General features: G+C 39.0%; 3 protein-coding genes and 1 pseudogene across 10 annotated transcripts in view; 1 reads left to right on the plus strand and 3 right to left on the minus strand.

Annotated features, from left to right (window-relative positions):
• The window catches only part of CNNM2 (cyclin and CBS domain divalent metal cation transport mediator 2), a 128,276-nt gene extending 106,287 nt beyond the window's left edge, over positions 1-21,989 (minus strand). The window contains exons 1-2 of one of the 7 annotated variants that reach the window (XM_039871322.1): positions 20,055-21,989; positions 528-2,137 (exon numbers count right to left, since the gene is read on the minus strand). In XM_039871322.1, coding sequence (XP_039727256.1) covers positions 2,115-2,137; positions 20,055-21,675 — 1,644 coding nt within the window. In that variant the 5' untranslated portion in view covers positions 21,676-21,989 and the 3' untranslated portion in view covers positions 528-2,114. Of the gene's footprint in view, positions 1-527; positions 2,138-20,054 lie in introns of those variants that run through there. The other 6 variants (XM_039871320.1, XM_039871323.1, XM_039871319.1 and 3 more) reach the window with 6 other exon arrangements.
• Positions 21,990-32,609: 10,620 nt separating this feature from the next.
• AS3MT (arsenite methyltransferase) lies at positions 32,610-44,496 on the minus strand. Its single transcript, XM_039870903.1, is given in 15 exon segments — positions 32,610-34,259; positions 35,044-35,135; positions 36,087-36,228; positions 36,231-36,267; positions 37,700-37,737; positions 37,740-37,854; positions 38,070-38,077; positions 38,166-38,297; positions 39,707-39,824; positions 41,483-41,576; positions 41,578-41,597; positions 42,092-42,174; positions 42,177-42,241; positions 43,206-43,249; positions 43,251-44,496. Coding segments are annotated over 13 exon segments (969 nt in total). The 5' UTR covers positions 43,401-44,496; the 3' UTR covers positions 32,610-34,259; positions 35,044-35,135; positions 36,087-36,163.
• Positions 39,070-39,188, plus strand: LOC120610008 (uncharacterized; annotated as a pseudogene).
• Positions 44,497-48,758: 4,262 nt separating the features above from the next.
• BORCS7 (BLOC-1 related complex subunit 7) lies at positions 48,759-57,199 on the minus strand. Of its 2 annotated transcripts, none has more exons than XM_039871329.1 (5): positions 56,983-57,199; positions 51,298-51,360; positions 51,150-51,193; positions 50,176-50,212; positions 48,759-49,670 (listed from the first exon to the last, which is right to left on the minus strand). In XM_039871329.1, exons 1-4 carry the CDS (start codon positions 57,118-57,120, stop codon positions 50,188-50,190), a joined length of 270 nt encoding a protein of 89 aa, XP_039727263.1. In that variant the 5' UTR covers positions 57,121-57,199; the 3' UTR covers positions 48,759-49,670; positions 50,176-50,187. The 2 variants fall into 2 exon arrangements, with proteins under 2 accessions (XP_039727263.1, XP_039727262.1); XM_039871328.1 differs by having other exon boundaries at positions 50,192-50,212; positions 56,983-57,197.
• Between the last annotated feature and the right edge of the window lie 14,890 nt (positions 57,200-72,089).

Raw genomic sequence — 72,089 nt, forward strand, 5'->3', positions numbered from 1 at the left:
CCACCTCCCCTGGCCAACATGTAGGGTTTACACAGCCTGGCCAGGTTCCCAAGGTCACAGCTACGTTAATATCCAAAGATCAGACTACGGGTGTCATACTCACAGAAGGAGAAGACCTCCCAATTCAAGTCTCCACTAAATATTTTATTTCTGACCTTAGACTTCTGCTGATACCGTGGTATCCAGTTACAGGGAGCGGGTGGCAGGTATCTGCGCCATCATCCAAACTGAGTGTTGTGGTTTTTTTTTTTTTGAATGCCAGGTGAATCTGCTAGTAGTTTCTCTTTGTTAGCACATATGAAAGCACAAGTAAACACCCTAAGTGATCCGACCCCAAGTCTAGACAACCTCTTAGCACACTGGTTAAGGTGTACGTTGGGGAAAAAATTGTTACTAATACTTGGATTGCTGCTTTTGTCGTCTTCTTCTTCTTCTTTTCTTTTTTTTTTGTCTTTTTTTTCTTACATGTGTCTATACTGTTGCCGTTGGACTGTTGCCTCCTATACTGTAGTGCAATGAGTCTGGCTACCAAACAAGCTACCTCCCTGCCAATGAAGCCCCTTGCTGACCACTCAAGGCACCTTGCGGAAGAGGTGGGGGAGGAGAGGCATGAGAAGATTCTAAGAGACAGTCATGAGGGACAGAGTGTGGAGGAAAGACTATTCCAAGACGTGTCCACTGCCTGACCACTGCCGGACCTGCCAGCTAGAACCTGGCCAGAACAGAGATTGCTTCCTGAAAATCTTCTCAGACTGTCTGATCAACCCCTCCACTATGCGCCTCATGCTGGCTTGTGCTGGTTCCTGGAAGAGGCAGTTGCCCCACCCTGAGCAAGCAGGTAAGGCATTTTCCCCTTATCTGGGATGGTTCACGCCCCATTACTCCTATCCATTCTGCCCTGTCCTATACAACCCCTTGACACCTGTCACATGGCACAGAGGATATCCATGGTGTCTCACTGCCACCCAAGATGAGCTTGTATGTAAGTTCCCTTAATAAACTTTTGATATAATGATGGAGTGGTTAGCCTCTTCCTACGGTCTCTCAGACCTGGGAAATTTTACACAATAGGCCTATTTTCAACCAAATAGTTAGGATGGAGTGTGTTCCCTCATTAGAAGGTACTAGTGATTGAAATGACATCTAGTGAGCCTGACAAATCAATGGTCATTGTCAGGTATGAGTTTGTTGCCTAAATTTAGATTCAATCAATGCACATGGGCTGAACATTTTAGCTGGGTGTGGTATCAGTCAGAGGACAACTACGTTCTACAAACTGAAGGTTCCGCTCCTAGAAAGATGAAGTACCATAAAAGACAGAACATCAGGTTTGAGGTCAAATACCTACCCTCAAAGTCCCAGGCCTACTTCCGCTTACTCATCACATGATCTTTCACTCTTTGGGCCTCAATTTCAGTTCTAACACCCATATTCTGCCTCTCTCGGAGTAGCAATAAAAAGAAGTTTAACGTCCTCTTTTCAGCACCTTCAGAATCAGTCCACCTCTCTCCACCCCAACCACCACCTCTTTAAGCCCAGCAGCCATCCTCTTACCAGACTTCTGCAACAGCCCCCAAATGCCAGCCTCTCCACATCCTTTCTCACCCCTCTCCAAGAGATTTTCCACACAGAAGATATAATTTTTTTCAAAATGTAACTCTAATCGTGTCTGACTCATATAATCCCAATACTTCAAAGGTACATTACTGCCCTTAAAGAAATGGTAAAATCCTTAGTACGGCCTGCAGTGGGTTCACTGGTATAGTCCCTGCTTACTTCTCTGGTAGCATTTCGTGCCATGCCCTACCTGCCAACACACACAAATTCTCTATGTTCCAGCCACACTCATCTTCTTTCAGTTCCTTAAGTATACGATGTTACCTCCCACCTTATCATATCTCCCTGTAATTTTCTCTTTTCCACACCCAAATTTCCCCTCGTTGACACCTACGTGTCTGTCAGATCTCAAGTAACTCAAAAGTCACTTCCTTCCCTCACCTCCCACCTGCCAATATTCTCTCATAACACCAAGAACATTTCCTCCGGAGCACATCCACGACGGCGAGATTATTTGCGCGACTACCTGATTCATGTCTATGTCTCCCGCCAAACTGTCAGCTCCAAGAGGGCAGCGAGTCTAAAAGAAATACAGTATATGTTTATATGTTTTGAAAAAGAAATAATCTTTTGAAACTTGGTAATAGGAAATTATAAGAGACCAGAATTTTTACCTGTGTTTTTCCAGTGTTCATCTACATTTCTTCTTTATAAGTATTTCCAAATAGTTTTTAAACCCTAGCAAGTATCTAAAATCATCATGATGTGAAACACTGGAAGACTAATACATTTTTCTAAAACACAGAAACAAAGACATTCCACATCAAAGCTTTTGCCTGTCTGAACTTATTCAGTTTTAGAACACTGAAGCACGGCTATTAAGTCTAAAATTGTACTTTTATAGGTTTATTTTAAAACCCCAGAAACTGTAAAAGGATTATAGCACCTATGAAGAAGAAAACAATTAAAGTGTATATCAGAGAAGGGATTATTAAACATATGACTGAAGAATTTATGGCAATAAGGTTAGTAACTATAAACCTGTTCAGAGCAAGCCAGTATTTATAATTTAAAAAAAAAAAATCTGTTCTTTAATGGTTCACACTTCCTATCTTACCAACATTTACTGTGAGCAAAAAGTTCTTGCATTTGGTGAAGAGTTATTCAAAATATAAGCAGAAGCATATTTTAAAGAAAAAAATAGATACTAATTTATTAAAAATGCAAGTGTTTAGTTCTTTCTCAGAACACAATATTGTTTTCTCTAAGTTGGTACATTATGTTACCGTGTTAGAGGATTTTCTCCTTATTTGTAAAGTAAATAGCTGAAAAATAAGTACCACGTTGAAGTCCCCAGCCATTTCTTGGTGGCACTTAAAGTCCTATCCCAGATGTACATCAAAGCAGTTAAGTAATTCTTTCAGGCTACAGAAAACACTAAAATCTCAGAATTGAAGCAATAATACGTCATAGGTTTTCAATTATTAATGTACTTTCCCTGAGGCTTAACGTATCTAAACTAGGAATGAAGAATTTGGGCTCAGAGGACTTGCACAAGCAATGGAGAACAGACCATTAAAAAAAAAAAAATTGTTGGAACAACAGCTATCACAGGTGCCTTAAAAAGTCTTCCGCAACAGGAACTGCCCCAACAAGAGACTTTCTGACAGTACAGATGTTCAATTAGTATCAATAAAAGTACCCTAAGTATTCCTAAAGGCAAAACGGAAAACAGGACAGCAATCGATATGTACAAAGAATAAACTATGTGTACACTATAAATAGGGCAAAGAATCCTAAAAGCCAGTCAAGTGCTCAAGTTCCCCCCAAACACGACTCTTCTGATTCTATGCCTTTCTCAAAACTGTTCTCTCCAACTGAAATGCTCTGACCCTTCTCTCAGCCTTTGGCCTCCTTTAAGACTGCCCTAAAAACAAATCCATTCTCTCATTGCTAAAGCACTTCATAATATTCCCTATAGCACCAATTAACCCCTTTTTTTATAACTACAATCAGGACTTTTCACCTATGTTGCTTGCAGACCTGCATAACTATAAAATAGCTTTCCATTTTCTATACTGCCTTATACATTATACATTAAATATTTATGGAAACTGTCAGAATTAGAGGGACTTGGAGATCTGGTCTTAACCATGTCTTTATGGTAAAGTAATCAATGACCACAGAGGTGAAATGGCTCCACTAACAGAGCAAACATTGATTGAGCACTCTAAGTGACAAGCCCAGAGATGAACTAAACAAAATTCCTGACCTCAATGAGCTCACAGTCCAATAGAGGAGAATATAATTGTAAACAACAATTATCAAAAGTAAAAAAGATCTCCATGGTGATATATAAGGTATGAACAGGGCACTATAATAAAAAAAGAGGGCACCTTATTCAGCCTGAAGATAGGTAGTTAACGGCCTCCTCTGCAGAATGCAACTCATAATAGTCAAAAAGAGAAGGGAAGTAAGGAAAAGGCTCTGCAACATTGGTCTTAGAAATGATTTTTTTGGAATTGAACTAAAAGCACAGGCAACAAAAGCAAAAATAAGTAAGTAGAACTACATTAAAGTAAAAAGTTTCTGCACAGCAAATAATACAATGAAAAGGCAACCTACGGAATGGGAAAAAAATATTTGCAAACCATGTATTTGATAAGAGATTAATATCTAAAATATATAAAGAATTCATACAAGCCAATAGCAAAAAAATGGATAACTTGATTTTAAAAATGGGCAAAGGACCTGAATAGACATTTTTCCAAAGACATACAAATGGCCAACAGGTATATGAAAAGGCACTCAATATCATTAATCATCAGAGAAATGCAAATCATAACCACAATAGGCTATCGCTTCACACCTGTTAGGATGGCTATTATCAAAAAGTCAAAAGATAAGAAAGAAGTATTGGTGAGGATGTGGAGAAAAGAGAACCCTTGCATGCACTTAGTAGGAATGTAAACTGGTATGGCTATTATGGAAAACAGTATGGAGGTTCCTCAAAAATTAAAACTAGAACTACCATATGATCCAGCCATCTCACTTCTGGATATATATCCAAAGGAAATGAAATCACTGTCTGCAATGATATCTGCACTCCCACGTTCATGGCAGCATTTTTCACAGTAGCCAAAATATGGAAACAATCTAAGTGTACATCGACAGATGAATAAAGAAACTGTTACACACACACACACACACACACACACACACACACACACACACACTTCAATATTATTCAGCCTTAAAAAAGGAAATTCTGCCATTTGCAACAACATGGATGAACCCAGAGGACATTATGTAAGTGAAATAAGCCAGACACAGAAAGACAAAGACTGCATGATCCCACTCATTTGTGGAATCTAAAATAAAAAATGTGGAACTCATAGCAACCAAAAGTAAAATGGTAGATACCAGAGGCTGAGGGCTGAGGGGTGGGAGAAAAGGGAAGATGTTGATCAAAGGATGCAAACTTTCAGTTATAAGATAAGTAAGTTCTGGAGCTCTAATGTACAGCACAGTAACTATAGTTTAGTTAATAATAATGTATCATATATTGAAATTTGCTGAGAGCAAATCTCAACCGTTTTTATCACACACATATACAAAAAAGGTAACTATGGAAGGTGATGGATATGTTAATTAATCTGATTGTGGTAATCATTTCACAATGTATACATATATCAAAACATCACATTGTACACCTTAAATATATACAATTTTTATTTATCAAAAATAATAAATTAAAATTAATTTTAATAGAATAAAAATAAATTAAAAAGAAAAAGAAAGAAATACTGTGATAAGCCAAAGCACACAGGAAAACAGAGAGGTCAGGGAGCGCAGAACTCTAGTATGGCTGGAGCTTGAAGGCTATGGGAGGGGCAGGCCGATTTGCCTTTTTTGAATAAATCAATAAAGGCATGTATTCAAAAGAAAAATATATACTTCCTTTCTACTGACAAAAAATTTATACTCTATTTGAGGTAATACATATTTGTTTAAGGTTTTGTATTATTGGTTAAGAGTTAATAAGAGGCAGCTGGAAACAGCACTGGATTCAGAACAAGGAAACTGAACTCGGTTCTAGTTGTCCTGTGTCACTACACAATTTCGCTTGGGAAAACCACTTAACGCTCATCTACAAAGTAAGATGTTTGAATTAGATTCATTACTGTCTCTTCCTATCTCAAACATTTATTTTCAAGCTAGCATGGAAGAAAGAATGGATTACTATAGACAAAGATGGACAAAGGAGACTGCAGAATGATACTTTTTGAAAGGAGATGTCAAAATCAACGGATGAGTTTGTTGGGGTCCAGAATATATATACAATCTTGAAATATTATTCCACAGATTGAGTACTCCTTAATTATTAAGGGAGGAAGGCACTTTACAGTGTAGTAGTCTTGATTAAAAAATAATAATAATAACCTTGACTAAATTAAGTAATGCCTGTTTAATTTAGGAAACACAGGAAAGTATAAAATAAATGTAAACGTCATTCCATTTTTATTATTAACATTTTGATGTTCTTCCTACCAGTTTTTACATAGTTTTAAAAATGTAGTTGAGGCCATGTTGCTCTTTTCACCTAAAATGATCATTTCCCCATGCTATTAAAAACTTCATAAATGTTCTTTAAATGTTTGTATCATATGTACCTGCCCAGATTTACTTAACCATTCCTCCATACTGGATTTTTAGATTGTTTATAATTATTTGCTATTTTTAATAATATTTAGTTCCTCAAAAAATTAAAAATAGAATTACCATATGATACAGCAATTCAACTTCTGTGTATATACCCAAAAGGACTGAAAGCGGGAACTTGAACAGATATTTGTACACCCATGTTCATAGCTGTATTATTCATAACAGTCAAAAGGTAGAAGCAACCCATCAATGGAAGAATAGATTTAAAAAAGATGCTATAGCCATACAATGGAATATTATTTGGCCTTAAAAAGGAAGAAAATTCTAACACATGCTACAACGTGGATGAACCTTGAGGATATTACATTAAGTGAAATAAGCCAGTCACAAAAGGCAAATACTGTATGATTCCACTCATTTGAGGTACCTAGTGTAGTCAGATTTAGAGACAAAGTAGAATGGTGGTTGCCAGGGCCTGGGGGGTTGGGGAGGGAATGGAAGTTGTTGTTTAAATGGATACAGAGCTTCAGTTTTGCAAGATGAAAAAGAGTTCTGAAGATTGGTGCGTATAACAATGTGAATGTACTTAACGCTACTGAACTGCACAATTAAACATGGTTAAGATAAGTTTTGTTATGTGTATTTACCACAATTTTTAAAAATTAATAAAAGTTTTAAAAATTTTTATATCTATTTATATGAGCATCTCTGTGTTTTAAGTTTTACATGCATTTCTGATTGGTTCCTGATATCAGATTTATGAAAGTGGAGCTACTAGGTGAAAGGATATGCAAAATGCATTGTGCTCCTTAAGTACTGCCAAAGTACTTTCAAGGAAGATTTACCAATTAACACAATCATCAGTACTGTAAAAGAGTATTTGTATCACACCACACTTTCAATCATTCAACAATATTTACTGAGTACCTACAGCGACAGGCCCTGCGGCGGCCCTGGGAATAAAGCCAGGAACAAGACAGACAAAATCCCCTGCCCTCATGGAGCATATGTTCTGGTGAGTGAGGCAAGCCAAAAATTTAAAAAAAGAAAAAAAAAAGTGAGCAAAAGATATAGTATAGAGCAAAGGAAGAAAAAAAAAAGGAAGGGAAAGCAGAGAAGTGCTGTATGGGAGGGGCTGAAATTTTAGACAGGAAGGCCACAGACAGCCTCACTGACCCGGTGAAATCTGAGTAAAGATCTGAAGGAAGGGAAAGAGTCATAAAGCTATCTGGGCAAAGAACATTCCAAGGAGAGGGAACAGCAACTACAAAGGCTCTAAAGCAGGAATATGCCTAGAGTGCCTGCAGTGTTCCAAGAAACAGGCAGAAGGCCAGGGAGGCCGAAGCAAAGAGTCAGAGGAAAAGTAGTCAGAGAGACGATCTGAGAAGGAATCCACATCTCATGGGCCCTTGATAATTGGACAGTATCATCTCTTCTTTTCTTTTTAATTTTATTATGGTAAGAATAACATGAAATCTATCCTCATAAATTTTTAAGTGTACAATGTTAACTACCGGTACAATGTTGTACGGCAGACATCTAGAACTCACTCAGCTTGCTTTTATCATTTTTTCTATCCTGGCTATTTTAATAGGTTAAAAAGACAATGTATTGGTTGGCCTGGGCTGCTATAACAAAATATCGTAGTTGGATGGTATAACTGTAAACAACATACATTTTTTCTCACAGTTCTGGAGACTGGGAAGTCTAAGATCAAGGTGCTTGCTGATTCAGCTCCTGGTGAAAGCTCTGTTAATGGCTTGAAGATGGCTGCTTTCTCACTGCGTTGTCACATAGTAGACAGAGGATGGTCTCTCTCTCTTCTTCTGATAAAGCCACTAACCCCATCGTGAGGGCTCCACCCTCATGGCTTCATCTGACACTAATTACCTCCCAAAAGCCCCCATCTCCAAATACTATCACATTGGGGATTATGGTTCAATGTATGAATTTGGTGGGGATACAGTTCAATCCATAGCAGATAATATCTTATTATTTTAAAATTATAGGAGGTTTTCGATAAACTGGTAAGATTAAAGTTACTTTTAAGAAAAATCAACTTTCCAGTCATATACTTGGTGAAACAGACAAAATAAAGGAAGCCATCTTGGAAGTTTTATAATAATCAAGATAGACAAATTGATTCATTTATTCAAAATACATTCAAGGAGCACCTAAAACATAGTAGGCACTGAACAAGGCATGAATAAAAGGTACTAAGGGCTGGAGTAGTAGCTGTGGTAATGAAGAGAAAACAAAAAAGAATAAGTGGCATTTTCAAAATATGTCAATTAAATTTGGTAATAAAATACAGGATAAAAAAGAATATAAATTCACATGTGTTGCAAGTTACTTGAGAGCAGAAAATATATCTAATTCATCTTTGCATCCCACACAGATCATTATGATATGTAATAAATGCTTATGGATTAAAGATGAATCAAAGAAAGTTTTCTAAAGATGGAAAAATACCATGGAAGAAAGAGATAAGGATAAAATCTTGGGGAATGCTCAATTATAAATGGAAGAAAGAAATCAGGAATCTAAAATTGAAAAGGAAGGAGTCAGAGAAACAAGGAGAGAATCAAGACTGTGCTGTACCAAGAGGCAAGAGTCAACTAGAAAGAAGAGGGGTTTTTGCCTTAGTGAAGAGTCAAATAAGCTAGGAAGGATGACAACCCAGATGTGGATTTAGCAATAATGGAAGTCATTAGTTGTGACAGTTTGAAGCCAGATTGCAGAGGATTATAGATGAAGCCAGGAGCAAGGAAAAGAAAGCATGTAACCACCCATTCTTTAAGAAATCTTGCAGTAAAAGGAGAAAGGAAAAACAGGTTATGATTCCCTAAGACAGAACTCTTCCAGAAATGTCTACATTAGCCTTTGACCATGCAGTGGGGCTAAGCACGTCTTAAGGAGGTATTTGCAACCTTCAACCTAGTTGAAAGCCTCAAACCACAATGTGGGTTGAATGAATACAAAATAGATTCTATCTACACCATGTATAAAGAGGCAGAGAATCTTCACATTTGCTACTAATAGCTGGTTTGATAAATGGAGTTAAGAGGTCACAGAGAAAGTAATATCTGTAGTAATAACTGCTGATTTGTTGGATTTTAGTTAATGTGAGCTAAAACCAGCTTAAGTCAATTATGGTTCTTTTTTGTTTGTTTTACTCTATGAGACTATCGGAGGCTCTCCTCAAACATCCAGAGATGTTTGGCTGTCCATTCATATTTAAGAGGCTTATGTTTAATACTGGCTGGAAGTTCTATGTCAACTGATGAGCTTTCACTGTAGAGTAACTATACCAAAACTTTAAATAATAAGGAACTGAGTAAATAATAAATTTATTTATTTATTTATTTATTCTACTTAAGAGCAATACAGTTTGTAATTAAAGCAAAAATCAATTTCTCTTCCTAAAATGCTTAGTTTTCTTGGGAAGTTAGATAAAAGGATTAGAGGTAAAATCCATTGTCATTATTTTATATCATTTACAAAGTTTAGGAAAGATGCCTAAATGAAAGCTAACTTATCCTATAAAGAAATACAAGGTTTCTGTATACATTCAGGAAAAAAAAAATCACATCTTTTTATCTGAGATAAATGATGTGTAACAGATGTATAATTTTATATAATCAAACTAAAAAAATATCTGATCCTCATCAAAGTTAAAATGTTTTTTTCATTTTAGCAAAATGTATAAGATATTCAGGAAACTACTGAGCTTCAAGCACGGCAGGTTCTAAGCTGAATCAGCACATTGTTTTTATGATTACAGATGGGTAAATGGAAAAACTGAGGCTTTGCATAATCCCATAAAGATCAGATGATGCCCTCAGTCTGTCTTTGCTAGCATGAGAAAACATTCTCCCTCTTAGATTACCAGTCCCTGCACGTATGTGCGTAGCACACGCACAGACACACGAACACACACACACACGAGTTTCATTTTGCCTCTTCTGGTTACCTGGTACCCAAAAACCTCAAGGACTGTACTGATGAAATGAACAGTGACTAAAAGTCACTTTTTTTTTCTTAATCTCTGTAAAAATGACTGAAATAAAACCCTTGATAAAACTACAAAACCATTTAGATATTAGGCACAGTCTTTTCTGTTCTCATCTCCTTGCCCAAATCCCAAATCTGATACAAAGTTACTCGAAATATTAGATAGAAACAGATTAAATTTTAAACTCCAAAGTTCCAATCAACCATATTTTTGGTCTCTGACCAACACATTTCATACAGCTTATTTCCTTTTTTCCTATATCTAATCTGAGATAGAATATACTCTTTCCTATCAAATTTCCCCAAAAATGACACTGTCAATAACCAATAGTGGGTGCTTCACTCCATATGAAAGTGGTAAGTAAAAATGCCTAAATTTTTTTAAAGTAAAATAAAAGCCACTACAATCAAATGAAACAAACATAAAATAATCCTCCTCCTCTCAAAACTCACATTTTTAGAAAGTATTTTTCTATTTTAAGAATCATTTATTACCAAATAAATGAGTTCAACGAAGTTGCAGGATATAAGATCAATATACAAAAATCAATTCTATTTCTGTATATTAGCAATAAGCAATCTGAAAATGAAATTAACAATTCTATTTACGATAGCATAAAAAATAAATTTATTTCTAAGTATTTTACTTAACAAAAAGATTGCAGGGAGCACGTGAGATCTTGCTCAGATTTGGGCTCAAATAAACTCTTATTAAAAATTTTTAAAAGATTGCAAATACATTGAAAACTACAAAATACTGTTGAAGAAAGTTAAAGACCTAGATAAATAGAAAGACGTCCCATATTCATGGATGAAAGATTTTCTATTATTAACATTGCAATAGTCCTCAAATTGATCTACAGATTCACTGCAATCGAACTCTATCAAAATTCCAAGTGCTTTTTTTGCAGAAATAGACAAGAAGATCCATGAAAAATTCATACAGAAATGCAAGAAATCCTGACAACCAAAACTATCATGAAAAAGAACAAAGTAGGAGAATTCATACTTCCCAATTCAAAACTTACTACAAAACTACAAGAACCAAAACAGTGTGGTACTGGCATAAGGAAGACATACAGATCATTGGAACAGATTTAGAATCCAGAAATAAACCTTCACATTTATGGCCAACTGACTTGTGACTAGGATGCTAAGACAATTCAATGGGGAAAGAATAGTCTTTTCAACAAATGATGCTAGAACAACTTGATATCACATGCGAAATATGAAATTGGACTCCTGCCACATACCATATAAAAAAATTAACTCAAAATGCATTAAAGGTTTTGATGTAAGAGCTAAAGCTATGAAAATCTTAGATGAAAACTTAGGCATAAATCTTTGTAACCTTGGATTAGGCAATGGTTTCTTAGATATGACAATAAAAACAAAACCACAAAAGAAAAAAAAAGATAAATTGGACTTCATCAAAATTAACAACTTTTCTGCTTCAAAGGTTACTACCAAGAAAGCAAAAAGACAACTCACAGAATAAGAAAATATTTGCATATTATGTACCTTATAAGTGACTAGTATTCAGAATATATAAAGAACTCTTACAATTCAATAATAAAAAGACGAATAACCCAATTGAAAAACAGGCAAAGGATCTGAATAGACTTTTCTCCGAAGAAGATACACAAATAGCCAAAACGCACATGAAGAGAAACTCAACGTCATTTGTCATTAAGGAAATGCAAATCAAACAACAACGAGATACCACTTCACACTTACTAGGGTAGCTGTAATTTTTTAAAAAATAATAAAAATAACGAGAGTTGGCAAGAATATGGAGAAATTGGAACCCTCATACTTTGTTGGTGAGAATGTAAAAATAGTACAGCCACTTTGGAAAACAGTTTGGCAGTTTCTCAAAGACTTAATAATAGAGTTACCATATGATCCAGCAATCCTACTTGTAGGTATACACTCAAAAGAACTGAAAATATGTCCACAAAAACATGTACACCAATAATCATAGCAGCATTATTTGTAATGGCCAAAAAGTAGAAACAGCCTAAATGTCCATCAGCTGATGAATGGATAAACAAAATGTGGTATATCCATAAAATGGAATATTATTTGCCCATAAGAAGGAATGAAATACTGACACGTGCTATAACATGGATGAACCTAGAAAATATTATATTAAGTTAAAGAAGCCAGACACAAAATGTCACATTGCATATAATTTCATATATATGAAGTGTCCAGAACAGGACTGTGGGGAGTGGAGAATGAAGAGTGACTGCTAATGGATACAGCATTTTTTTTTTTGGAGTTATGAAAATGTTTTGGAAGTAGACAGTCACGGTTGCACAACCTTGTAAATACACTAAAAAACCACCAAGCTGTACACTTTAAAAGGGTGAATTTTATGATATGTGAATTATATCTCAATTCTTAAACATTTAAAAAGAACCATTCATTTCAACAATAAAATATTCCTAAGAAGAAATGGAATAACATGGGTTCCCTAAATATGAGCAAAGGTTGTCCTGAGATCCAGACTCATAATGTTCTCAGCAGATCTGCATTTTTTCCAGGTATGTTACTGTACAAAGTTAAAAAAGTGATTTTTGCAGACTGGCTATGATCACCCTATCCTAACACATCAACTATTTTCACTTTTTCCAAGTTCCCTTTCCGTCTATACACATGTATATTTATACATATCTGTAATCCATGCAAAATAATCTGTATAAATTTTCCACACATTGCTATATGGCCTTCAAAATTATGATTAAATGGTTGTAATTAGTTGACATAATTTCCTTAACTCCTTCCCCTTTATACCCTGCCTTGAAGTGTTAGATATTTCTTTCCAATTTTTCAGCACTTATAGATAATGTTGCAATATACATGCAACATGAAAAGCCAACACAGTTCTTTTCTTCCCTTGAATTCTATCACTGAATTAAGATTTCCAGGTGGAAAAATTACTAAACCAAAGAGTAGGACATTTTTATGACTCCTGGTTGCCTTCCAAAAGTATTACAAATTTACATTGCTATAAGCAACAAAACCTTGATATATTAGACATTTCCATTTTTTAAGCATTTGATGTAATTAGTGTTAAAAGATTTTATCAGAGTAGTCTTCGAACTTTGGTTATTCAAGGGCATGAACTTGCTCTATTTCTTTTAAACTTTATTGTCCTTTCCAGTCATTTATAGTTGAGGAATGAAGAATTTTTTAATTCAGAATTCTTACTCTAAGGAAGGTAGAACATATAACTGATTGTTTTTCTTAAAAATATGAATGCTTGTGGCCATCTTGTCAAGTAACAGAACCTAGAATTCAATCACAATAAAAGAAAAAAAAAACTACAATAATTAGCCACTTTCAAGATTTCAACATCCATAACAACTATAAGCACCCATGGCCCAAGGTATCTGACTAACAATCTCTAGAGAAAGACCAAGAACAATGAAGAGCTTACAGAATCACCATGATAAAAATAATGGTTAACTGAGCACTACTGCCAGGTACCATTAGGAGCATTTTTGCATTAACTATCACATTAATTTGAAGTAAGTACCCTATAAATTAGAAGCTATCCCATCTTACTCTGAGAAAAACTGAGGCTTAAAGAAAACTGAGGCTTACTTGTCTAAAATAGATCAAGGAAGGGCACATTTGTCTCAATCTTTGCATTAGCAGGTGATATCCTCCCCATAGGACACGAATTCAAAAACAGAAACATTCCCACCTAGATCTGAAAGCAAGGGGAATGTTAAGTATGAAGAAATGAGGATCTCACCATCATTACAGCAGTATTTATGGAGCCCTAATGTAAAACAGGGGAAGGATTAGCACCCCCATCATCTCCATTAACTCCTAAGCCAGCCTAATAAACATATCATCTACAGAGGGTTATTAGTCCCTTAGCTCTGCCTTCCAAAGCCTGCCACCCCTATAATCCCTCTAAATAGACATTCTGGAGTTGCCAGTGTGTGTGATGTTGTAAGAATGCTTCTTATTGTCTCTCCTTTTCAGTGTTGCTAAGATTTAGGGTTTCTCGTTTGCATATTCTGAGAATAAGAAAATGAAAAGACGATATTAAAATAAATTATATTCAATCTTAGTCATCCACTTCCAAGTATTTAGTTTAATAAATGTTCTTTTTATGCCAAGCAAATCTTGCAAGAATTGAAGTTTACTACCAATGAAATATATGCATTTAGAAAGATACTTCTGTATCCATAACTGAAACATGTAATTAGAGTTCCAGAGGTTTGTTCTTGAAAGTTTAAGTAGTGCAAGAGCAAATAAAACCATATAATAGTATGGAGGCTCAGTCTATTTTGTGGGTTTTCCTGGTTAATATTTTAAATTGTGTTTAGATTTGCTAATACTAATTTAAATTAGCCAGTCCATTATAGCAGTTTGGAATGTTTTAGAATTTAAATAACTCTAAAGCCCTTTGTGAGAAGGGGCAGGTGGTGTGTAATCCCCAAAAGAACCAAGAGAAAAAGCAGAACAAGGTTCTTTCCTGTTTCATCTGGATCACACTGAGTCAGAGCTGGTATTCAATTATGGTTTCCAGACCTAAAAGGCCACACTCAAGCTTCTGGGATCCTACTATCACAAATAACCTCCAAAAATCAGACATGATCCTCTGTAACAATTTAGCTTACATTATATTTTTTTTAAAAAAAAAAGAAGAAAACTGAAAAAAAGGGAACATAAATGGATGAATGGGACACATGCTTCAAATGCTTTGATAAATATTTCAATGGAAATTTTACAAATCTGTATGTGAACAAAAATTAAAAGAGCCAAGAAGCTGCACCCAATGGTCCCAAATCTGACCTTCATTAATCTCACAGAAGAAACAACCAAAAATAAAACATGATTCAGGGATATCTGATACAAGTTAACTCAAAAGAAACATGACATTTAACTACCTGAGGTGAGGCTTCAAGAAATCTAGATATTTCCAAAATACCCTCCTAGTCTGATCTTAGCAATGTAAAAACTCAAAGTAGGCTAAAATAAAACGAGTTCACACATCCAGACTTATTTCCCATACAACGAAATGCCTGTCAAAGAAGGCATGACTCCAGGATATCAAAAATACTGACATCCAAATCACAAGACAAATAAAAATCAATGGTAAACTTGAAAATTTGCTTTTTCAATGATGCAGATCATTTCAATGACACAGGTACCTTCTACTTGGGACCAGAAGGCCTGCTTGTTGGAGTGAAAAGAACTCCAGTCCTAGAGTGGGGAGACATGGGTTCCAGTCCTGTTGATGCTACTAGCTAGGCAGGTAGCCCTAAAGCAAGTCACTTAATGTTCTCTCTCAGGCTTTACTTTCCTTATTTAAGAGGCTGACTAGGCCAATGTTTCATAAACTCACCTAATCATAAGACTTACTTCAGAGTAACTACTAACAATATGGATTCCAAGCCTCCTTCTCTAGAGATTCTGGAATGTTCAGGAGTTTTCTGAGTGAAACCTGGGACCTTATTCTTAGTAAGTGATCCAAGTAATTCTTATTACCTGGTAAGTTTTGCAAACACTGGATGAGGTGATCCCTGAGCTGCCGCCTTCCAGCTCTGATTCTATACTATCTGGATATTTCATAAGGACATTTTAAAAACGTGCACAATTATAACAGTTTAACATGAATTACTGTATAAAATTAATAAACATACAAGATCATAGAAACAACTATGCCCAATCTCCAACACCACTTATACCTTTAAACACCAATAAAAACATCCTCTTCGATTCTGGGCGAGTGGAACACTTTATTTCGGGAAGAAAAAAGTTTTTAATATTAAACTTGCAGCACATTAACATGGAAAGGCTTCTGTTCTAGGAAGAGAGAACTGTACTCCTAAAGTTTTAAGTGAAAACTATACATTGCATTCTTCTCTTGAAGAACAACATTATCTGGTGATCCTATCTGTTCCTAGCTAAGAAAAAGCTAGAAAACAGCCTGGCTAAGTCCCTAGCAGCTATAAAACAGCATGCTTTACAATAGAGGAATGCAACTGTTACAAAGCTAAAAGTAAACAACACAAAACAGAAGAACAATAACTGGTTACTGATTCTTCAAATTCATCCCTAGTGTAGACAAATAGGTGGCTAAGAGTCCCCAGTCTTTTGTTAGGAAGCTTTTATCAGGTCAATGGAAGCCTCTAGAATGCTTTCTGCACACAAAAGTAGCAACCTTTAATTCAGCTTTTTCTTCCTCTACACTATTTTGCTATAGATGGTTTTTCTAAAATTCTCCTAATCTTCTAGTGGGATTTGCTTTTATTCTCTTATTTAGATTTATAAGGAACTACAAAACTAATGAAAAAGAGAAAGCCTGACTACATGGAGCACAGAGGGACAGAGCTGCCAACGATGCTCATTAGCAACAAATTATCATATAGGTGGCTACAAAAAATGTAAATAAAATCAAGATTTAAACACAAAACTCTGAATCACCCTTGCAACACAGATAAGAAACGAAGAGTAAAACATTACTACGCACTTCAGCTATTAGGAAAACAGTGTAGAGTAGTTCACCAAAAAAGCACATATTAGTGTACTATAATGTTAGTATAAAACATTTTCAAAATGAATATTTATGTTTGACGTGGAAATACTGGAAATAGAATTCTTTAGATTTAGGATCACATAGGCCAAAAAGTGATTTGTTTTAATGGCAAAAGTGGAGACCCCAACTATTCTGCAGAATATCACAGAAGCACTAGGTTTAAAGGTAGATATATGTTTAAATACATTTCTATGTCTGTTGCCCAACAAGCTCTGAGGCTATGTTTTGACCAAACCTCATAGTCAATTAAAACAGAAATGTAAAATCAGGATCCAGGGGCCACCATAATAGAATGGTTAAGAGCGCATGGTTGGCTGGCACACAGACCTGAGTTAAAAACCCTGTATCAACAAATTATTGTGTAACCTAGAACAAATCATTTAACCTAAGCCTCAATTTCCTCATTTGTAAAATGGAGATAATGCTTTACTCCGCTATTATGAAATTTAAACAAGGTGATTTGTGTTTTCAGCCCTGTACCTGGAACAAAGTAAATAAGTAAACAATAATAATAATAACAAGCTAACTGAAAAATTAGCATGATTACTGTCTTCCAACCTCAAGGAAAGCTAAGTTTCTTGGTAGCCAGACAAAAGTTCTGATCATTAGAAAGAAGACATTCATATATACTTAATGTAAAGGTAGACTTTCATTTCTTCCCACATTACAGAAACTTTCCCATCCTTAGTAAAGAATAACTCAGATCAATGATGTACAATTATATACAGGAAAAGCTTCAATGCAGACATTCTTAATTAGGAAGGGTAATTTCCAATGAGATCTGGATTAATGATCTAACCAGTTTGGGGGAGCTGGTATTGTTAGGTGAAAGAGTAAGAAAAAGCCTTCAAACCAACTCACACGCCATTATTCAATAGAGAAAAACAATAAGAAGTTGACTGTTCATATTATTTCATAATTGAATTAGAAAATGAAAAAAAAGTCAGGTGAAATATTTAACTCATACAGAAGAACTAACAAAGTCGTTAGTAAGGTTAAAGTGACCAAACTCATCAAAAAAAGATCAAGAAAAGGAAGGTGAAAAATCAATTATTCCCATAGTTTAAGTAACATCCATTCACTCTATCCTTTTAAGATCATGGCTTAAATTTCCCATTTGCAACTGTCTTTGCCTGCTCTTCCAAATATTCCAGTAGCTTGAATATACCCTGAATATACCAAATACATCATTCTGGTGAAGGACAGAATAAAATGTTGTGCATTACTATTTTTCTAAAATTCATGGGAAAATATTCATAGTTCAATTATTTAAGGGGATACATTTCAAAAATAGTGAGAGGTAATTAATTTTGCGGGAAAAAAGTTCCTCATGAAAATAAATCAGTCATAGGAAAACCGTTCAAGGACAACCAAAAACAAATTTCAAAATAATGCAAATTTTGAGTTAGAAGCAGGATTAATGAGTTGTGAGGTATACAGACTTAAATTCTCAAAGGAAAAAGGTACATAAGTGAATTGAATCTTTCAGCAAGGAGCACACACTAGTGCTATCAATCCACCAGTAGATGAGCAAATATTCTGAATAATTAAAAAAAAAAAAAGGAGAGAATAAATCATCTGTATCAATACTGGGAAATTCAGCAACAGAAAGAAAAAAGTATTTCAGAGGTATTTTCAAGCATTTCAAGACATCCTTCTATACTACAGATATTACTGCAAAATCAAAGAGACTGGTTAGATGCTCTAATTAACAGCTTAAGCAGTGAAAGAACAATAACACTGCCAAAAGAAGCTCTGTCACCTAGAGATAATGGTCATTTTCTTTTTACTGTTTAAGAACCCAGAAGAATCTCCTTCTGCTTTTAAATGCAAATTACCAATCTCAGAAGCACATTCTGCTCTATTCCTTTATCTGAAAATTACTGCAATGTGATCCTGTTCCAGAGAGGATCCTATTCAAACAGGAAAATGAAATTAGGACAACCACACAACTCTATGAGTATGTTCAGATCATCACATCCAGCGAGCTGTGTCACCCCTTACACATGGTCTTTTTCAGTGGAAAGACCACTGTCAGTGATCAAAATTCTCTTTGAAGAAGGAAAACTTAGTTTTAAGGACTATCAGGTCATTAAAGGTTACATAGACATTTTAATACATGCACATGCCTGAGCATCATCCCTCGGTTTTCAAATAACACTAGCTATTTATTGGAAACTTTTTAAAAGCAGAATTTCAGTAATAATAGTATGAGTCGCTATTTATCTGTACATTACATGGTAAAACAAACCAAACAAACCACCATGCAAGAAAGGTGAGCGCCTCAGACTCTGCACTTCTCTTCCTTATTAAAACTCCCTGGAACAATGAGCGCTGACTTGGAGTCTTACTGCAATTTAATACACCAGGTGATCAAGGTTAAAAAGAACACTTTTACACCAGAAAGACTCAAGAAATAAATAAACCATAATAGAGGGATTCATCTCATTGTTAAAAGTTGAAGCTTTCTACCAAAACTGCACTTAGTTTGGGAAATTTTTGTCAGGTAAATATAAACAAATAGCTAAGAAAGCTAGACAAAATATAGCCTAGTAAAAGGTTAACTTACCTCTAGTCTTTCCGAGTTACATATTAATAAAAAACTTAAGTGTTTAAAAAACCCTCTTTTCTAACTAAGGCAAATCGCATCCAAATAAGTGATTTTTTTTTTTGGCGATATTTGGCTTATCTCATCCCTTACCATCAAAGGCAGATCTCGATTTCCCCCACAGGTCACCAGACAACCAGGCACAGAAGCTATTGAAACTGCACTTCCCATCTCTGAAACTTCAGTGAATGTTTAAGGAGGAGGAAAAGGATTGTGTTGGGTTTAGAAAAGCTATTAAATGTTTTCCAAATGCCTGCGATTAGTACATGTCAACTAAATGGCATACCATGGCATCAGCCGCCTCTCCTTTCATCTATCCTCTCAGAGCCCGGCAATGAATGCAGTAGACCCCCCCAAGACCAGAGAGCCGGAAAGAGTATCGTGCACAGAAAATAGGAAGCCTACTTTTATGATAAGGGAAAAAGCAAGTGATGGCAGTCTTGTGCTTTTAAAGAATCTAGAAGCGCTTACTAGTTCAACCCATCCCCAAATCCGCGACGCCTTTCAACTTTGCAATTAAAAAAGAGGAGAAATTCCGGTCAACTCGGCTTGGGGGGGAGGGGCTGGTCTGAGGGTCGAGGGCTCAAGCAGGGAGAAGGATGTAGAGAGAGAAAGAGCAAGCCAATGAAAGACCAAATTTCCCACCTTTCTTAAATTCTTCCAGCATAGCGTCCAACTTGGTGTCATTGAAAACAAAGTGCAAGGGGTGGTTATAAAATTTAGTGATGGTTTTCAAGGGAGTACAGTCATCTGGATCCACGAAGGCCAAGTCTTTCACAAAAAGGAGGTCCACGATGTTGGAGCGCTCCCCCTCGAATACCGGAATGCGAGTGTAGCCGCTCTCCATGATCTCCGACATGGTGTTGAAGTCCAGAATGGCTTCCCCAGTGATCATGAAGCAGTCCCGGAGCGGGGTCATCACGTCCTCCACAGTCTTAGTACGGAGCTCCAGCGCCCCTTGGATGATGTTCAGCTCCTCCTTAACGAGGTCGTTGTAGGGATCTGTGACCCGGAGCATCTCCAGCAGTTTCTCCCGGTTATAGACTGTGCCTATCTCCTGGCCCAGGACGCAATCCAGCAGCTTGCTGACTGGGTAAGAAGCGGGGAAGGTCATCATCATGAAAAACTTGGTGAGGAAGATGGTGTTGGCCCCTACAGCCAGGCCGTGCCGGGAGCAGATGGCCTGTGGCACGATCTCCCCAAAGATGACGATGCCGATGGTAGAGACCACCACCGCCACCAGGCCTGAACCAGCGATATCGTCGAGCAGGATGGTGAGCGTGGTGTTGACCAGCACGTTGCCCAGCAGCAGCGAGCACAGCAGGTAGTTGCCTTGCCTGCGCACAGGCTCGATGCGCTTAGCGTAATTCTTCTCCTTTTCCGTGCCGCAGTTCTGCACGATACGCAGCTCCATCGGGTCCAGGGCCATAAGCCCCAGGTTGAGGCCGCTGAACATGCCCGACAGACACAGGAGCAGCGAAATGAAGATCACCTGCAACCAAAAGGGCAGCAGGAACTTCTTCTCCTCGCCCACGATCATCTTGGTGTCCTCGCCATCGTGGTAAATCCAGGTGGTCTCGGCCCATGGGGGCGGCGGGAGCCCGGCTACCCCGGAGCCGCCCTTGCCCCCGACGGCGCCACCCGCGGACCCCGGGCCGCCGGCGCCCAGAGCTGGAGTGGACAGAGATGTGCACAGGTAATAGGACTTGCTCTTCTCCATCTTGCGCAGTGGCTTGATTTCGATCTCAATGATGCCCGATGTACGGCGGTTGAGAATGATATGGGGCAAGATGATGATATCTGATGTACGGATGCCGCAGCGCTGGGGGCCGCTGTCCGGCTCTGGCGGCGCGGGGCCACCCAGCCCGCGCTCGCCGGGGTTGTGGCGCCGCCGCTCATGCTCGGTGAAGGCGATGCGGGACCACGTCTCGTTGTTGATGTTCTGCCCGTACACCCGCAGCTTGACCCGAGTCCGCTCGCTCACCCGCAGCGCCCCCCCTTCCATGAACGACACGTCGTTCGTGTCCTCCAGCCGCAACCCGATGATCACCGTCTCCTCGTTCTCGCCGGCCGCTGCGCAGCCTCCCGCGCCACAGCAGCAGCTCAGCAGTAGCAGCGGCAGCAGCCGCTCCGCCGCCGCCTGCAGGACCCCCCGGCCGCGGGCGCTGAAGCTGCGGCGCGCCGCCATCTTCCAAGTGGGCAGTGCGGCGGCTGCCTGCCCGTCCGCCATCTTTACTTCGGGTTCACAAGCGCCACAGCCAATCATAGGGTGGCTGCTCCAGCTGCCGCTTCATCCTTCCCACTCGGCGGCACGAGTACAGGCACCGGCCCCTGCGCGAGACTGCAACCGAGCGTCCGCACCCGGTGCTCAGCAGTCCGTCTCCCTGACTGACACTGACTCGGCTTGGGCCAGCTAAGGAACCTGGAGACTCGCGGGAGGCGGGAAAGGGAGGGGAGAGCGCCAGCCGCTCCCGCGAGAGGCAGGCCGAACAGCCAATTACAAGCCGGAGCCCGCCCTCCCAGCCAGGGGGCTGGAATGGGGGCGTGGTTGTGAGCGGCACCGCAGACCAATGGCAAGGCAAGTGGGTGGAGAGATGAGAGCCACGGTCCTCCTCAGCACGCCAAGTTTCCAACTGAAAGGCGCGTGACTCTTGTGTATGTGCGAGGGGAGGAGGCGTGGCCAGCCGAGGTCTCAGAGCCAGTCACAGATGAGAGCTGTACGAAAGGGGGCGGGGCCTTCTGTCCCGCTGCCAATGAAAAGGGGTTGTCCTCGAGCCCGCCGCTCTCTTAGGGACCTCGGTAGCAGATCCGAATCCCAGGTTGGGGTGCTTAGACTTTCGTCCTGTAGAGCGAGGTGGCTGGTTCTCGCTGCATCGCGTTGCAGGCTCCTCAGTGCTCAATGTCCTTGCAGAGGGGGCTGCGCCTTCCTTTCCTAGGAGCCCGAGAAGCCGACTAGGGACAGCTTAAGATACAGTGTCCTAAAATGAAGCTGCGCACTGGCCGCACCTCCCTCTTCTACTCGTGTGCGCCGCTCCTCCCGAGATAAGTAGCGGCTAGGTGTCCCCAACACGGCGCGACCCGCTCTCCTGGAGCCTCTCGCTTGTCCCTATAGGTCGCGAGTACTCTCCAGCTTGCGGTCAGGTGGCGCCACCTGCAGGCTCCATGGGCTCCCTGCAATCTTTCCAAGTCCGCGGCAAACCCCAAAATATGTGCCAAAGGTGGGGAGGTTAGAGTTAAGCAGTTTCCCCACCTTCCAAGTCATAAGAATCCCTCGTATGCTCTGAAAGTATATATTCCATGGATCTCATGCTTACTGAAAGGGTAGGACCTAGGAATCTGTATTTCTAACAGGCAACCAGGCAAGTTTAGGAAATGCAAGGAGGCAGACATCCCAAGAGGACCCACAAAGACTCATACTTAACCATATTGACCAAACCCTGCTAGGTTCATTGGTTGTTCAGGAGAAAAAAAGTCCTGAAGACCTAGCTGCCCAGGACTCCCAAGCCCACTGTGTCTGGAGGAGAGGCGGTAGCAGAGTAACTGCTAAATTGTGGGAGGGGGTTCTTACAACTTAAATATCCAAAAAAAATTTGCTTCCTTCTCTTTTTGTATTCTGCAAGCACATTTACTGATTAATGTCTGAGAGCTAATTAGAGCTAATTGCAGTGGCCTCCTAACTGGTCTCTCCTCTCCTACACCTGCCCCCTTCCCTTCTCCACCCAGCAGCCAGAGTGGTCTTGTTAAATCAGATCCTGTGGCACCCATGTTTGAAATTCTCCTCTGGACTTCCCATCTCATCACAGTAAAAGCCACAGTACCTGCATTATCCAAAAAGGCTCTAAAAGGTCTGCTGGCTCTTTTGATTTCTCTGACCGCATCACCTGCTGCTCCAGCCAGATTGTCCTGGTTCTCATTCTCTCCAAGAGACTCCCCTGGGAGACTGTGCACTTGCTGTTGTTTCCTGTGTGGGGGACTCCCTTCCCCAAGATGTCAGCCTAGCCCCTTAGTTCACCTCCTTCAAGACTGCTCAAAGGCCACCTTTTAAAATTTGTAAACAAACACTCCCTATACTCCATCTATGCTTTATTTTCCTTAATTTAGTTTCTTATCCATCTCCTTCCACTAGAACTTGAGCTTCCTGAGGGCAAGGATTCTGTCTATTTTGTTTACTTCTGTATCACCAAGGCCTAGAACAATGGTAGGTATTCAAAACAATAAAACAATATTTGTAGAATATTAAAGAAATTAAAGAATTTTTATTCTGATTATTTCAAGTAATGTCCTCAATTCTGCTTCCGGCCCTTCAGTTTCTGGTGATGCTTTCTCCCATCCCCAATTCTCATACTGCTATCTTTGAAAAATAAGCTCAGAAGTAAAAAAAACAGATTCACAAATTTGGCATGCATTTATGAAAAGCATTATCGAAGTTTAGAAGATAAAAGATGTAGAGATTTTTGGAGATAATTGACAAAGATTAAGGATAGATACGGTCCTTTAAGTCAGCTGATTGAAAGTGAAAACTTTAACTTCATAAAAAGTGTGAGCACAAGTGTGTTTAAGGGAGCTAAGAGGGCAGATGATTAAAGGCTCTCAAATGCTGAACGTACACTTTTGGAACAAGAGTGCGGAGAAGTGGGTGAGGGAGAGCTCACCAAACCTACAGATGCTTCCTGTGTGTTTCAGAGTACGCTAGAATAGTCAGGGAAGTGTGGCATTTAGCAATTCAGAAGCAAGTTAGAAATTCAAAACTTCATAGCAAAAACGTTGGAAAAGACATTTTACAATATAGTTTAAAATAAACCATGCTCAGATTCACACAGGGAATTGAGGAGTGGTGTTTATACTAGGAGGGGGTTCATATTCTTCATGTACACCCACGACACAAAGCAATCTAGATAAGTACTTTTTCCTTAGCAAGAGGGATTTTCCTTCAAGTTTGGAGGCTTTTTAGTTCAAGGGATTGCCCTCTCTTTAGAGAGAGGCTGCTGCTGCTGCAGAACCATCGTGACTTCCAGGGGGTTCCAGTCTGTCTGCCTGGAGGAATGGAGGGCAAGGGCAAACCTTGCTTCTAGGGATCACTTTTTAAATCTGGAAGAAAAAAATTACAACAAAAACTTGAATTCTAAACATATTTCACCTCTAAAAAGGGCTACCAAAGGCCCAAGATTGCTAAATTGTTGCCGCAGATATCTAATCTTAGGTAGGTTCTGACTTTGACTTTAAGTAAGTCATTTAGGTAAAGCCAGTACCTCCTAGCAAACTCCTTCCCTGACATTCTCTCTAATTCTCTCTTCTGTAATTCTCTCTTGCCAGAATCCTTCACTGGATACTAAAGGGGAAGAATGACTGTTTAATTCCCTCATGTGCAGGGGGTAAGCTCCCACGTCTGCAAGGTCAGGGATTTGGGGAGGCACTGCATCCAGACCTGAAAGTCTTTTAGAATTTAATTTTAAAGATTGCAGGTAAAACACCAAATGGCTCTCTATGCATTTTGTTTCTCAATATAAAGCTCTAATTTTATAAAGAAGCTTTCCTCCCCTCCCCCTGCCCCAGTTGTAGAAAAACATTCAAAGTTATTGCTTCAACAGTGACATGTTAATTGCACCATAGCACCAGGTCTTCTGAAGAAAAACAACTGGGCAAATGCTGGAGTTACCCAAACTTTCCCTAAACTCAAATCTGTTCCGCCTGAAGCAACGTTGTCCATTTGTTTAAACACATAGAACTCTTTTAGGTCAAATGAGAACTTTTCACAACAGTGGGCATGAATGAATGAATGAATGAATGAATGAATGAATGAAGTCAGCAATTCCATTTACCTTCTCTAGAGGACTTTTCCGGCTTTTTGTTTTGGGCTTTCCTAGTTCTCTCTTTTTCTAGATATTTGCTGGACAGTGTCACTAGAGTAGGAAGAGAAAGAAAATCATGGCTTTTTGACAGTTAGAATGAAAACTTCCTCCCTTGAGAAAGTTCCTCCAAGAGGGTCCAAGTTCCTCAAGAATCCAGAGCCTGGAGTCTCAGGTGGGTGTGAGGGAGCCACCTGCAATGGCAGGTTGCCCCTTTCCACTTCCCTCTCTGACACTTCCTTCCTCCCTGGGCAATGGACAGCACCCCACTCCCCCACTGCCCTTCTTCCAGGGAGCCTGACCCTCCTGAACCTCCCACAGGGCAGCCCCAAGAGGTCTCCTGCACTCTGTGTTGTCACCCACTTCCTTCCTTTACTGTCTTCTTGATCTTCTGGGCAACTCAGAGAAAAAGGTCCTGATGCTACAAGTCCATTGTTTGCCCTGCAACCGTGGGATTTACTAGAATCTTTTAGGATGTGCTTTCCAAGCCTCCAACTCAGCTTTGGACAAAACAAAGATGGAAGAAAGGTTCTGAGCTCGATTACCCTTATCATTATGATTAAAACACTCAGCCCAAGTTGTGATATTAGGGAAACTTTTCACTTACCTGGTGTTTAATGTTGACCCATGTGACTATTGCCCATTTAAAAATCTAAATTTAAAAACCGCATTTGGGGAGTGAGGAAGAGATGGGAGACAAGGATGACTCCCATAGGGAGATGGTAACTGGGAATGGGACTGCAGGGCGAAGAACAGGTTCTGAATGTCCACTTTTGAGCCCTCCCTGAAGATTCAGACCTACATAGGTCTGATACCAGAGCTTTTATTTATGATTAGGAGTCTAGTCAAAAAATGTCAGTTTCCCCATACCAGCTGAGTTCATTCCCATGGTCTTTTTTCCACATCCTCTGAAGCTGGAGCAAAAATTCTACTCCAATAATGAGTCAAACTCCCCATGTATAGACAAACAGTATGTCAGATCTCAGTGGAAAAAATTCTATTTTTAGTTCCTCTGAGATACCTATTATGTTGTTTCCTTTTAAACATCACTAAACTGAAGATTTAACTTATTTCTCCCCATTTATTAAAACCACATCTCAAATCTGCTTCCCCTTTAATTTTTAAATTAAGTTTCTAATTTATTTCTCACACCATTTCTTTTTTCTCTTATTCATTCGTTCATTCATTCACTCAACTAATATATAGAGAGAGGGCGCCTTTCAAAATTTCAAGCAAAGTACAAGGTGTTGTGGCACTGTAATATTGAATCAGAGGTTACCCCAAAAACTGACTAGTTAAGGAGATTAGGAAATATGTACTAAATAACTACGTAATACAGGATAGAACATCCAATGTGGAGGAATTCAGGAAAGCTTCATGGTCTTGACAAATAGATTTTAGATATGCAGATGTAAGATTTCAAGAAGGCTTTCTTAGTCTGCTTGGATTGCCATAACAAAATATCATAGACTGGGTTGCTTAAACAACAGATTTATTTTCTCACAGTTCTGGAGAGTCGAGGTGTCAGATCAAAGTCCTGCAGGGTTAGTTTCTGGTGAGCACTCTCTTCCGGGTTTGCATTCAGCTCTTTGTCCTCACACAGCCTTGCCTTTCCTCTGAGCCCGTGCTTGGAGAGAGAATACAAGCTCTCTGGTGTCTCTTCTTATAAAGACACTAATTCTTTTGGCTCAGGACCCCATCTTTATGATCTCATTTAACCTTAATTACTTCCTTAGAGGCCCATCTCCAAATATAGCCACACTGGGGGGTTAGGGCTTCAGCATATGACTTTGGGGTGGGGACACAAATATTCAGTCTATGACAAAAGGATTCTAATGGAGGAAAGAGAAGGAGGAGGAAAAGGCATTCCAATGGAGAGAAAAGGGTGAGGTGAGATTGGAAAGGGAGCAGCATTTTTGGAACACCATGTGTTCGAATTTGGTTCCTTGAAGAGCAACAACAAGAATAATGTTGGAAAGTCGGTTGGGACTGGTTCGTGGTGGGTTGATTGCCAAGTTTAGGAGTTCAGATTTCATTCAGTAGGCACTGAGGAGCTATAAAAAGTTCTAAGTAGAAGAGCTGTGTACTAGGAAGATTAACTGCTAGGGGTCAGTGTAGTGATGCTGGGCCCTGCCATTTAGGAATTTACGGAACTTCTGCCACTCCACATGGAAAAACACCTTCATGGTTCACAAATCACTTTCTCATATCCTTCCTTGAGCTGACCTTCACAGTTAGGACTATGGGATACACCACTTCTTCAGCCACTTCTAAGACAAAGAAACAGAGATAACTATCTCATGCCACAGGAGCACCAGAAAACAGAGAAGAGACACCACACCCTCAGTCCAGGAAGCACACCTGAATCACAACTACTGCCACTGTGGTCTATACAGTAAGCATGAATCTCAGAGTGAACATAAGGTTTCCCAAGATGACCTAAAATCCTGATCATAGCTCAGATTTCCTGATATATTTTTTAAACTTTAAAAAAAATTTTTGATATAATAAACATATGTAAAAGTGCATAAAACACAAATGTATAATAGCTCACTATACAACTTATCATCTAAAACAGAACTCATTTGAGATGAAAAATGGTTCTATTAATAATTAACCTAGTTTAAGGCTTAAACTGGGACAGTCCCAGGCAAAGATTATATTCACTTTATAATCATTTATAACAGTAAAGGAACCGCCCCTAGTCGAGCAAACCCCTAGGTATCCCTCTTGGATCATATGCCTCTCCTCCACCCTAGATGTAACCACCATCCTTACTGTTATAGTAATCATTTCCCTTTTTATTTCTATATTTTTAAATTTAGGAATTCCCCAAAAGAGAGAAAGGGCAAACCTTGTAATACAGTGGTACAGGGGTCAGAAGACCCAGTTCTAGTTTTGGCTCTAACCCTTAGATAGTACTCCCATCGTGCAAGTCATTTAAATATCCTTAGCCTTGGTTTTCTCTTCTGTAATGTTAGCAAAAATCAGCATCGTGAGGGGGTGCTAAGGGAGTTATTTTCAGTCACGAAATAACTTGGGGTATTCGACTCGGTTTATGAATCCTCATCACCATGAGAAATCACCATTTTTAGAGGGTTGCATGGACTTTGTGGGCTTCTGATACATTATTTAAAAGCGAAAATAAAAATATTTCCTTCACAACATTTCCCTGGTTAGATCCCATTGAAAGGAATAATAAGGTTAATAAGAAAAAGAAAATAAGGACAGTTAATAAAAGATTAACTACTAAGCCAAGAAGCCACACAAGTCCTTCTGCCCTTGCTGTGCAAACCTTTCCTCTTTAGCGACTTGACATTTTGAGGATTTGCTTTCCAGAGGATGCCCATTTAATATTCACAAAGAAAGTTATGTGATGGAAGCTTGTTAACTCTGAGAACAGAGAATAAACTGTCCAAGCCACCTCACCTGACACAATTAGGCTCTGAGTCATATGTCAAATTACCATAAGCAGCTCCAGCACTCTCTGTGTCCCCCCTGAGACATCCCTGCAAAGCTCCAGGTGACTTTTTTGGCTTCTGCTTGTAATAAATTAAATATGTAAGTCAGAGGCATAGATTAAGCCATCGACCTTCCATCATTTGAACTATAATAAAATTTTTTTAAAAACCTCACTTATAACTCTGATAAAACCGTGCTAACTCTAGTCCGAGAACAGGGCCACGAACTCAAAAGATTAATGAAGTTGACTGGGCAGGGATGATAGAAAAGGGACACGCCCTGCCTGACGGGAGAACCGTTACTAACCCTGGCCATGACAGCTGTGGCCGAAATGCGGGCTCAATGATGCCAGCATTTCCAATTTTTTAAGAGAAGTCAGAAATTCATATTTCATGTAAAATCTTCTGATTTATAAATGTGTGCAACTAATTCAGTTTTAAAAATTCTGTTATTGATCTGGAATCTAGACCCTTAAATCTGTTTCTAAGCCTGGAAGGGAACTTAGAGTAATGAGTTCAACACCCTCATTTTACAGATGGGAAAAGTGAATCCTAAACTAAACAACTGATTTTCCTACAGGCAGGTAATGAGTTCGGCAGCAGAGCCAGGTCTAGAAAGATCTGCATCCTGCCTGACTTTTCATTCCATGAATGAGAAAGTTAATGGCTTTAGGCCTAAGGGATTTTTTTTGTTGTTGTTGGTTTGTTTTTTTGTGCTAAACTTTTTATTTTATATTTTCTTTTCTGTTTTTATTTTTATGGTGACATTGGTTAACAAAATCCAATAAGTTTCGGCTGTACACTTTAACAGTAAGGCATGTATATGTTTACACTGTGTGTTCACCTCCCATAGTTAGATTTCTTTCTGCAAATTTGACACATATTTGACCCCCTTTATCCCATCTATCTTCCCCCTCCCTCTTCCCCTCTGGTAACCACTAGTCTATTGACCATAAGTCTCTGTTTGTTTGTCCTGTTCATTTGTTGCTTTTAGGTTTATATCCCACATATAAGTGATGTGATGTTCAACTTTTTCTGTCTGGCTTATTTCACTTAGCATGATTATCTCGAGGTCCATCTATGTTGTCGCAAATGGCAATATTTCATCTCTTCTTAGGCTAAGTAATATTCCATTGTATATAAGCCTAGTTTTAACAGTTAGTAGATCCAAGTCTGGCTTACAGCGCACCCAGAACATTATCAGTTTATCATTTGTTTTTATTCTTTCTGGCTTCTGGACAACGTATGTGAGGCATTGTGCTATTATATGAGGCCATAGAGTAGTATAAGGGCAGGGCGTTTTTGTTCTAAATTGATTTCCCCCTCACCTGGAGCATAGCACTGCCGCATGGCTCTACCACATGAAAGGAGGGGCTAGCATGTTCCTGTAGGGGAACAGGATGGTCGTCAGTCCAAGACAAGCAAGGCTCACTCAGCAGGAGAAGACTAAGTACAAAACTTACATTCACATAACACTCCCATTAACCTCAGTGGGAGTTGTGCTTACAGGAATTGCAGGATCAGCAGTTGAATGGAGACTGGAATGAAGCCGTAAAGCTCAAGTCATAGGTTATTATTAGGATTGTTTAATTCTAGCCTCATATTTGCAAAAGATTTCATTTTTATAATTGAGTGAGATCTCTTTTACAGACACTTAGGGTAGAGTCTTCAAAGGAACCCTTGTTTAGACTCAAATTGTGTGCGGTTGAAGAAACTTGGCAAATTGCAGAAGTTAGGATAGGTGCCAATGAAGTTTAGAAAATATGCTTAGCTATTTTTGTCCCATTGGCCCACAGGGTTCATAATATTCCATTGTTAGTGATCTGTGCCTAGGATAGTACCTCGTACACTTAAGTATGTATTTAATTAATATTTAGTGAGAAAATGAAATAATGGATGGATAGGTTCACGATCCTTGTCAAACTGATTTAGCGGATCTCCCAACCTAATAAGGCAGAATTAGTGACTACTTTAGCTGCTTCCTTGGAGCCATCCAAGGAAAGAATCCGAGGAGCAGGTTCTGCTGCTATTTTGGCACAGACCCACACCTGTTTTAGCTATGCAAGGCTGGAGGTGCTAGAGGTGGAAATGGGGGTCCCTGTTCAGGCTATTGCAGGGCCCTTTTAAGTAACCTGAAAAGCCTCGGCAGGCTTCCATGATTTTTAAATAAATCACCCCCTGCCCCACGATAATGGACTGAAAATACTGTATTTGATATAATAATCAATTAAGAGAAAAATCTGCTGCTTGAACTCTTAAAGTTCAGTATCTTTTGAAAAGGCTTATGACTAGGGAAGAATTAGGCCCCATTTTTGTGTCTCTGCTGTTAGGGAACATGTTAAAATGCATAAAGTGATGGCAAAAGGTTAAGAAGTGTATAATCTAGGTTCTAGGTAAATGGATAGTTGCCATAATTCTTTAAAACTTTTCTGTATATTTGAAAAAGCTGTCATAACAAAACATTGGGGGGAAAGTTGCCTGCTGTCAAAAGAGCTACAGGCAGCCTCCTCAACCACGCTCTGACAGCAAAAGAGGCACTAGTCTTCAGCTGGTCCTGACATCACATACCGGTAAGAACCATCTAGATCTAAACTAATAATAATCTAAATAAGGTACCACGTGTTCTTCAAGAAATTTCACACTGTCGAGGGAACAAAAGCACAGAGATGTTAAATGATGTTCTCAAGGCCAAAATGCTAAGCAGCAGAGTTGAGAGGGGGGGAAAAATACGTTTGGCATCAATTTTTAGCTCTTAATCATCATTCCATATTGCCTCTCACTCTCGAAGGAGAGCTATCCTCTCTTATAAGGGTTTTACATTCCTAGTTGTATATTACACCTATTTTAAATATTTAAATAATTATTTATGGCATTTTTTTCTGGGCAAAACATATCCACTTTAATTTTATATTGTCTAATACATATCTTTTTTAGATTCTAAGTCAAATACAATTCTTACAATGTATATTTTTGTTGGAAAGTCATGTATAAAATACGTTATTAGGAAAAGAACAACGTGAATCTCTATATTCTGGCCCAATCTTATCATTCAGCATCTTTTTTGGGGAACTAAGAGCTCAGAATGACAAGTGAAAGGCTAATACCTCCTTCCCCTAAATTCAGAAGAGCTGATAAGCCAAATAATCAGAAAACCCTTTCTTCTCATCATTTCCTCTCTAGTAGGACAACCTTGAGCTCATGGATAGTGAAGTATGCTTAACCCCAGCTATACCATTCTAACTAATGCTGCCATTAAATTAGGTTATGACTGGGTAAATATTGAACTCTAAAATCAAGAAAGCACTGTTTTCTTGAACTCTAAATATTGAACGCTAAAATCAAGAAAGCACTGTTTAGAATCAGTGCTTAAAAGATATCACCCAGTCCTTCCTTTGGTCTGTAGTAGTAAGTCAGGGTCGAGCTGAATCCATTAGTAATCTGAGAATTTCTCCATTTTTAACAGCTGTGTTAAAAGAGAAGTCCATCTCTGTAGAATCCATCCTGATGTTTCACAAGGCCTAAACATTCTCATACCCCTAATAAAAAAAAAAATCTCTTGGGCCATGCCAGTTCCCCCTGGTGTTTGCGCACTGAACTCAGGGCAACTGGCTGAAATTTTCTAATTAAAACTCTTCATTACTTGAAGGTTGTTACTAAGAAATTAACTAGCAACTTCCCATGGCAAGGAGCATCTTTCCATGTCCTCCAACGAAGTCTTCAAGTACAACTGGACTTCAGTTTATTTAATCATACTTGAAATCCTCCTTAATGTTCTTAATTTCTAATGATGTAATCTGCCTGGCAATATTCCTTAATCTTCTTTAACTATGAAAACTAGAACTAAATCTAATACTTTCCTAAGGTACCTTATAAAGGAAAAGAAAACCCAGCAATCTCCCAGCTCTTCTTTTAAAAATTATCAAACTCTTTTCTTGATCTGGTTAGAATTTACTATAGTAATCATTATGTTGCTATTTATTAGGATGACCTGAGGTCAAAAAATTTGCTAATTATTCATTACTTTTCTACATTCAATTTTTAAAAAGTATTTGGTTTAAAAGATCAGTTAAGAGCACTCCTACCAAATTTCTTTTGGCATGATTAGCACAATTTCAGTAGAAACTTTGTTTAATGATCAAACATGCTAAAAAGTCTAAAAGTTGCTATGCAGGTCAGAATGAAGATGTTTTTCCTGAGACTCTGCCAAGTCTCACTTCTGAGGCCTTTCTTGCCCCAGTGGTCAAGACTGCTTTTCAGTTCCATTTATGACCACTAGGTGGCACCAGAACATTGACTTAGTTGAGAGAGAAAAATTGCTTAACAAGTCCTTAGGTGATTGCTGTGAATCCTTCATTAATATCTTCTAAAATTAATTCATTTCTTTTTATCAGTGATCTAGAATGTGGTGGCTTTTTGCCATTTATCCTTTCTTATGGTCTGTGTCACAGGGAAGAGCAGGTTAAATGACATGTGTAACTCATTCCTTAGCCTCCAGCCCAATGTCTTCAGGCTAGCTATAGTTTTAGCAGCTATTTTTGTGTGTCACGGCAGCCTCTAGCAACACTGGGGGAACATCTGGACTTCATATTGTCAGACTCTTCTGCAAGCTTGAATGGATCAGTGATTAGAATCTGTCAAAAGGCAAATAAAAATGAAAGGACAAGTTAAAGGTATTTTGGTTTAATTTAATGGATTTACATAGAAGGGAGATAAAATTTTACAGTTGCTTGGGGTCCTGGGAGTTGCATCAGCCATTCAGTTATAAAAGTGGCTGCCTTTCTCTGAAGATTTTAATCAAGTTATTCTTTTGGAACTGAGATAGTTACATGCTGAAACTTCTTCCCATCCCGTACTCTAACCTCCAGAAACACATGTGCAAGACAAGGTAAAGCCCAGATACCAGGGCCATCATTAGCAATCGCCGATGTTAAGATGTTGAGATTGCCAATAGCCAGCAAGATCTCAGCGCGTAGTGAGTGGAGTTTTCAAAAGAAAAGATGGCAGTCTTTACTTTTCCTCCTGCCATCTCCAAATGGGATGCCTCAAACAGCAGTGACAGTGGGGCCAATGAAAAACCAGGCACGAAGGTAAGAAATCAAGAGCATGAACAAGCCACCTTAAGTAATGAAAATGAATTCATTAAACATATATTTATACTCTTACTATTTGTTGGTCTCTGCAAACAGAGGGGTATACAAGAGAAGCACAGACTCTACGTTTATGAATGACAGTCCATGGCCCATTCCCTTTAACTGAAATAACTTACTGATGGCCTTGGCCTCTATAACCCTCAGTTTCCACCTCTCTAGAATGAAGAAATCTGCCTGGATCTGGGCTTCCTAACAGGCAGATGAGCATCCAACAGGGACTCCCCAAGCCTAAAAGAGGGCTGGTGATGCCGGCTGGCGATGCCAGGCCTTCACATTCATTGTATTTCTTCTTCTCAATGCACTGGAATTCCTGGTCAGAAGAGTTAGCTTCTCCTCTTCTTTACCCAGGAAAATGATTTTCTTTACTCTTCTTCCCACTCCACATCCTTTCTACTAATAGAAGATAGAGATATTAAATCACTTCCAAATGTATCCTCCCAGCCCTAAAAAAGATCTCAAGACTTAAAAGAAATAAAAGGTGAGACATCAATAAGCAGTCCTTTCCAGCACCAAAATCCTGTGATTCTATGACAAGTACAAATACGGAGAGGTAGTACAGCATACTGGGCAAGAATATCAGCTCTGGAAAAATACGTGGGTTCAAATTCATCACTTTCGAGCTGTGTGACCTTAGATTAGTAAATCAATCTCTCTGAGCCTCTATTTCTTCATCTATAAAATGAGGATAATAAGATTTATTGTGAAGACTAAATGACATGGTGCCTTAGACATAGTACCTGTTCAATAGAGGTCCCCTGTATCACTACTACTGTTGCTTGCGTCATGTGTTTCTACCACTACTATTAATTGAAGCCAGACAATACATAGCATGAATCCTAGTCATGTCACTTCAGATGGTACAGTGTTACGATAATATGGTTTTTAATGGCAAAATATACATTGCTTGTCAGGATTTTAAAAGGAGGAGGAGGAGAGAGAAGAAAGAAGAGAAAAAGAAGGACTCTCGAGACAGTCATCATGGAGTCAGTCCTCAAAAGAGACTTCATCTTTCATTCCTCTCTCTCTCTTGCAACAACCAATGGGAAGATGGAAGTACGAGCACGTCCCTGCACGCTGCCTGTCTGCACTGTACTTGAGGGTTTATCATAAAAGTCTGCCATAAAAAAGATATAAGCATCCTCCCCCAAGGGCACAAGGGCATATTTCTAGGACATACCAGCTGTTTCATCCTTTAAATCTTCCTTCAGTGTCAGTTATTCCTATTTCAAGAACTTGGAACTGCTCTAAAGACATTGGCACATCTGCAGGCTGAAAAAAATAAGGCAGAATAGAAGGGGGACTGTTGGGGTAAACCAATTCGAATACATATAATGTTACAATCCATATCTGAGGTTTCAAGAATCATCCACTGGGGGTCTTAGAACATATCCCTCTTGGATAAGTGGTGGGGGGGACCGCCATATAGGTAAATGTATAATATTCACATGGAACAGGTCTTTCTAATCATAACATCAAAAGCAGAAACTATAAAGGAAATTACTACACAAAAATTGAAACTGTCTATCCAGGGAAAAAAGCAAATCAAAGATAAAAGACATACTGAGAAACATATAATAGACAGTATATATTGCAACATATAATAGACAATTTCTTAAAGAGCAATAAAAAAGTAAATATCGCTCTAATGGAAAATGGTTAAAGGAATCATATAGGAAGTTCACAATAGATGAAATATAATTAGTCAATAGATATATCAAAAAGTTCAATATAAGCAAAACAAAACAACAAATTATTTTCTGCCTATCAGACAAGGAAAGATTTTTTAAAAGAATACTTAATATTATTAGTAAGAGTACAGGGAAAAGTTATTCTCATACATTGTGAGTAGGCATATAGACTGGTACAATCTCCCTGGAGGGCAATTTGACTATCTCTGTTAAAAGATTTAAAAATAGGTATGTTTAATTTGAATAATTTTTTTCCAAGTAGCTCTTAACCTTTTTTGTATCTGGACCTCTCTGAGAATCTGATGAAAGTAATAGACCCCTTCCTGAGAAAATACACACATACACATATAATTTTAAGGAGTTCACGGATGCTCAAATGTCCGTTCACAGATGCAGCAAGTCAGGAATCTCTGATTTACTGTCAGAATTGAAAAAATGAAGTTATGAAATTAATTCAAATAATTTTATAGATACGAATATGCTAGAAATAATTTATGATGACCAACTAAAAGAATAATGATCTGTTTCTTGCCTTAGCGGTCTGTGGCAAGCATAGTGACTTTTTAAATGGTTCTCTGAGGGTCGAGAATTGAAAACAAGCCTTTGATTCTAAAGCAACTTCTCTCCAATTGGTCTGATCAGAAGATCTTGGTCAGATGGTGAATTCTTCAGATTGCTGCTGTTTCCTTGTTCACTTTGACAATTTCTCCCACCTGAAAGGTGCATGAAAAACACATTTTAAGAAATGCCACTTTAGCCTCAATACAAGAAAAACACCCAGAAGTTTTACTATTGAGTGGCATTTCAGGATAAAAGACAACACTTTCTGACATGGAATTCACTCGTGTTCAGACCTAGCTGTCAGTTTCATGCTTATTTCTGGATAGAACTGACTAGTGTCATAATCAGCAAGAAAGGACACTCATTGCTGCTCAGAGGCAACTATAGAAATCCACTGCTCTCTGAGCTTCACCTTATTCATCACTAAAATGAGGGCTTTGGACTAGTGGTTTTTAAAGTGTATTTCCATTAGTCCCAGGGTGCCTGGGAAGTGTGTAAGGGGCCCATGCCTTGGGAACCAGGAGTGAGCACAGGAGATTCTGATCTATACAACCCCTGCTCTGATCAGATAAACTCTGCTTTTATCCCTTCATATATTGAGGTTATGTAAAGCAATGCTTGACACAGAGTAAATACTGTTTTAAATAAGACTTTGCTTTAAAAAATAATTTAGCTATTAAAAATGTTTTTTTGAAAGCCACTAGGCCAGAGCAATGGGTTCAAAAGCCCTTCCCTCTCCAATTCTGTGACTCTTTTGGATCAGGCAGTACATCATGGGGCAGTGTATTGGTGAAAAGCATTAATGGGTTCACTGCACCAGGAAGTATTTAAGAAATTTGAAGATGTTATCTGAACAAAAAAAAAATGAAGGAAATAGAAAATCCTCTCATCTTGGAAAAAAAATAACTCAGTATCTTCTCTTTACTGAGTTCCCATGTACGAATGTATGTACAAATGTTTTGTTACATTACTGCTAACCTTTATAAAAATTCTGCAAAGTAGATATTATCCCTGCTTTTACACTGGAGCAAATTGTATCTCGAAGAATTCTGGTTACTTATTCAAGTTGACCCAAGTAATAAATAATAGAGCCAGAATTCGAAACCAGGTATCTGATTCCAAAGCCTGCACTTTTCCATTTTAAGGAAACAAAACCTACTCTACAAAGAACAGTAGAAATGTCACCACTAAATGTGTCACCATTAAACACAACAATTCCTTAATTCTGTGATACAATTAAACAACTGAAATACTATTATGCAGTACTCTGATTTTTTTTCCATTCTGCTTTTCTATAATTCTATTAATCTGATGTCTGAATGATGCTTTTCATAAAACAAATAAAATTTCTCAGGTGTGGTAATGGTATTGTGGCTACTCAGGAGAATATTCTCAGGAGATGCATGCTGAAATATTTAAAGGTAAAATATCATAGTATCTGCAACTTACTTTCAATGGTTCAGCGCGCGCGCGCGCACACACACACACACACACACACACACCCAAAAAGTGAGAAGCAATGCAAGGTTAAGAAAAGGTACTTGGAGTAAGGATAAAAACAGAAGTCATGAAATTTTTATTTACCTTAAATGTGAAATTTGCATCAAATATTGGTTCTTTTTATGTCCTGTGAGTCCTCCATTGTAAATAACTTGGCATCTTTTGTCTGGTCCTGTCTCAGAGAGCTTGAAGAGGCAAAATGTTCAGAAACAGAATGATGGTCACCTAAAAACAGAATTCTCATGGTTCATCTTTAGCACTCGAACAGCTATTGGGTTGTTCAGCAGATGAAGAGCATACATATTATAAAGATGATTTTCTTCTTTACATGCCATCAATTATCTTTCTAGGCACCTCATTCCATTTACTGAATAACTTCAAAGTGCATTATTAAATACCAAATTTTAGGAGATTGCCATTAAACAGGAGATAAACATGGAAGTTTCCAGATGACACAGTCTCCTTCAATGAGACTCAGTAGACATTTGCTAATCACTAAATCTGAACCATTCAGGGTATAATTATAATATTCCCTGCTGTTGTTTCTTACCGATCACTCTTTCTAGTTCCTCGTTGTGAATCATAATGAGACTGGCAGTGACCAAACGTGGAAGGCAGAACCTAGATTTGGGGGCAAGGATGACAAGGTCCTTCCAGTACAAAGTATCACCTAGGCACTCACCTAAAAATAGAAAAATTACAGACCAATCAATACAACTAGGTATTCAGGGAATTACTCTTCTACATAATTGATTAGGATATGGTATTAGTTAAAACATAGGTCCTAGAAATAGAGGATCACCTGAATGTCCCCCCAAAGTCCAGAAAGTCAAGGTTAAAATTGAGTATGCTAGCTAATGATCTCTAGGAACCATTCTTCAGGACAGTCACCAATGTAGCGGTCCTATCCAGCTGCAATCATAATATTCATGTATGTATTAGGTCACATTCTAGAAAGTACTATACTATGTAAGTAAAAAGGCATAAAAGAGAAATTACAAAATAGCTTGTTAGCTCCAGATTAATATCATAATGATCGGCTATTAAAACAACTATTAATGTTCATGAGGCATTTTACAGTTTTTTTATTACATCAACAAATTATAAACAATCTAAGTGATCAATGATAAAGAAATGGTCAAATAAAGTATAGGTCTGGTTGTATAACACAAACATTTAAAGCATATTTAAAATTTTCTAGGCTTAGGAAATATGCAAAATAAAATTAGAATGCTAAGTTCTATAAAAACCATGCCCCAATTTTATTACACACACACAGAAAGAAAAACTAAAAGGATATGTATTAAAATGTTAAAGAGGTTATTGCTGGGCTATATGATTAGTTGCAATTTCTTTTTTTTTTTTTTGATTTTCCAACATTTTAACAATATTCATTTATTATTGTATAATAAGAAAGAAGTTAATATAATTTATTTTAAAAATAAGCACTTTTTGTTTATAGCCATGCCACCCTAAACATGCCTGATCCCGGCTGATCTCAGAAGCTAAGCAGGGTCCGGCCTGGTTAGTACTTGGATGGGAGACTCCCTTGGAAGACCAGGTGCTGTAGGTGTAATTAATAAATAAATAATAAATAAATAAATAAATAAATTGTTTAATTAAATAAAAAGAAGAACTTTTGATTTCATAGTCAGACTGACCACACATATGCATTTATCTCCTCGACTTCCAGAGACTCCATTATAATGACGATAAAGGAATAAACAACACAATAATGATGAGAACATAAGGCGGTGAAGGGGACATCAGTTTTGGAACAGTTGCTCTCATTTCCACACTACAGCTTTCCAAGTATTTTTCACATCATTATCCCATCTAATCTTTATAAAAGCCTATAAGCAGATTGTAGTATAATCTACATTTGACAATTTAGAAAACAGTGACTCAAAGAGATTAATTATATTGTCTAAGGTCACACCACTTTTTGAGTGGCAGGGGATGGGACCTAGGCCTCCTGACCTAATCCATGTGTTCCCATGTCACAAAGCCTCATCCTGGATGTTAGCAGAATGGAGCTCTGTATGGGAACAAGTATCTGCCTTAAAATAAAACACAGCAAAACAAAAAAACGCCTCCCCATAAGACTGTGTGTCCTGATCTCTTCTGGCAATTCAAGGTTAGCATAGACGTCACTAAAGTATAGCTCCCCACCATGCTGACATAGCAGAATTAGTCCTAACAAGGTTAAGGATTACATTCGTCCCCGATAGCAAAGAAAGGAATGAGGCGATAAAGTCAATTTTAAAAACCAGGGAAAGTGCCTGAGCTGACCCTTTGTGAAGAAATAATCAGCTGCCTTCCTAGTTAGAATCAACAGCCAAGTGCCAAGATTTTTTTTTAGTGCCCTACCTGATAGGTAGGAAAACAGCTTTACAAGAGAAAAAAACTTCACAACACTCAGGTTACCTAAATTTTGAGCCAATAAATCTGAACCAAATGCAGACCCCAGGTTGTTGTATAACTAACAGAAGTAAATAGTATTCATAACTTCTTCTCCTTTAAAAATTATATAACTTTTGGTATGCTGTTATTTACTTTTATAATAACATTTTTTTCAATATTGTCCTTAAAATCTCAGGCATATGAGTGAGCAGGAATTTTAAGATTTTATTAAACTAATTTCAAGAGTATGGAGGTTTAGTTTCTACAATAATGTCTTTTACAAATACATCTTGGTGAAGACAGTGAGCTAGTCTACAAAATGCCATACTAATTTAAGCATTATTAAATCATTTCTATATAGATATTCTTATTTGATCTCTACGAGGACCCTATAAACTAAAACTCTCAGAATATCTTCTATCATGAAGATACACATCTCACGCATATGGAGGGTGGGGAGCCCCTGCACATTTTCTTTTCAGAAGGCAGTTAATTTAAAGTTCCATCTTTAACTTCCCAAAGATCCGGAATCTTGATAGATATGAAACAAATAGCCCTGAGAAACACTGTACAAGCTATAAGAGTATATTTATAGCAACCTTGAGTAGTCAGTCTAAGGTTTCTGCTGCTCTGTATATGCATTCTAGGATCATGCACAGCAGCAAACAGGAGACAAAATAAAACAAATATCTTAACATCCAATAAAACACCATTCGGTCTAAAATAAAAAGAAAATGTCAAGCAAATCTGCACACTACTTGGAGATCTTCAAATTCTTTTAGTCCCTAAAGATTGCTCCACTATTTTTTCAAAGCTATACCATTCTTCCTGCCTCCCTCCTCTCTTCCCCAACTCAACGTTTTCTCAAGACGAAGGAGATGGACAGAGTGTTTAAAATCTCAATAAATCGTTAGCAAGTTTGACTGTGCAGAAAAAATATCAGGCATGCTTATTTGTTTCTGCCTGATGTTCACCATGCAACAAAATGACCTGAGATCAGATGTATGTCTACTGCACAAGGCATTTCTTATGCCACATGTAAACAAGCTAAGTTGCTCAAGGCGGTTTATTAAGATGGTCACTTGGGCATGATTTGGCAACAAATTGAAGAAAAAAGAGAAACACGGACTCCTGTAATTTTCTATGAAAATAATATGAAACGTAACAAGTCAGTGTATATTGTATGAGCAGACTCAATGATCTTGCTGGACTTTGGGGCTCACTGGTGTATGGTTAAGTTCAAAATAAGTTCTCTCTTGGGCTAGTGCGTTCTGCAGCCATGGGCTACGAGCAGCTCAAATCAGCTCCTTCCCTTTATTAAGTCATGCTAAGTTTAGTTTAAAACCCTAAATGAGAATCGGTTCAGCAAAACGTGGTGACATTTGTGTGTTCAATAGGAAATGGGCTATATTCATAACAGTAAGGATAGGGACCTACATAACAACATCATAACTCTCATTTGTTTTTTTCATAACTCTCATTTTTGATTCCAGTCTCTCTCAGCTTCTCTGTGTAGCCATTGGGTACCTGGAAGCCATGTTTTTCCATGTGATATTCAATATCTTTTAGCCACTTCTACCTAAGGGAAGAAAAATATAGATTTGATAATCAACATTTTAAAAAATACACTACATTTCCCCTAAAATTTTCCTTTCACCAATGGAATATACTTCCCTCAGACTCTTTTGGGTAAGTATTCAAGGTTACTCTGGGCATGTAGGATATACTGCAGCCTGGGACAATTCATTGGGGCATAATCTCCCTGCTTGAATAAGCTCTTCATTCATTAACAAAATCTTGCTGGATCGATGGCAGAAGGAAGGAAAAGCTCAAACTCCACTGGGTCATTAAGATATTCATATATCAGATCAAACCTCTTGACTCTGTTCTCCCAGAAGAGCCCGTAACTGTCAAAGTTCACAGTTTCCAAGGCAGAGAGCACTAGTGGCCCAAACGAGCACGGCGTCTAGCAGCCTTCTTTAGTTCTCCTTGAAGAGTCACAGAGGAAACTTTATCTCTAAAAGGATGCTTTTGAGAATTTTTTCCTCTTTATCCTCCAAATCGTTGCCTCGCCTGACCGTTTCTCATGTCTATTCCAGTGACATGTCCCCTCTCACCAACCATCTGACTAAATGTACAGCAATCTCTGCCACTTGACTACCCAAGTCCAAAATCTAACAGTTTTCCAGACACTCAGGGATAACCAGACCACAGCCATAATACCTGGGAAATAGAAAATACATATACGCGTACTGTTTTCCCTTCTGGAGACTAGAAGATGAGGAACCACTAAATCTTATAAATCCTTTTTCCCTCCCTCCTTTTCTTCCTTCCTTCCTCCCTTCCTTCCTTCCATCATTCAGTCAATTTTGATTTAAGTGTTTTATCTCCTCCACTAAACTGGAAGCTCCATTAAGGCTGGGACTCTGACTGCTTTGCTTACCACTGTGTTGTTGGGCACTCTGCCAGGTACTAAGACAAATAAGCCACCTAAAATATTTGTTGAATAAATACATTTAGGCATTAGCTGAGTATCTAATGCAGGTCCAGGACTGTGCTAGTTATTGCAGAAAAAAATGTAAGACAAAATTTCTGTCCCTTAGGTGTACTTAACCTGGGTGGTAAAACATGAGCACAGAAACATTTCCCGTGATTTATTGACAAACTAAGTGGCACAGGTAGTAAGCGTTATAGTGGTTTGGGGAAGGGGGTGCTCGAGGATTGGAGAAAGCTTCACAGAGTAGGTAGGACCTCAGCGAAGTGCTGGATGGGCAGGATTTGGAAGGTAGAAAGGAGGAGGAAGGCATTCCAGATTGATAACTGCATGCTGGGCAGGTAAAAGTCATCCTGGCAGTTCTGATGACAGGAGGAAGGGAAAGGCCTGGCTAGAGGAGTATGGTGTATCAGAGGGAGCCAAGGTTGGTTAGGAAGAAAAAGCCAAATTGCTGGCCCGTCTTGAATGTCAGGTCCAAGGAGTGTGAGTAAAGGGTGGAGGGGGAGTCATTGAAAGTTCTTTAGCAGAGCAGAAGATGGTCAGTGCTGTGATTATCAGTTCTGGTAGACAAGGAGGGTCAGATGGATTGGAGGAGACAGGTTAATTCCTAGTAAGCAGCATCACTATCTTTTGAGAAAGCTGTTATCTGGGGTCTTCATGGGGGCAGCGCAGAGCACTCTTCCTCAAGGCTACTTCCTCTCATGTCCATTCTGCAGAACTTCCCAGATGTGCTTGGGGGTCTATGGGCCTGGCTGCAGTGACACAAGCATTGGCCTAGAGGTCCGCTGATTTCTTCAGCATCTGCCCATCGAAGGTCTGACCCAGGAGGCACAGGTGGGGTGAGTCGAGGAGAGAAATGCTGACGCCGGTGTCAGCAGGCCCACCCATCCAAACCTCCCTGAAAAGCTCTAAGCCCAGACTCTACCCTGCCCTCGTCCCAGAGGTGCTGGGGGGCAGAGGCACTGCCTGGGCTCTCTTAGGCCTAGGGCTCCCATCCGGCCGAGGTTGTATCTTTGGCCATTCTCTACTGCTCTCACCTGCCTGCAAGTCCTTTCCGATTGGGCTTTGGGTGAGTCGCTGGGTGCAGGGCGGCCACTGCATAGAGTGGGGGAAAGGGAGCTGAAAGGAGAGGGTGCCGAGCACAGGCTTGGGGCAGGGGAGCACCGGGATAGACACGCAGCAGGCCCAGAGACTTAGAGGTGGTGGTGGAGGAGGGGGTCAGGGAAAGGGGCTGGGGGCCTGCGCGGAAGGCGAGGGGTGGCACACTCACTGTCCCCTGGACCTCCCGACTCCGACACTCGAGTCCCCCAAGTCGGCTCCCGAGGCTGAGTGCGCCCAAGGCCCAACCCCAGGGCAGGCAGCCCTGAGCCCAGCGGGCTTCCAAGGCAGCATGCAGCCTCCGCCTGCCAGATGTGCCTCGGGGCTGTAGAAACCCTCCAGCTCTTCCACGCCTACGCAGCAGCGCAGTAACCTCGAGCTCTGACCCACCCGGGCCCAATGTCATCTTGGATGTCTTTAGTCTTTCCAACCAGGAAGAGGCTATTGCAATTAATTACAATCATCCTTTATTGCTCACTGTGATTTTCATTTTATAAATCTTATTCTGACTGAAATGAATACCCCCATATGTACTGATTTTTGCCCGTTTGGGGAACGATATCACCTTTTCTCCACCTATTTTTTAAAGTCAGGTTTATTGATATAATTTACATTCAGTAAAATTCACCTTTTTTTAGTGTGTGTTTCTGTAAATTCTGACCAACATATACATGGCCACCATCAAGACTTAGAATAGTCCTCTCTCCCCAAAAAGTTTCTTCTTGTCCCTTTGTACTAAAAGCCCTGCTGTTGAGGAAAGACTGTCCAACCCTATAGAAAAGTTTTATAACAGTTTATTTGAGCCAAGTTTTTGAGGACATGTCCCAAAGCAAGACGATGGATTAAGAAAATGCTCTGGGGCAGGTGTCCCCAAACCCTGGGCCACAGACCGGTCAGTGGCCTGTTAGAAACCTGACCACACAGCAGGAGGTGAGAGGCAGGTGAGCATGAGAGAAGCTTCATCTATATTTGTAGCCGCCTTCCAGCGCTAGCATCACCACCTCAGCTCTACCTCAGATCAGCAGGCATTAGATTCTCACAGGAGCACCCATCCCTGGTGCCAAAAAGGTTGGGGACCACTGCTCTGGAGAATGGCAGTTTTGAGTTCCTTGTATGCATTTAGAATCAAAGGAGAAACATAAAGAAAGTACATGAAATCCATTGGTGGTAGATTAAAAAGGCAGGAGAAAGCAAAGCAGGGAAATCTCTAGAATTGGGTAAAAAGCAAAATGGAGAAACATACTTCTTTTACATTGGTGGGTACAGGATAGTTAATATAGAGATGGTATGCGGGCAACAAGATAACAATGAGGGGTTCTGTGGTCTCATGCTCTGGTGTCTGCAGTTCTGCCTTCAAGGACTCTAGAAAATTACTCTGACATTTCAAAGCTATGTTATCCTAGATGCCTAAGAACAATGGACAAGACTCCCTTAAGGCAAAGGTTGATCTTTGGTAAGGAAGCTATAGGCCTGGGAGTGAGTATCAGCTATGACCTGCCCATTTAGGAATTTATAATCAGGCAATCCTATGCGGTTACTTTCAGTCACTGAGCTTGTCAGGCCTGCCATGTGCCCCCCACCCCTAGCTTGTTAGGTTTATTACATAGCCCCTTTTGCATTCACACCAAAACAACCATACATCTGTTCTCCCTCCTTTTCCAGAATGTCATAGAGATGGAATCAATACTGTATCATTCTTAGTCAATTTTGAATTGTATTTAGGAAAGCAACTTCACTCAGTTCATTCTTACAATTTTTGGTCAATTCACTGTGTCTACTAGGTATTATCATTATATCTTGCAGAAAGTTGTATTTATTTATTTATCTTGTTCTTCCACCCTTGTATCTTATGTATCTTATTTCCTTTTGTGGTTTTAACAAGCATATCTGTTCATCAGGATAGTAAGGAAATATGGGGTTCCAAGTGAAAGGATATCTAAATGGAAGATTTACTAAATTATATTCATTTTTCAATCTCATCTACCAATAACAATCTTCCTGATGTCAATTAGTTGTTGTTAAATATTAATAGGTATTTTTACTTTCTTAACAAATTAAACCCATGGGGGAAAAAAAAAACTCTTATTGGAATATTTTTATAAGTTAGACTATTTCCAACTATAAAGTATGTAAAAATTAGTGTTTGGAAAGGTATCAGTTTTTTGGCAATCATGTAATGATGAAAACACTCCTAAATATTAGTTTTCTAAACACTCCCTCCATAAAATTTGTTCCTTTAGAAAAGCAGTCACTTTCCCACTCGTTGTTAAAATGGCATCTTTATCTTGAAGAGACATATTAATGGGAGTTAAGGAAAGGGCTTTATCGTTTTCACTTGTGCTTTGGCCTTATTATATTATCTCCAATCTGTGGTGATTCACAAGAATCATCTGATAAGCCTTAATCCACTTAAACCACACACACATAAACTTCAACAAAGCAAACCACCATCAACTTATATTGAGTGGTTCCCAGTTTTCCCTCCAGTATCTAATGTGCAAGGCTGATTCTGGACCAGATTGCTTGTGACTATCACTCACACTGATCGATCAGTGCCTCCGCCACAGTTTTTTGTTTTGTTTTGCTAAATGACAAGTATGCGATGTAGATCAGTATGCCACATAGTCCAAATTAGAGGTCTCATATCAAGCCATATTTTAAATAGTAGCAAAAGCTAATTTTCTCTTTTTTTTTTAAGATAAAAATAAACATATGTAGAAATTTTCATATTTTCTCTCCTTCCCTCCAAGGATTGTCTTATGCGTACCTCCCCACAATCCACCTTGGATGCTACCGGTTTTACAATACCAGGATAGTTCAGAAATGCAGATTTGGTTTCAGTACACAGAAGCAGAGCTTTCCAAAATGGTCAGCATCCCTAAGTAAAGGATGTTCTGGAGCAGGGGTCCCCAACCCCAACTTCCAGTCCCCAAATACCAGAAGCATTCAAACAGAAGCTAGATGTCTACTTGCCAGAGATGCAGAGCTAGGGCAAAGGGACTGAATTGAATTACTTACAAAATCCTTTCCTTTGTATTAAGTACTAAACATGACAGGTGAAACCCTTGTTCCTATTTATAAGGAAAGTAACAGAGCTAGACCAGTAGTCAAAAGACCTACTCAAGCTCGGTGACCTTGGGTAAGTCATTTCATCTCCCTGCTCATCTATAAAACCTGGGGCAAGAATTTAATCACCTTTGAGGTCCCATACAGCTCTAATACTCTGGGGGGTTTTGATTCTTCTTTACCAAATATTATATGTTGGTTCTTAAAACATACTCTTTAGAAAGAAATTTTTTAAAATTTTAAATTAGAAATAGAAGTTGAAATTTTTCGAGCGCCTCTTTGTATATTATAGTGATATTATAGTGATATATGACTTTGTTTTTTCTTATTAATATGTATTTCATAGCTATTATATAAACTTTGTAATTCTGGAATTTATCATTCTCCAAAATATTTCCTATTTTCTAAGATTTTATTAGGACTTTTCCATCTATGTACATAAATAAGAATCCCCTAAATTTCCTTATGTTATCTTTTTTTTTTCTTAATGAAACCCACATTAGTTAGGCAAATGAACTGAGTATCTTACTATCATTTTCTGTACTTTGGGAGTATATAGAAATGATTTCTTCTTTGACAATTTAGAAAAGTCTTGGGAAAGCCATACAAGCAAATGACATTTTAATTGGTTATTTTTGAAAACATTTCTCATAAACGGTCTGGACATATTCTCTTTTAAATGTCAGTTCTGTAATAATAAATCTTTATAGGGAGCTAGATATTTTGATACTAGTAATCAAATTTTTAGCATCAAGTTGACAGATAACTTTTCAAATCTAATTGATTTATTTTACATATCCTCTATTCAACTATAAATTTACTAATTTGTACTTTTATAATTGAGTTGACACTTTTTAATCTATAAGAACCAATTAATGGTTTCTTATATTTTCAAATTTTTGTTATTCATGCTTCATTTTCTTATTCCATTTTGATTTCTTTTTTTATTTCTAAATTCTAAACACGAATCCCTTAAAATGTTTTTTTTATTTCTACCCTTAGCCCTAATACAGAGATTTAAAGCATGATTTTTTTTCTTTTCTTCATATTACTGCTTTGGTATCATCACACAAATTTTCTTGCATAGAAGTTGAATTTTCATTAGTTTAAAAATATTATCCTCCAACATATCCTCTATAACCCAGAAGTTAAAGAAGCATTTTTTGTTTCCATATGTTTGATCACCATTTAAATCTATGTAACCTGTATATTTCTATGAGAAACAAACTATCAAGTTATGTTTACATTTTGGCCTGTTTTCACATTTCTGGCTATTTTTCTTTCATGTATTTTAGCATTATGGTCTTTAAAACAACTAAATTCAGTACTACCAGGTTTTTATTATTTAATGTAAATTTTACCTTTATTTACTATTAAAATTTTGATTGTGAAATTTATTTTATCATATATAATGTAAACAATCACTGCTTCTTCATATTTGTTCCAGCATGATGAAAAATACTTAGACCATCCCTTTAATTTTTTTTCATCTTAAGTATTTCTTTGCTTCTTGGATATTTGGATACTTGGCTACTTGAACTTCTGCTTTCTAAATTGCTAACCCTGTTTTTAAAAATCTTTAGTCCTTAGATTTTTCTAAGCAGATAATCTTACCATATGATAACAATAGTTATACTTATTTTTAATTTCTGCCCTAGGCATGGCCACCAGCAAAATGTTAACTAGAAACACCGATAGTAACATCCTTGGATAAATGCTTCGAATGTTTTACTCTTAATATGACATTTGCTGTAAGTATGCAACACTTCTCTTAATGGTAAACTGGGCCTGTTTACATTTAATACTTATAATAAATGTTTCTAGAATAAAAGCATAAGTGAATTCCTTCATACCTAGTATGTCTTTACCTTAAGTTAATGTGTATATGTACAATGAGGAATACATGCAATATATGAGTAGTCAATTTGATGATATATAATATGATTTAAATTGGACTCTTCTTTGTTTTTTCTTTTAGTGAAAACATCATTTTCTTATGTCAGCTTTCTCCCAAACCCTTAGTAAATTAAAAACTGAACTGGAACAGGATAGAAACTCAAAATAAAGACATTCAGACTTGCCTATAGACAATGGTAATGCCATTTAACAGGATGAATTCAACAAATATGGGTAAATAACTACAAATATAAGGTTTGCCCCATGGCTCCACCCCACACTGCAATCACTCACAGTAATTCAGCGGCCTTCGCATTTGGCAATAATGTCATGCACATGAATTTGCTGATTACTAGCAAAATTACAAAATGAACCCAAGGCCACTTAATCAAAAGTCACAACAACAAAGAAATTCTAGGAATGCAGGTCAAGGCAAGAGCTTGCAGCTGGCTAGATATAATCTTTTAAATATATATATATATTTTTTTGTCTAATTTTTATTTAGGAATTTGCTACAATGAATAAAATAAGTATCTCCTCTTAGTTATTAGAAAAGAAAACAAGTATTACCTATCACCATTCTGTGACCATAAAATTAAAATATTTCCTGAATGTATGATTTAAATAAAATATCTTTAAAAATAGTATTAATTATTCTTACATGTTCACAATAGAAGCTCTATTTCTGAATGTAACACACTACTCAGTATTTGCTTAAGGGTCACATTTCGACAATATGGCTTTTGACATTAAAGTTCTATGAGAAAAGCGAAGACATCTTTTAACTTTGCTTTAATATCAAACTAATAGAGCAACTTTAAAAAAACAGAGCAACTTAAAACTTCAATATGCGCATGGGTTAGTCTGATTCAAGAAATGCTTCCAAAATTCAACCATCTAGCTGCTTTTCAGGAGAAACTGTACATCATCACAAATCTTTTCTAACTTAACTTTTGGAGAAGAAAATGGAAAATCAACCCCACATTACAATGGTTTTGTTAGATATTTCCTCCTCAGCATCAGGCAAAGCCTTCTTATAAACGGTTCTATTTCAACAGATGATTCAACTGATCCTGTAGATCCGATGACTGCTCAACACTAGAAATTAGGATAGAGAGAAAAGTTTATCCAAGATGAGCAATAAAGACATCTCTTCGTGTAAATTATTTGTACTTTAATGTATAAGAACTGTTGACGCTAAATCAAAATTTACATTGGCCTATTAGTGTCCTAGGAGTTTTAAAACTACAAAGAAAAGGTTTGTATAGCCAATTAGTAGTGTAAACAATATTGCAAATTTAATCCACTTAAGAAAAAACAAGGCTGTTCAATGACTTTAACACATTTACTCTACTTATTATTGCCAATGGAAAAAGTTTTTATTCCTTAAGGTTGGTCTCCACACCCTGTAACTTTTAGAAAGCCTTTACTAGCCATGCATGCCTTTGATTTACTGCATGCCTTTGAAATATATTATATTCTTTATATCCCAAATGAGCTATCCCAGAGTGTATGTCAACTGTCAACCAGAGCTCTGCACTGATCTTAGGTCCAGCGGTATAATTCCCCCTAGCCTGTGTCAGTTGGTCACCCATTCCCCTACCTTTGGGATTACTTACTTCTTCTGAATAGCTTCTTGCCTAAATCAGAAAAGGAAAGAAGAAAATAAACAAAAGAAAACTCAGTGAACTAGCAGAAGTTATTTATGGCCAGATATACATAGGCAGAACAAATTTCCAGCTTATACACATTCAATATTTCTGTCTATCCTAAGTTGGTGCTTTTGATCCCCTGTTCAATATGAGTGAAGAGCTGCTAAAAAATATAGATTCTTAATCTAAAGAGGTAATAATACTCTATCATAGAGTGTGGGATATGGTCAAAAAATGACATGCATGCCTCAAATTCAGTTTATGTATGCGGTGTCAAATGGTCACATACCTGATATGTACACACCCAAAGAATGAACGTCTAGCTATTTAAATAGCAAGAGTTAAATTTCCAATAGAACATAAGTAAAATATCAACTGTGTAAAATATAAAACAAAATGAAATAGATGAAAAGCTAATAAAATTATAATTTTATCCAAAATTATAATGGAGAAGGTATCTACATTTCAAAATTTCCTGGATGGTTTACATATAGCCAGGGCCGGCCTATGTAGGATACAAGTCACAGTTACACTTGACTCCCCAGTGAAGGCGCAGACTCCTCAGGAGAAAGCTCAGGCACAGTCGACAAATACTGATTAAGTGCCTACTGGGTGCCAAGCACTGTGCTAGCATGGTCCTGGCATGGGCCCTGCCCTTATGGGGCTTACAGTGTCTTTCTCTGAGGAGCCCTCAAATTAACACAGAAAGGTTTACAAAAGGTGGTCCCTGCTCTTGATCTCGCCCTCCAACCCTAACTTCTGTAGTCTCACGCATCTTTCCCAAAAGGAACTCATCCTTGACCAACCCCACCTGTACTCCCAACTCCTGCCTCCACAGGAAAATGTGATGAAGCACCAAGGCAACAAGAAGCAGGCTGAGGATAATGATTTTGGAGTAAGCAGTCAGTGGAGAGGGCATACTCACTGGTATTGAAGATGGGTTGTTATGATTGCCATTTTCCTTAAACTCTGCATTAAAAAAAACAACAACAAAGAAGTAAAACATTCTACTTCCCTGGAGCCATACAAACTATGTATATAAAACCCAAATCATAAAAGAAATGGTTTCTTACATCTTCCGAGTGCAAGATGGCATCTTCCTGTAGTACCATGTTTCGAGCTGCCTGACCTAGCAGCTAAAAGACAAAAATAAAATGGTAATAATCAAAATTTCCAAAATTCCTGCAATCTTCTCTCTGCAGCTGTTATACTACCGCCTTCTCATCTCCCGCACTCTCCCATACAAACACTCCAAATGTAATAGAGGGTAATGTTCCATTGTTGAAAATCCATTTCACTGTCACTGTGGCAGTTCTGGCAGGGGACTCGACATCTGTTCCAAAGGCCACTGCCTAAGAATTCCAGTGTTCCACAACTGCTGAGCTCTCTGCATAGCTTATTAGTCAAGTGTGAGAGAAGTCTGCAAAAAACCTTTGCACAAGCCTAGAGGGAACCTAACTTCTGATTCTTTAAAGGCAGTTTTGAGATTTGGGGTAGTTTGAGAGGAGTGAGGGGGCAAGGGTTAGGATAGACCTGAAAAGGAAAGAAGGAATGTAGCTGCTTAGAAATGGAGTGAGAGCCACAGAAGGGGGAAAAAAAAAAAGGCCTGGGAAGAAGCTCAGGATTTAAAGTAGGAAACCACCAAGTGAAGGATGCCAGATAGGGCTGGGGAAGAGAAAAGAAAGGAGAATGTGGACGCGGATTGTAATGAGTTCACTAATCGCTGGGTCCTGGGACCAAGAGAAGAAAGCTGACCTATGATTCAACTGGGTGGCCTGTGGTCTAGGAGATGTGACTCCGCACTGAGAGGCAAGAAGAGCTCAGAGATTTCTGGCCTATTGTTGCATCCTGTTCCTGGCAGACGTTAACTCCACCCATGTAAAGGGAGCTACCGTTATGTGTCCTGCTAATCTTCCCTGCTCCCTTGGGTCTGACTCTGGTGAAAAGGAGACCCATGACTTCAAGTTAACCAGGAATACCAGCACAGCTACAGCCCCCAGAGTCCTTCCCCCATGGCAACTTTTTCTTATTTTCCTTTTTAAGTCTTAAAATTAATAAACCTTTACAAGCTTCTAAAGTCAAAACAATAAAGTAAGACCTCCCATCCCTTTCCCTTCCCCTCCCTGTTCTCTCTCACCTACGCATAAATATTTTAAATTAGTTTTTGGTTTATCTTTCCACTGTTCCTTTTTAAAACAAGGGAGAGATATGCATATTCTGTCCTCTTTACTTAAAATGTAACCTACTATATGCCCTCTTCCACATCCTATTATTTTTACTTGACAGTATACACCAAGCTGGATCTACAGTACTATACACTGAAAGCAGCAGAGTATTCCACTATCCAGACGTCCCATAAGAGTATTCGACCAGTCCTCCACTGTGGACTTTGGAGCTGTTTCCAGTCTTTTGCTATTATGAGCAGTGCTACAAAAAAAGTATCTTATATACCTGGCATCTTTTTGCCAGCATATCTTTGAGACAGACTCATAGAATCATGATTGTGACAGCTGGACCAGAGGGTTTTAATTTTGCTACATACTGCTGAATTCCCTTGCAACAGAGTTATATCATTTTATATTCTCATTCACAATGTATGAGAGTACCTGTTCCCTGCTGTGGCCACTTTTAAGAAGCAAAGTCCAAACTCCTATAGATGGGGGATGATGACTGACAAACTAATGGCAGAAAGGAAGAGTTCTATTGGAATTGTCATTCATTCACTCATTCAGCAAATATTTATTAAGTGCTTATAATATGCCAGTAAGAGACGCAGTCACTGTCCTTACAGGGCTCACAATCTGGGGTTACAAAAAAGGACACAGGCACTACAATAATTTGTTGTAAGTACTGACAAGGAAGCACCGGATGCCTTGAGAGCATGAGAACAGAGGAGTGGGGGTATCTAACCCATTTCACAGGTAGGTGTTCAGGGAGGGCTTCCTAAAAGAAGTGACTTCTAAGCTAAAGCCTAAAAGATGAGGTTTAGAATTTGTCTTAAATGTAATTTTACAGAAAAGTGGTATGATCAGATTTACCGTTTTAGAAGTGTGGTAAGCAGAATGGACTAGAGGGGGCACTAAAGGTAGAGAGATTGGTTAGCAAAATATGGCAGTAGTCTAAGCAAGCAGTGAGAGTGGCCTGAACCACAGAAGTGATAAGGAAAAAAAGGGGGGGCGTTGTGTAAATGAAAGACATTTAGAAGATAGACTTGAGGGGACCTGTGACTGCCTGAAATGCAGGAGCTGTTGTACTGTAGAACAGTGGTCCTCAAACTTTTTGGCACCAGGGACCGGTGCTCCTATGAGAATCTAATGCCTGCTGATCTGAGGTGGAGCTGAGGCGGTGATGCTAGTGCTGGGGAGTGGCTGCAAATACAGATGAAGCTTCGCTCGCTCGCCTGCCACTCACCTCCCGTTGCACAGACCGGAAACTGTCGGGGGCCTGGGGGCTGGGGACCCCTGCTGTAGTACCAAGGCCTTTTCTTTGATGATAGATATATTCAGTGGCCTTGCGCATCGTTTTCTTAAATGAACCACATCTAAGGTTTCCTGTTTGGGTCTCTTTAAAGTGAAACATCTTGAATATACCTATAAGACCATCTGAGTACAAGTTTTTTAGATTTCTAGGAATTTTCCCCCCGGCTTTTACCATTGTCTTGCTCATAATTAACTCGGTAACAGTTTGTCTTAGCACTCCACTTCGACCTCATCGATAGCAAATCTTTTTTTTTTTTTTCACTCATATTTCATCATCTTCCTTATTATTTCGTTAACGTAGGTGCAACAGCAAGCATAAGTGCCTTACACGGGTTTAGGAAAAAACACAAAGGACCACTACTAAGCGGACGATTCAACTGGAGGAGAAGTGCAGGTGTCATGAGAGGAACGTAACAGCCACAAGCATTCGTTGCGCTGTGGGCGCAAGTTGCTGTTTTCCCTCACTTTTGCTCCAGCCCTACTGGCCTCTATACTTTCCTGTGCACATTCCCATCTCAAGGCCTTTGCATTTGCCACTTCCTCTATTTGGAACTCTCTGTCTCCACATGTCCACATGGCTTGCTCCTTCACTTCGTTCAAGTGTCTGTTCAAATGTCACCTGCTCAGAGAGCCCTTCCCTGACCACTCTGTTGAGGTAAACTCTTTCACCACTCTATTCCCAGCTGTATTTTTCACAGCATTTATAACCAGCCAATTTTTTATGTTTCATTTCTCTGTCTATTCACTGAAATGTTAGCTTCCTAAGTAGAGAGATTAATTTTGTTTATCACCTCTCCCTTGAATAGCTCCTGACACAGAGCAGACAATAAATATTTCTTAAATGAATGCTGTGGAATGAGTGTTTCACACACAGAAATCATCGGAATAGCTATGTGGATTCGGTGGAAGAGAGAAGGAATGCTCCATGGGCTGAGAAGGACTGAAACCCAGTAAGACACTCCAATAACCTCATAGTCTACTAAAGGAAATGGCAAAAACATGTAAGTATAGAAAACGGCGATATGGTATTGATAAGTGTCATGTAAGAGATCCAGTAAAAAGACCACATTCAGAGACAAGAGATGATACATCAACCCTGCCTCTGAAAGTTGGATTGGTTTCAGCTTAACTCAAGCCACACCACTTACTGAAAAATGTGAAAATGTGAAAAATACACGGGAGGAGGAACAGGAATGAGCAAGCCACATCGGGGCAGTCATAGCAGCTTTTTGGACACTTAATCCAGCTAGTACCACACGAAAGGTGTTGTCCAAGAGTATGGGCCTCGAACCAGTCTGCTTAGGTTTGAATCCTAGCTCTACGCATTCCTAGCTACTGTGTGACCTTGAACAAGTTAAATTCCTCTCTGTATCCTCTCTGTATCCTCTATGTATACCTTCTATTCCAAGTGTTTAGATTCATTTGTCTGTTCTTTCATTTAATTCTTGTTCTTTAAGGTATAATTTATGTGTGATAGCTATATTCTTTTAAAGTGCACAATTTTTGAGTATGTATTCTCTCTGTATCCTTTATTAGTGATTATAAAGACTTAACAAATTAAACTACAGAAAACACAGCAGTGTCCAGCACATAGTAGATGCTCAATAAATGTAAGTTTATTATGATGAATATGGATGCTCAGTTCATGCTAGTGGTTAACTATGGACTATAGACACCATCTATTTTTTTTAATTTATATATTTTTACTATGTTTCTCTCCAAAAAAGATTCAAGACAATTTATACCAAACTGTGTGTGTGCACATACATACACACATTTTCCTAAAAGTCATGAAAAAGAGAAGGAAGTACGTTTACCACTAAAGCTGACATGAGAACTTCTGTGCAACCAAGGCAAAAAGTGAAACACAATGAGTTGCATAATTCTTATTTGGTAAAAGGCAATATGACAATTCTTCAAAAGAGATAACTTTCCTCTGACGTTGAATCCTTAAATGAATATATCATGTGGGACCTCACACAAAGCATCTTTGGGATCGCCAGACTAGTGACTTCAAACAAAAGTGTTATGGTAAATGCAAACGCTTCATACAGTTGTTTCTTGTAGCCACTATCAATAAAAGCTAAGGAAATAACACAAAAGCTAATTCTGTAAAGACAAGTCTATTGGACCCTAAACTAATATGAATACAACTGCTATGAACCTTCATGTACAAATCTAAAGACTTGTGGACATATTAGGCTTGCTTCTGCAACTGCATAACATAACAACACAGAAACTGATGAAATATGAGTAAAAAAATTAAAGAGTTGCTATTTCTATGAAAACTAACTCAAAAATCAAAAATATTTGTTGAAGGTGAGTAGCTAAGATACACTGCTAAGTTAATTATGAGCAAGACAATGGCCTACAGGACAAAGTCATAGAAATCTAAGATTGTACTCAAATTGTTTTACAGTTGTATTCAAGATGTTGTTCCACTTTAAAGAAACCAAATCTGGACATCTTAAATGACATGCTATGTGTGTGGTTGATTTATGTAACAAAATGACAGACATAGTTTCCATTTTCCTTGGGTAAAAACTTAGGTGTGTAAATGGCCAGGTCAATAAAACCCATTTTGTCCCTTCACCTGTCAATGGGAATTTGGGTTGTTTCCACTTTGGTGTTATTACGGATAAAGGTGCTATGAACATTTACAAGTCTTTGTATGGACATAGATTTTCATTTCACTTGGGTGAATATCTAGTAAAACAGACAGGTCTTTTTGGAGAGAGATAGCGTGTACGTATATAAAGCTTTCTGTCATGAAAAGGCATCAAATAATTCCATACGTGGAACCAGCCTGATAAGGGGGAAATCAGGGCAAAGAAGAAAGCTAATCTAAGAAACAGAAAACCAAGAACGTGCCCAGAAAGACAAGTCAGAAAAGAATAAACTCAGACAGATGATGCACAAAATTAGGGAAGAAATACGGGACGTTGAGGGCAAAATCATACGGAATTTCGGGGCCGAAAGGAACAGATCTTCGCTAAAGACAATCCCGAGAAACAAATGAGAAACTGGTTGGGATCACTGTCTCAACTGCCGCCCTGCAACAATCACCGCTTTAAAGTAGATTCTCATCATCTCCCCTCCTACAGCGTTAGTCGTCCCAGAGACTACAGAACCCAGAAGGCAACGCTCCGCGAACGAGCGCTAGCCTCCGCTACCGGTTCACAGCCTACAATTCCCAAGATGCAACGCGACGCCTTCCCACAACCCTGGAAGACGGGCTGTGCCTCAGGGTAAGAGGCCCGGAGAGCTCTCCCAGCTCACCTCGGAGCTCCGGGAGCCCTTCAGCACCTGCTTAGTGAGCGCGATCACGTCAGTACCGCAGGTGTTCACTTTCTCCGTGAGAAGCCCCTTCACGGACTGACCGAATCGCGCTTGCGAATCTGGCGTCCCTGTCGCCATCCCCTCAGCTAGTGAACGCCTCCGCACGGGTGATGGCGAGGCGTCAGGGCCAGAAGACCGGCAAAGCGGAAGGAAAAGTGGAGGGTTTAAGGGACGCATGCGCCTACGGACGTTAATCTAGCCCAAGTTTAAATTATTTTAAAATACTCAGGTGATCCCTAAGGAAGACAGAGCCCAGGCAAACACCTCTGGAGGGGTTGGAGGACACTTTCGGTAAAACCATGGTTTAATATCAGAAGGCCTAGATTGCAGTCCCAATTCTGCGGTTTAGTTGTTTGGCTGCAAATTATTCAACCTCTGCATCTTGTGCTCATCTGTAAAAAAAATAATAATGTTAAAGTCCCCAAAGACTTAAGATCATTCAGTGCCATTTTAACAAACATTTCATGAACGAAATACCAAACACTGTGGGCTGAGGATAGAGAAAGAAATGAGATACAGTCCTGGTCTCCAGGCAGTTCTCAGGCTGTTGAGGCATGTAAACAGGAACTAGGAAGACCAACCCAACAGAAGAAAATGGCAAAGTTCACAACAGGCAATTTTTAAAAACCAAATGGCCAATATACGTAAATTCTCAACGCCACTAGTAATTTTTAATGATAAATGACCTCTTTGTTCTGTTAGAAGCAAACATTACCTTGGAAATAGTATCTAAAATATTTCATGTAGCTCTATTTTTTTAGCTAATGCACAAGAGAAGTGAGAATGGCATATTGTAAATTTTATTTAAAATCACCTATACTCGGGATTAACATTACCTTCTATTCCAAGTGTTTAGATTCATTTGTCTGTTCTTTCATTTCTTGTTCTTTAAGGTATAATTTATGTGTGATAGCTATATTCTTTTAAAGTGTACAATTTTTTGAGTGTGACAGATGTGTAACACCTGTGAACCACCACCACTATTAAGATACAGAACATTTTCATCACCCCCAGAAGTTTCCAAGTGCCCCTTTGTAGTCCACCTGTGCTTCAATCCAGGCAACAACTGATGGGCTTTCCTGCACTATAGATTAATTTGTATTTCTAGAAAGTTATATAAATGGAATCATACAGGAAATACTTTTGTGTGTGTGACTTTTTTCACTCAGCATAATGATTTCGAGAGTCAACCACATGGTTGTGTGTGTCATTAGTTTGTTTCTTTTTACTGATGGGAAACATTCCATTGCTTAGATATACTTCATTTTGTTTATCCACTCACTTGTTAATGGATATTTGGGTCTATTTGGGGACTATTATGAATAAAGCTTCTATGAACATTCATATACAAGTCTTTATGTGAGCTGTTTTCATTTATCTTTGGTAATATCTAGGAATGGAATAGCTAGGTCATATGGTAGGTGTTTAACTTTTCAAGAAACTGCCAAACCATTTCCCAAAGTTGTTTACTATTTTACATTCCCAACAGTGGTGTAGGAGACTCCAGTCGCTGCACACTCATAAACTTAGGGAAAGATTGATTGTCCTACAGCCATGGTAACAAGTAGCCACCTGTGGTAGACATACTGTCCACTGATAGCTGGTTTCCATGACCCCCATATTCTGGTTTTCATGCCCTCGTGTGGCCCCCTCTCTTACCTGTGAGAAGAGCCTCCTGACCAATAGTATATGCATAGGTGATGGGAGACAGATGATTATGTGTACATGATTATGTGACTACATAAGATTGTAAGGCCCATCTTGCTGGAGTCACTCCTTTGCAGGCTGTAAGGACCTTGTTGAAGGACTTCATGTGACAAGGAACTGCAAGCACCATCTAGTCCCTGAGAGTTGAGCCTCTAGCTGACAGCCAGCATAACAATGAAGTCAAATAACCAAAAGTAAATGAATGATACCGACAACAAGGCATATGGGGAAGCATATTTTTCCCCTATCAAGCCCCAAGATGAGAACCCGGCCCTGCCCACAGCTTAATTGCAGCCTTGAGAAACCCTAAGTATGTGACTTAGAAAAGCTGTACTTGGATTCCTGACCCACAGAAACTATAAGATAATAAATGTGTTTTGTTTTAGTCCACTAAATTTGTGGTAATATCATTATATAGCAATAGAAAACTAATACACCAGCATAACTTGTTTGAAATCTGTTCAGTCAATGACAACTCACCTCAGTAAATCCCTTTTACAGACCAAGCAATCACAGTCTGTCCCTCATTTCCTGTATAGATATTGATATAAACAAAACCAGTCCATATTTGTATCTCTGAGTTTTCATGCTGTGTCCTTTGACCAACTTTAATGTCCTTAGCAAGGTATACCAGAGCCTTCTATTGATAATTATCTGTGTTCCTTAAAATGTAGCCATGAATATTTTTGTTAGTAATGGCTGGAATGGCATGAAAACCAAGATAAATATCAAACTGGTCATAGTGTCGATTATAAACAATCACCTTTCACAAGACTGCCAGGAGGTATGGCCCCTGCATTCTTTGTCTTGTCTATTATTAGTACCTGAGCTATGCTATTTAAAAAGTACTATAACAGGTTTGTTAGCAGAGAATAATTTGCACAGAACTGCTAGATCATCTGTCTGCTCCAACCCTACATTCCTGTAAGTAAATAACAGATAATTTTATATTCTGTAGAATTGCCTGCTTTGTTTGTTGGTCTTAAGATACCGTCTCATTGCAGTACCCATTACATCTTGGCCCCACTGTTGGACACTTCTGCGAGTCAGTCATTCAGGGATAGATTCATGTAAAAAAAAATCATCCCTCAAAGAGCCAATCAATCAAAAATTGCCTCCCCAAAGTAATGTCATGTCTACAGATGTTATCAACAAATTTATATCCATCAATCCCTGAAGTCAATGCTTCCCAAAAACTCTATTATGATCAGCAATCTACTCTGCCTGGAGAGACTGCCTGCTCTCAATAAATTCAATTTTGTCTTTTTATTTCATAATTTGAGTTTTATACTTATCACCTTTTGACACTTCTAGAGATTCCATCAAGATCAGTTTGAAGACCCTCAATTGGCGGCATTTCTAGGAAACTCAGATCAAGAGGTGAACTCACTGGACCTTTTGTTTGGTGTCATATTGTTTGACAAATATTTTTGCCATTAACATGATTATTCTCATGTTATTCTCCTGCAGCTTGCTTTGCTTTTGCTGTTGTTTATCTCTATATACAAAGTAAGTTTCAAAGGCTTTTGCTTTTTCCAGGATTATCTTGTTTGTTTGTTTTTTTTAATGTGTCCCACAGGGAATGGATGGAGTCACAGGCATGATAATCTCCAACCCATTCCAAACTGGCCCTTGAGGGTAAATAGTTGAGGTCTGTTAGACTGGAGACTGGCTGACATTATCCCTTTTGCTCACGGAAACCACTCAACATTTTTCTACTAGTTTGACTGACTAATTATGAATCATGGTTACTTTCTCCTCATATTATCACCTACTGGTGTAACTTTATTAATACAGTGTGCTGGCTGGAAAATTACTGCTTGGCTATTACCCATGGGAACATAGGCATCGCCCATGGGAACATAGGTTATCACCCATGGGAACATAACATTCTAACAATAAGCTTTCTGCTTCTGTACCCCCGCTTACACAACCGACCTGTGGGTTGACAGGCAGTGAATAGGAGAAAAATAGACCTTTGTGTTTAAGACAGAATGAGGAATGGGATTTAGGGCTTAAAAACCCTGTACCTCTACATTTCAGGGCTGCTTAATTTGGGGTCTGCGTACCCCTGGCAGACCCAGCTGGCTGAATAAAATGCATGTTTCCTATAACTCACTGAGTTCTGGTGGTCCGTGTGTCTTTCCGGGGCTGGTAGCTACAGCATTTGGAGGCTCCAGCGAGATCTCAGGGAGTGGCCCTGGGATCTAAGACTGGACTGGCCTCCGAAGCGGTTGCTGTCCCTGTTACGGATTCAAAGGGGTGGCCAACCTGAGACATTCCAGGGCCCTTGAATGCCACAACTGGGTTAATGCAATCATCAAGGATGCAACTTTCAGGACACGCTCTTTGTTCTTGGTCCCGACGGGCATCTGGAATCTCCGAGGCCTCGGCATCTAGATAAAAAGTACCTTTCTGTTTCTGTTGACCGGTCATTGGGGGTCCGTGGAGAGACTGGATGCAGTCATATCTCCCAGACCATGGCCAAGCCGCAGGACGCCATCTCCTGTGCCCTGTTGTCGGGTTCTGTTTATTGTCTCTGGTCTTGTCTAGGTTGTAGATGGCGGACTTCTCTGGGTCCACCTACATACACCTCAGTAATTGTTCTCGTCTGAGTGTTTGTTTTGTGTTTTGTGTTTTCTGCGCAAGTGATGTGGGGAAGCCCGAGTTCACAGAAGACACCCTTGGGGTGTCTCCTGCGACATTTCAAAGAAGAGTTTGTACAAGGAGCTAACTATGGTATACAGTTTTCTCCAGGCCAGACTAAGAACATTGTGTAAAGTTGAGCGGCTGTCTTTTGATGTAAACTGGCCTCCTGAGGGTTCTTTTGACAAGAGTTTAATGAGAAATGTGTGGAAGATTGTCCAAACATTTGTCATGGGAGATCCGAGACATCCTGATCAGTTTCCCTACATTGATCAATAGTTAAACGTTGTTCAGAACCCCCCTTCCTTGGCTCCGTCGCTGTGCCCTTTCTGTGGAGGCACGAGTTTTAGTTGTGAGTACCCCGAAACATGCAGCAACTGAATCTCCAAGATAGCCCAGTCCCTCAGTCCTCCAATCTCCACCGGAGGACGGTGACCTTCCTCCGCCCTATAATCCAGGACAACAGAGGTCCAATAACACAGCCTCACCTCCTCGGATGCTGGCAGGTAACCCCTATGGGCCATCTGCTCCTCCTCCAGGTGGGGCACCAGCCAATACCACCACCCCGGCCATTCTCCCCTTCCGAGAAGCACCACCCCAGGGGCATCACACAGACAGGCCCTTTATGGTTTATGTGCCTTTCTCGACTAGTGACCTATACAGCTGGAAGGCACAGAATCCGCCTTTCTCTGAGAAACCCCAGGCATTAATGGGACTCTTAGAAAGTGTCTTTCAGACTCACTGCCTCACCTGGGACGATTGCCAACAGCTTTTAATTATCCCCTTGACCTCAGAAGAGTGCAGACTCATTCGGACTAAAACACAAAAGATGGCTGCGGGAGGGAGGAGAGTTGAGGAAGCGTGGGAACAGATTGAGGAGGAACTTCCCTCCACCTGCCCAGACTGAGGACACAATTCTCAGACAGGGAGAACGGCATTAGATCAGTACCACTAGATTCTAATTGGGGGAATTAGGACGGCTGCTCGTCAGCCAACTAATCTTTCTGAGGTAACTGAAGTTATACGAGGAGGGACCTCAGGAATCCCCTGGAGCATTTCTTGAATGAGGCGTACTGGGTATACACCCCCATTGATCCTGAGGCCCCTGAAAACCAGCAAGCAATTAATATAGCCTTTGCTACCCAGGCAGCCCTTGATATCCAGCGTAAATGACAAAAATTAGAAGGTTTTGCAGGGATGAACCTGTCCCAACTTGTTGAGATAGCTCAGAAGGTGTTCAACAACAGGGAGGCACCGGATGACCCCAAATGTATGGCTAAAATCCAAAGCTACTGTCATCGGCCCAGCCAATCTGTTGCCAGACCCAGACCCCGAGATCCCCGTTCATGACTGCACAGATTTCACTGACACTGTGTGTTCCTCGGGGCCAGACCTCAGAGGCTCCCCTCTGCCTGAGGCTGATGAAGTTCTGTTCACGGACGGGAGCAGCTTCATGCAAGAAGGAAGGAGGTATGCTGGGGCAGCGGTCGTAACTCTAACTGGCACCATCTGGTCACAGGCTTTTCTCCATAGGACTTCTGCTCAAAAGGCAGAACTCATCGCCCTCACTGAGGCACTAAGATGAGGAAAGGATAAGGCAGTCACAATATACACTGACAGCCGATACACCTTTGCCACTGCACATGTACACAGAGCCATCTACAAGAAAAGAGGGCTTCTGCCTTCAGCTGGGAAGGACATTGAGAACAAGGAGGAGATCTTAGCCTTACTTGAAGCCATATAGATGCCTAAGGCTCTTGCTATTGTTCTTCGTAAAGGGCATCAAAAAGGGAATAGTCCCGAGGCTGAGGAAAACCAAAGAGCCAATGCAGAGTCAAGAACAGTGGCCACAAGGCCAGTGGGGCCCCCACCGCATCTACTGACTTTTGTCCCTTACCTAGAACTGCCTCTGTCTCCAACCTATATAGTGGAAGAGAACATATATTTTCAAGACAAGGGAGCCACTAGGAACCAACAGGGGTGGTGGACGACCCCAGATGGAAAAGTCAGGCTCTCATGGGCCCTTGGAAGGACTCTCCCCCACCAACTACACCAGACCACACACCTAGGGCGAACTAAGATGCTCCAGAAGGGAGAAGAACCGCAGAGGAGATTGCCTCACGATGCCCAGCTTGTGCCCAAGTTAATCCAAAGAAGGGGAAGATAGAAGAACCTAGGCATAGGAAAGAGGAACTTATCCGGGGGACCACTGGCAAGTTGATTCCACTGAGATAACCCCGACTGTGGGGGGCTACAAATATTTACTTGTTTTTACAGACACCTTTTCAGAATGGGTAGAGAGAGGCCTTCCCCACCAGGAAAGAAACTTAGTAGTTACTAAGAAACTACTACAAGAAATTCTCCCTCGTTTGGTCTTCCTGGAACTTTAGGGTCGGATGACGGGCCAGCCTTTGTAGCAAAGGTATCACAGCAGTTGGCTAGCTACCTAAATTTGCGATGGAAACTCCACTGTGCCTACCAGCCCCAAAGTTCGGGCCAAGCAGAGCGAATGAATCAGACCCTAAAAGAGACATTAGTCAAGTTAGGATTAGAAACTGGTGGGACCTGGGTAGAACTCCCCTTTGCTCTTCTCCAAGCCAGGTGTACTCCATATATTAATAGATTCACATTTGAAATTTTCTTTGGAAAACTCCCACCTTTAGTACCTAAAATAGAAGATGAGAAAAAGACAGAACTGCATAACCTTGTCTTACTTAAATCTTTACAGGCCCTTCAAAATGTACAGAAAGAGATTTGGTCCTGGGTTCGTACTGTGTACTCAGCTCCAGAGGACGGACTTCCCCACCACTGTCAGCCTGGGGACTCTGTGTGGATCCGGAAGTTCACTTCCAAAGGACTAGAACTCAAATAGAAAGGACCTTTCACTGTCTACCTGACAACGCCCACTGCAGTTAAAGTAGACAGCATCCCATCATGGATTCATCACTCCCACGTGAAGGCAGCACGAGAGTGGACAGCTCGGGAAGACAGGCCCTTAAGTTTAAGACTCAAGCATACATAAGTCTAACCCTCTGTTTCTTCCTTCTTTCCTCTTTAGCATTCAACCAGCCACAACCAAAACCAGAAGGAGCATTAATAACTTTGCTAATGATAATGCACAAGGTCTTAAATAAGACCACCCCAGACATAGGACAAGATTGCTGGTTGTGCCTAAACCCAAAAACCCCTTACTATGTCAGGGTAGGAACTCCCCTAAACTTAACTGAGCTCAGCAGGCTAGAACTTCAAGTCGATTCACTAGCAGAAGTAGTCCTTCAGAATAGAAGAGGTTTAAATTTATTATTCTTAGAACAAGATAGATTATGTATGGCTCTAGGTGAAACCTGTTGCTTCTATGCCAATAACTCTGGAATAATTAGAAAAAGGTTACGACTAGTACAGAGAAATTTAGATGCCAGGGAAAAAAACAACTAGAATCAAATAACTGGTTTCACAGGATGTTCGATTGGTCACCATAGCTAACAATCCTTCTATCTGCTGTAGCTGGACCTTTAATCCTCCTCCTCCTCTTGTTAACTTTTAGCCCATGTTTCCTTAATTTCTTGTTTACATATATAAGAAAGAAAATTAATTCTATTAGACTTTTAGTATTACAAAATAGAGGCTATGAGCAAATTCCACATGAAGAATCAAGGATTTGATTTTCTGCTAAGGCCAGTCGTGAATGTTAGCTGGAAAATTACTGCTTGGCTATCGCCCATGGGAACATAGGCTATCACCCATGGGAACATAGGCATCGCCCACGGCAACATAGGTTATCGCCCATAGGAACATAGGCACGCCCATGGGAACATAGGCTATCACCCATGGAAACATAACATTCTAACAATAAGCTTTCTGCTTCTGTACGCCCGCTTGCACAACCGACCTGTGGGTTGACAGGCAGTGAATAGGAGAAAAATAGACCTTTGTGTTTAAGACAGAATGAGGAATGGGATTTAGGGCTTAAAAACCCTGTACCTCTACATTTCGGGGCTGCTTAATTTGGGGTCTGCATACCCCTGGCAGACCCAGCTGGCTGAATAAAGAGCGTGTTTCCTATAACTCACTGAATTCTGGTGGTCCGTGTGTCTTTCCGGGGCTGGTGGCTACAACAACAGAAAGTCTATAACCTTTACCTAATGAAGTATAATCCCTAAATTGTGTTTCTGGAATTCAAGAGGTATCCATGACCAGAATGGAACGTTTGGATATATCGATACTAAAACTTGATGCGATATTGTTTGTTGATTGATCTCTTAGTAAATATAAAAAGTGACAGTACCAGGCTTAATATAGGTAGTCCTATCACTCTTCTAAAATACACCTCCTTATCAGAAGTCAAATCGTTCACATGGTTGAACTGTAACCCTTTCTAGGGCATATAATATTATATGCCACCTAAAATTATTGCTGGTTCTAAAGGTAGAGAGTCACAGTATTATACTGTGGAAGTTAGTACAATACTACAAACATACTTAAAAGATCATCATGTTAAACAGGCTGCTATGATTAAAAGTTTGTATGTAAGGACCTCATATAAAATAACAAAAATAATAACAAATTAATGGAGAAGCTAAAGGATTCAATCATAAATACACAAAATCTGGTCTACTGAATCCTAAAAAGAAACAGGAGGAACAACTGAATTTAAGATCCATGAAGACAAGATCTTTCAAAACCAGCATTGTCACCTGGTTGCACCAGATAAAACCTCAAACAGATACTACTAGATGAGTTTCTCCACAACATATCTCTTTCCAGGAGGTACAGCTTGACCACAATATAAAACACTGATTGGGAAATTTTTTCTAAGATACCAGAGAATATGGCCAGTTCGTGCCTCATCTAGAATTAAATTAATTTGCAAAAAATTGTAAATGTACGATTCTAATTCTATGACATTCCAGAAAAGGCAAAACTATTGAGACAGGTAAAAAGATCAGTACTTACCAGGAGTTAGGGGGAGTAGATAAGTAGGAACATAGAGATTATAGATAATTGGTATCATTTTTTTTCTTTACATTTTTGGTGGAATTCACCAGTGAAACCATCTGGGCCTGATGTTTTCTGTTTTTGAGCGTTATTAATTATTTATTCAACTACTTTAATAGATAGAGACCTATTCAGATTATCTATTCTCATTGTTTGAATTTTGGTAGATTGTATTTTCAAGGAATTAGTCCATCTCATTTAGGTTATCAAATTTATGGGCATAGAGTTGTTTATAGTATTCCTTTATTATCCTTTTAATGTCCATGGGATCAGTAAAGATGGCCCCTCCTTCATTTCTGATATTAGCAATTTGTGCCTACCCTCTTAGAAAAAAAGCCAGGTTAGCCTGGCTTGAGGTTTATCAATTTTATTGATTTTTTAAAGAATAAGCTTTTGGTTTTGTTGATTTTCTCTATTGTTTTTCCATTTTAAATTTTATTGATTTCTGCTTTAATTTTTATTATTTATTTTCTTCTGGCTTAACTTAGGTTTATATTGCCTTTCTTTCTCTAGTTTCCTAAGGTGGAAACTTATCAATTCTAGATAGTTCTTTTCTTCTAACATATGTATTCAGAGCTATAAAATTCCTTCTAAGTACTTCTTTCACTGCATACCACAAATTTTGATAAGTTGTATTTTCATTTTTATTTAGTTCAAAATATTTTTTGCATTTCTCTTAAGATTTTTTCTTTGACTTGCTTGTTATTTAATTTCCAAATATTTTGGGTTTTTCCGGCTATCTTTCTATTATTGGTCTCTTTTATTGTATGGTCTGAGAGCATACTTTGTGTGACTTTTGTTCTTTTAAACAAAATATAGTCTATCTTGAATATAGTCTATCTTGGTGAATGTTTTTATGAGCTTAAGAAGAATGAGTATTCCGCTCTTGTGGACTGAAGTAGTCTATAAATGTCAATTAAATTCAGTTGATTTATAATAAACACTAATCATCTGGGTCGGGCAACTGCAATGCTGCCTAATTTTGGCTGGAAGCTCACAGAAAACAAGTATGAAACTTACTTGGATAAATGTAATTAATAAAAAATATCTTTATGTTGTGAGAAAATCCCTGCTTTGGGTTAAGATGGAGTAACAAGAATTGGATTTACCTTCAGACCCGAAACAAACTATATAGGAAAAGCAGATAAAATATATGAAATAGTTTTTTTTTAAGACACTGGACATTGGACAATAAAGGCCAGAGACCTGTGAGCGATGGGAAACAAATGAAATGAGTCCAGTGTTTCTCCAGCTTACTGCCTGAACAAAAGTTTCTAAGCTATGGCACAGGAAAGGAAAATGTAAGCAGAGCCTAGTGAAGGAGACAAAGCTGAGAGAGGAAGAGACAAGGCTGGGAATCTGGAGGTCAAGGAGACTAGAGGTCGCAGGACAACAGAGAGAGCTTTACAGAGAAACTCAAGGTATCTGCAGAGTGGTGCCCTTGAATCTTTAACTGGGTCCCCTTAAGGGCATTCATGTGAGAAAACTTCTCCATGTCAGTGAAAGAACTCCCTGAAAGGGTTAGAGGAAATGATGTTTGTCATTCTCACAGGGTTGACAATAGCTCCTATTCCCATCAGCCAGAGTAGAAAACTTAAAAATTCATAGGGCATTGGATAGAGTACTGAGAAGGGTTTTTGCCTTAGTAACAAGGTATAATTAGCACTAGATTAAATGCTGGTCTCACCCAGTAAGTCAAAAGTAAGACCCAAAGGATCAGACCCACAAAGGTTTAATTAAAATGCAATTATACATTTGTTTTTATTTTAAAACGGTAGCTTTATTTTTTACAAGTTAGTTAAAATACAATTTTTTTTTAATAAACTAAGATTCTTCAGGAATCAGATGATAGATGTATCACTGATACCCAAGGATGAAAGTGAAATGTACAGCCAGACTGTGTTGAGACTAGAGCTCTTAAATCAGCATCTAAGACCACTATCCCCATTGTCATGATGGTGCAGGGTCAAGTTCTCAAAAAGGAGAATTTGGTTATAATAACTCAGTCTGAGAATTTATTCCCCTTTGGCCATATTCTCCTAATCCAATCAGGGTCACAAGCCACAAATGCACAAACTGTGAGTGAAGTCAGACGAGTGTAGGAGGCAATGATTGACATCTCTAGTATAGGAGTCATCCATTTCTAAACTCTGTGAGGGTCAAGAGCAGTACCTATTTGCTAAAGGTTGAATATCGGTGATAGTTAAAACCTTGAGAGGGGTGAGATCAGCCAGAGAGAATGTAGATGGAGAAGGGCCAAGGACAGACTTGACATGCACGAGAATATAGTGGGCAAGAGGAACAAAAGAATTACAAATAATCCAGAGCTGTGTGATATTTCGTATTACACAGTTTGAAGTAGATGAAAATAATCAATAATGCTAATGAAGAATTTTTATAACAGAAAGTCTGAAAGACATCCAATGGATTTGGCAATACGAAGGTCGTTGCTGACGTTATTAACAGAAGTACCAATTGTGTGGTGGGATCAGAGGCCAAACTGCAATGTGCGTACCATGATGAGGAATAAGATAGAGAGACACAAGTATCCATTATATTATTTTACCAAGAAGTCTGATTGAAAAAGGAAGGAGAGAAATTAAGGAAAATTAGAGGAGAATGTGGCATCAGTGGAGGATTTTTTAATTTCATTTGGGATAAAAGTTTTAAGTGTATTTCTCAGCCGAGAAGAAGCCAATGTAGAGGATGAACTGAAGATGCAGAAGGAAAATGAAGAAAGAAATGAGACTCTTTGGGAGATATGAGGGAACAGGTTCAAGGATATAGGTGGAAGGGTCGATTTTTTAAAGAATATTTTATTTATTACTGTCAGTTAAAACACTTTCTACCTTTGTTCCTCTTTTCTTTTTTATATTTTTAACTCAACTTTGAAATGGGTAATGCATTAACATGATTCAAACATTAACACGATTCAAATTTCTTAAAGGTACAAAAGGGAATACACTAAAAAGTCTTGTCCAACAGTGGGACAAAGATATAATGGCCACCATAAGGAGAAGGTATCTTAAGACCAACAAACAAAGCAGGCAACTCTAGAATATAAAAGAAGTTATTATAGGATAATTTACTTACAAATACGTAGGGTCAGAGTAGACAAATGACCCAGCATTTCTGTGCAGATTATTCTCTGCTAACGTGCCCATTACAGTGCTTTTTTTATAGTATAACTCAGGTACTGATGATTGATAAGATGAAGTATGCAGTATCTGCCAGGGGCCCTAACTCCTGGTGGCCTTGTGAAAGATGATGGTTCATAATTGATATTGTAACCAGTTTGGTATTGATCTTGGCCGTCATGCCATTTCAGTCATTACTAACAAAAATATTTATGGCTACATTTTAAGGAACGCAGATAATCATCAACTAGAAGGCTTTGGTATACTTTGCTAAGGCCATTAAGGTTGGTCAAAGGTCACACACAGCATGAAAACTCGGGGATACAAAGATGGATTGGTTTTGTTTACATCAACATACATAGTCTTCCACTACCACTCCCAGCTTTCTAATTCTTCTTCCCAAAGACAACCAAATTCATGAGCTTCTTGTGTAGCCTTTTCAGAGATATTTTATGCATATACAAGCAAAACAGTACGTATATTGTTCTCCCTTTTTTAAAAAACACAAATGGAGGCATTTAATACACACCATTCTTACTCATAGACACAGAGAATAAACTGATGGTTGCCAGATGGGAGGGGGTTTGGAGGATGGGTGAAAAAGGGGAAGAGATGAAGAAGTACAAATCAGCAGTCACAAGACAGTCACGGGGATGTAAAGTACAGTGTAGAGAATATAGTCAATGACATTGTAATAACTATGGATGGTACCGGGTGGGTACTAGATTTATTGGGCATTACTTCATAAATTATATAAATGTCTAACCATTATGCTGAACACCTGAAACTAATGTAACAGTGAATGTCAACTGTAACTGAAAATAAATAAATACACATCATTCTTGCGTTTGCTTTTTTTTTTTTTTTAACCTAACAATGTATGTTGGAAATCTTTCCAGAATAAGCACAGAAAGTGTTTCCTCTTTTTTCTGACTATGTTGTATTTCAATCTCCTATTAATGAGAACAATATTACTGGCAATTATAAACCTTGCTGAAGTGCTTTGTTTAGTACATCAAACTGTGAAATGTCCACAGGTTAAATTCCCAGAATTGGAAAAATTGATTCAAAAAGTACGTACAACAGAACATTTCAGTCTATATTATGAGAAGCAGAAAAACATTGCAGTTAAGAGCTAAGAGCTCTAGCCTGCTTAAATCCCAGCTTCATCATTGACCAGTTCTAGGCCTTGAGCAAATCCTTCTGTCTGTTTCCTCATCTGTAAAATGGGGATAGTAATAATAATAGCACCCACCTTATAGAGTATTATAAGGATTAAATGAGATAGTATGTGTAATACATAACGAGTGTTCAATAAAGTTATTATTCTTTTGCCAAATTGTTAGAGGGTTTGATTAGAAACAGGAGAAACAATTTTTTGCCTCTAAGGTTGAAGGAAAGGAAGTGATATAATGGAAATTAAGGGAAATTGAATTTGATGGTCTCAGATTCTTTAATTAAAAGGCGAGATTACCTGCCGAGCATGCAAAGAATGGGGTTGAGAATGGAGCTCGAAGTTTGGAGGAGCGGTTGAAGTAGAATAAGGGTGACAAACTTTGGATTTGAGGAGATGAGGGAACTGTGAGGATGGGATGTTGGCTGATCGACCCCCATGGACTCTAAAGTCATGCTGGATGAAAGCAGGATGGAAAAGAAGGATGTGAGCCTGTGCCCAAATCTTAAAATGAATCTTAAATGAAAATGAGCAACAGTAAGTAATTGCAATAACAAACGTTTGAAACTGCAAAGGAGAAAGAATCTGTACTCAAAGGTGGATGAGTGGTGGTCTGGAGGCTGTGGGGAGTGCAGAGAATGTCGACTCCATTGCCTAACCTGGACATTAGGTGTTTTTATTCAAAAGAACAGCAGGGAAAGGGCTGACCTCATAGAAGAGACCAGTTTAGGTAAGGCAGGAGGTTGAGAGCATATTCTATAGCTAGATAAGGAAAATATGGAAATACGCTTGTTCTAGAAAGAGAGAATACCAGAGAAGTCAAGGGAAAAGAAAAGGTTTTGGAGAGAGGGAGAGAAGCAGTTTGAGGATGGGTGGCATAGAAGAATCATGAAGCAAGATGGGGATGGGAATAAGTGAGGATACAGGGAACTCTGAGCTAATGGTAAAGTCCCTGTTTTGAGAAGCTGATGAAAGCTATGGATCCTCTCTCCAGAAAAATATGTATTTATAGATTCATGTAAATTTTGCACACAATCTCAAGAAGGTCACAAACTCCCGAGGCACCTAACTTTTTTAAGTAAACTTTTTATTGAAATATAACATACATACAAATTGATGTTCAGCTCAAAGTGAATATACTTGTATTACCAGCAACCATATCAACAAGCAAAACATTACCTGCTCCCCAGAAGCCACCACATGAGTCCTCTTTCAGTTATTAACCACCCTCAAGGGTAACCACTATCCTGACACCTATAACCACAGATTAGCTTTATCTGTTTTTAAACATATATATGTTAAAGAGTGTTCAGATCAGCACTATTTGTAATAATCCCAAACTAGGGGAAAAAAACAATATTTATGCATCATAGAATGGATAAACTGTC

Source organism: Pteropus medius, unplaced genomic scaffold, assembly GCF_902729225.1.
Source record: "Pteropus medius unplaced genomic scaffold, Ma_sr-lr_union100, whole genome shotgun sequence".
In the NCBI taxonomy this organism is placed as follows: Eukaryota; Metazoa; Chordata; class Mammalia; order Chiroptera; family Pteropodidae; genus Pteropus; species Pteropus medius.

Bases quoted from the DNA above. Each gene is read 5' to 3' on its own strand.
- BORCS7 (XM_039871328.1), bottom strand. From the start codon at position 57,120: ATGGCGACAGGGACGCCAGATTCGCAAGCGCGATTCGGTCAGTCCGTG. The intron at 51,361-56,982 runs GTGAGCTGGGAG...TTTGTCTTTTAG, and splicing joins AGGGCTCCCGGAGCTCCGAG to CTGCTAGGTCAGGCAGCTCG. The intron at 50,213-51,149 runs GTGAGTATGCCC...TTTCTGATTTAG, and splicing joins ACAACCCATCTTCAATACCA to GCAAGAAGCTATTCAGAAGA.